This window comes from Azolla caroliniana, unplaced genomic scaffold (genome assembly GCF_043228905.1).
Source record: "Azolla caroliniana isolate FFs.n. ecotype wild unplaced genomic scaffold, voAzoCaro1.0.p SCAF_7, whole genome shotgun sequence".
In the NCBI taxonomy this organism is placed as follows: Eukaryota; Viridiplantae; Streptophyta; class Polypodiopsida; order Salviniales; family Salviniaceae; genus Azolla; species Azolla caroliniana.
The window spans coordinates 8,551,903-8,623,461 of NW_028230442.1; the positions used below are offsets into that span (position 1 = coordinate 8,551,903).

Here is a 71,559-nt window from a genome sequence, read left to right on the forward strand (position 1 = left end):
GAAAACAATATCGGAGTCCTACTATTTAATTTCCCTGAACATAGTCTCTATTTTCTTTTTATAAGTAATTTCAATTTACGTTTTATCAAGTCATGTTGGCCGAGTGGTTAACGCTTGTGCCTTCTATGTACATTGCATCTCCTCCTGAGAGGATTGGTGTGAAAACAGTATCAGAGTAGTACTATTGAATATCCCTAAACATTTAGACTTTGTCGTGAGTAGACTGTGTTTCCATACATCCAAAGAACTGAAAGGATACATGTAATTGCTTCGAAAGATTTGTGTCACTATTGTCATTGGTTGTATTTCTTGTTGCGAAAACAATATTGGAGTAGTACTATTTCATTTCCCTAAACATATATACTTTCTCGCGAGTAGATTGTGTTTCCATACATCCAAAGAATAGAAAGGATGCATGTGATTGCTTCGAAAGATTTGTGTCACCATTGTCATTGGTTATATTTCTTGGTCTGAAAACAATATCGGAGTAGTACTATTTAATTTCACTAAACATTTAAACTTTCTCACGAATAGGCTATGTTTCCATACATCCAAAGAATTGAAGGAATACAAGTAATTTCTTCGAAAGATTTTTTTGTCATTGTTGTTATTGGTTAGATTGCTTGGTGTCAAAACAATATTGAAGCTGTACTATTTAATTTCCCTGAACATTTAAAGTTTTTATTTTTCTTTTATAAGTAGTTTCAATTTCCATTTTATCAAGTCACGTTGGTGGCGTGGTTAAGGCTTGTACATGCTATGTACATGGCGTCTCCTCGTGAGAGTTTGAATCTCGTAGCTGACGAGTTATGGCAAGATTGTGTTCCCATACATCTAAAGAATTGAAGGTATACATGTGGTGGTTGCAAAAGATTTTGTGTCACTATTGACATTGGTTATATTTCTTGGTGTGAAAACAATATTAGAGTAGTACTATTTAATCACATTTAGACTTTCTAGTGAATAGACTCTGTTTCCATACATCCAAAGAATTGAAAGGATGCATGGGATTGCTTTGAAAGATTTGTGTCACTATTGTCATTGCTTATATTTCTTGGTGTGAAATCAATATTGAAGTAGTATTATTTAATTTCCCTAAACATTTAAACTTTCTCGCGAGTAGAGTGTGTTTCCATACATCCACAGAACCGGAAGGATGATTGTGATTGCTTCGAAAGATTTGTGTCACTATTATCATTTGTTATATTTCTTGGTGTAAAAACAATATCGGAGTAGTACTATTTAATTTCCCTACACATTTTATTTCCATACACATTTTATTTCCCTTAATTTTATAACTAGTTTAAATTAAGTTTCTCACGTCACTTGATCGAGTGGTTAAGGCGTGTGCTTGCAAAGTACATGAGGTCTCCCCGCGAGTCTTCAAATTTCTTAGGTGACGACTTCTTGCAAGATTGGGTTTTCATACATCCAAAGAATTGAAGGGTTACATGTGATTGCTTCGATAGATTTTTTGTCACTATTATCATTGGTTATATTTGTTGGTGTGAAAACAATATGGGCGTAGTACTATTTAATTCCGCTAAACATTTATAGTTGCTGGTGTGAAAACAATATCGTACTAATACTATTTATTTTTTGTCAAGACACTTTAGCCGAGTGGTTAAGGCGTCTGCCTGCTATGTACATGGGGTCTCCCCGCGAGAGTTTTAATCTCTCAGCTGACGACTTCAGGCGAGACAAAGTTTCCATACATGCCAAAAATTCAAACAATACACGTGATCGGTTAGAATGATTTGTATCAATATTCTCATTGGTCATATTTTTGGTGTGAAAATAGTATCAGAGTAGTACAATTTAATTTTCCTAAACATTTAAACTTTCTCGTGATTAGACTGTGTTTCCATATATCCAAAGAAATGAAGAGGTACATGTAATTGCTTTGGAAGCTTATTGTGAAAACAATTTCCGAGTTGTATTATTTAATTTCCCTACACATTTAAAGTTTCTATTTTCTTTTTACAAGTACTTTCAATTTACTTTTTATCAAGTCACATTGGCCGAGTTGTTAAGGTTTGATGCCTTCTAAATTCATGGCGTCTCCTCCGGAGAGTTCGAATCTCGTAGCTGAGAACTTATTGCAAGATTGTGTTTCCATACATCTAAAGAATTGAAGTGATACATGTGATTGCTGCAAAAGATTTTGTATCACTATTGTCATTGCTTATATTTCTTACTGTGAAAAGAATATCGGAGTATTGCTATATAATTACATTTAGACTTTCTAACGAGTAGACTGTGTTTCCATACTTCCAAAGAATTGAAAGCATACATATGTTTCCATACTATTAAATTTCCCTTAATTTTATAACTAGTAATTAAGTTTATCAAGTCAGTTTGGCCGAGTGGTTAAGGCGTGTGCCTGCTAAGTACATGGGGTCTCCCTATGAGAGTTCCAATCTCTCAGGTGACGACTTCTTGCAATACTGTGTTTCCATACTTCTTGCAATACTGTGTTTCCATACATTCAAAGAGTTGAAAGGTTATATGTGATTGCTTCAAAAGAACGAAAAGGATGCATGGGACTGTTTCGAAAGATTTGTGCTTATATTTCTTCGTGTGAAATCAATATTGAAGGAGTAGTACTATTTAGTTTTCCTAAACATTTAAACTTTCAATTTAAATTTTATAACTAGTTTCAAATTTAATTTTTGTCGCGAATAGACTTTGTTGCCATACATCCAAGGAACGGAAAAGATGCATGCGATTGCTTCGAAAGATTTGTGTCACTATTATCATTGGTTATATGTCTTGGTGTGAAAACAATATTTGAATATTACTATTTAATGTCCCTAAATTTCATAACTAGTAATTAAGTTTATCAAGTCCCTTTGGCCGAGTGGTTAAGGCGTGTGCCTGCTAAGTACATGGGGTCTCCCTGCGAGAGTTCGAATCTCTCAGGTGACGACTTAGAACTTTCTCGCGAGTAAACTGTGTTTCTATACATCCAAAGAACGGAAAGGATGCATGTGATTGCTTGGAAAGATTTGTATCACTATTATCATTGCTTATATTTCTTGTTGTGAAAACAATATGGGAGTAGTACTATTTAATTTTCCTAAACATTTAATCTTTGAATTTAAATTTTATATATAAATATAGTTTCAAATTTAATTTTTGTCAAGTCACTTTCGCCGAGTGGTTAAGGCGTGTGCTTGCTAAGTACATCGGGTCTCCCCACGAGAGTTCGAATCTCTCAAGTGCCGACTTCATTGTAAAAAATATTTCCATTCATGCAAAAAACAGAAACAATACAGGTAATTGCGTAAAATGATTTGTATAAATATTGTCATTGGTTATATTCTGTGGTGTTAAAACAGTATCACAGTAGTACTATTTAATTTCCCTACAAATTTAACATAACTAGTATTAATTAAGTTTATCACGTTACTTTGGCCGAGTGGTTAAGGCGTGTGCCTGCTAAGTACTTGGGGTCTCCCTACGAGAGTTAGAATCTCTTAGGTGATGATTTCTTGCTAGACTGTGTTTCCATACACCCCAAGAATGGAAAGGATGCATGGGATTGCTTCGAAAGATTTGTGTCACTATTGTCATTGCTTATATTACTTGGTATGAAATCAATATCGAAGTAGTAGTATTTAATTTCCCTAAACATTTAAAATTTCTCGCGAGTAGACTGTGTTTCCCAACTTCAAAAGAACGTAGAGGATGCATGTGATTGCTTCGAAAGATTTGTGTCACTATTGTGATTGTTATATTTCTTGGTGTGAAAACAATATCAGAGTACACTATTTAATTACATTTCGACTTTCTAACGAGTAGACTTTGTTTCCATACATCCAAAGAATTGAAAGCATACATGTGAGTCCTTATAAAGATTCGTGTCGCTATTGTCATTGGTTGTATTTTTTCGTGCGAAAACAGTATCGGAGTAGTACAATTTAATTTCCTTAAACATATAAACTTTCTCGCGAGTAGACTATGTTTACATGCATCCAAACAAATCAAGGAATACATGTCATTAGTTCGAAAGATTTTTCTTTACTATTGTCATTGCTTATATTTCTTGGTGTGAAATCAATATTGAAGTAGTAGTATTTAATTTCCCTAAACAATTAAATTTTCTCGCGAGTAGACTGTGTTTCCCAACTTCCAAGGAATGGAGACTGTGCTTCGAAAGATTTGTGTCACTATTGTCATTGCTTATATTTCTTGGTGTGAAATCAATATTGAAGTAGTACTATTTATTTTCCCTAAACATTTACACTTCCTCGCGAGTACACTGTGTTTACATACATCTAAAGAAAGGAAAGGATGCATGTGATTGCTTCAAAAGAGTTGTGTCACTATTGTCATTGGTTATATATCTTGGTCTGAAATGAATATCGAAATAGTAGTATTTAATTTACCTAAACATTTAAACTTTCTCGTGAGTAGACTGTGTTTCCAAACATCCAAAAAACGGAAAGGATGCATGTGATTGCTTCGAAAGATTTGTGTCACTATTGTGATTGGTTATATTTCTTGTTGTGAGAACAATATCTAAGTAGTACTATTTAATGTCCCTGAATTTCATAACTAGTAATTAAGTTTATCAAATCAATTTTGCCGAGTGGTTAATGTGTGTGCTTGCTAAGTACATGGGGTCTCCCCATGAGAGTTCGAGTCTCTTATTTGACAACTTCTTGCAATATTGTGTTTCTATATATCCAAAGAGTTGAAGGGTAACATGTGATTGGTTGAAAGCATTTATGTCACTATTGTCATTGCTTATATTTCTTGTTGTGAAATCAATATTGAAGTAGTACTATTTATTTTCCCTAAACATTTCAAGTTTTCCGCAAGTAGACTGTGTTTCTATACATCCAAAGAACGGAAGGGTTACATGTGATTGCTTCGAAAGATTTGTGGCACTATTGTTATTGCGTATATTTCTTGGTTTGAAATTAATATTGAAGTATTACTATTTATTTTCCCTAAACATTTAACCTTTCTCGCGAGTAGACTGTGTTTCCATACATCCAAATTACGGAAAGGATGCATGAGATTGCATCGAAAGATTTATGTCACTATTGTCATTGGTTTTATTTCCTAGTGTGAAATCAATATCGAAGTAGTAGTATTCAATTTCCCTAAACATTTAAACTCTCTTGCGAGTAGACTGTGTTTCCATACATCCAAAACAATATGTACATAGTAGGCACAAGCCTTAACCACTCGGCCAACGTGACTTGATAAAACGTAAATTGAAACTACTTATAAAATTAAGGGAAATTAAATTGTACTACTCCGATATTGTTTTCACAGCAAGAAATATAACAAATGACAATAGTAACACAAATCTTTAGAAGAATTCACATTCATCCTTTAGAAGAATTCATAGGTTAAATGTTTAGGGAAAATAAATAGTACTACTTAAATATTGATTTCACACCAAGAAATATAAGCAATGAAAATTGTGACGCAAATCTTTTCAAGCAATCACATGTAACCCTTCAACTCTTTGGATGTATGGAAACATAGTATTCCAAGAAGTCATCACCTCAAAGATTAGAACTCTCCCTAGGAGACCCCATGTAGTTAGCAGGCACACGCCTTACCCACTCGGCCAAAGTGACTTGATAAGCTTAACTACTAGTTATTAAATTAAGGGAAATTAAATAGTAATACTATGATATTGTTTTCACAACAAGAAATATAACCAATGACAATAGTGACACAAATCTTTCGAAGCAATCAAATGCATCCTTTCCATTTTTTGGATGTATGGAAACACAGTCTACTCGCAAGAAAGTTTAAATGTTTAGGGAAATTGAATACTACTACTTCGATATTGATTTCACACTAAGAAATAAAACCAATGACAATAGTGACATAAATCTTTCGAAGCAATCTCATGCATCCTTTCCGTAATTTGGATGTATGGAAACACAGTCTACTCGCGAGAAAGGTTAAATGTTTAGGGAAAATAAATAGTAATACTTCAATATTAATTTCAAACCAAGAAATATACGCAATAACAATAGTGCCACAAATCTTTCGAAGCAATCACATGTAACCCTTCCGTTCTTTGGATGTATAGAAACACAGTCTACTTGCGGAAAACTTGAAATGTTTAGGGAAAATAAATAGTACTACTTCAATATTGATTTCACAACAAGAAATATAAGCAATGACAATAGTGACATAAATGCTTTCAACCAATCACATGTTACCCTTCAACTCTTTGGATATGTACATAACGTTTAACAGCAAGAGTTCGAATCTCATTGCTGAGAACTTATTGCAAGATTGTGTATTCATACATCCAAAGAATTGAAGGGTTACATATGATTTCATAGATTTTGTGTCACTATTGTCATTGGTTATATTTCTAGCTGTGAAAACAATATCGGAGTATTGCTATATAATTACATTTAGACTTTCTAACGAGTAGACCGTGTTTCCATACTTCCAAAGAATTGAAAGCATACATCTGTTTCCATACTATTAATTTTCCTTAATTTTATAACTAGTAATTAAGTTTATCAAGTCAATTTGGCTGAGTGGCTAAGGCGTGTGCCTTCTAAGTACATGGGGTCTCCCTATGAGAGTTCCAATCTCTCAGGTGATGACTTCTTGCAATACTGTGTTTCCATACATTCAAAGAGTTGAAAGGTTATATGTGATTGCTTCAAAAGATTTGTGGCATTATTGTCATTGCTTATATTTCTTGGTGTGAAATCAATATTTAAATAGTATTATTTATTTTTCCTAAACATTTAAACTTTCTCGCGAGTAGACTGTGTTTCCATAAATCCAAAGAACGGAAGGATTACATGTGATTGCTTCGAAAGATTTGTGTCACGATTGGTATTGCTTATATTTTTTGGTGTGAAGTCAATATGGAAAGAGTACTATTCATTTTCCCTCAACATTAAAACTTTCTCGCGAGTAGACTTTGTTTCCATGCAACCAAAGAACGGAAAGGATCCATGGGATTGCTTCGAAACATTTCTGTCACTATTGTCATTGGTTTTATTTCTTAGTGTGAAATCAATATCGAAGGAGTAGTATTCAATTTCCCTAAACATTTAAACTTTCTTGCGAGTAGACTGTGTTTCCATACATCCAAAAAACGGAAAGGATGCATTTGATTGCTTCGAAAGATTTGTGTCACTATTGTCATTGGTTATATTTCTTGTTGTGAAAACAATATCGTAGTATTACTATTTAATTTCCCTTAATTTAATAACTAGTAGTTAAGCTTATCAAGTCACTTTGGCCGAGTGGTTAAGGCGTGTGCCTGCTAAGTATATGGGGTTTCCCCGTGACAGTTCGAATCTCTTAGGTGACGACTTCTTGCAATACTATGTTTCCATACATCTAAAGAGTTTAAGGGTTAGATGTGATTGTTTCCAAAGATTTTTGGTCACTATTGTCATTGGTTGTATTTGTTGGTGTGAAATCAATATCGTAGTGGTACTATTTAATTTCCCTAAACATTTAAACTTTCAATTTAATTTTTATAACTAGTGTCAAATTTAATTTTTGTCAAGGCACTTTGGCCCAGTGGTTAAGGCGTGTGCTTGCTAAGTCCACGGGGTCTTCACGCGAGAGTTCTAATCTCTCAGGTGACGACTGCATGGGAGAAAATACTTCAATTAATACAAAGAACTAAAACGATACACGTGATCGCGTAAAATGATTTGTGTCAATATTGTCGTTGGCTGTATCTCTTGGTTTGTAAACAGTATTGGAGTAATACTATTTAATTTCACTACACATTTAACATAACTAGTTTTAATTAAGTTTCTCACATCACTTTGGCTAAGTGGTTAAGCCGTGTGCCTCCTCCCTTCGAGAGTTAGAATCTCTTAGGTGACGACTTCTTGCAAGACTGTGCTTCCATACATCCAAATTACGGAAAGGATGCATGGGATTGCATCGAAAGATTTGTGCCACTATTGTTATAGCTTAGATTTCTTGGTGTGAAATCAATATCGAAAAAGTACTATTTAATTTCCCGAAACATTTAAACTTTCTAGCGAGTAGACTGTGTTTCCATACCTCCAAAGAACGAAAAGGATGTATGTGATTGGTTCAAAAGATTTGTGTCACTATTGTCATTGGTTATATTTCTTGTTGTGAAAACAATTTTAGATTCTTTTCCCTTAATTTCATAACTAGTAATTAAGATTATCAAGTCACTTTGGGTGAGTGGTTAAGGCGTGTGCCTGCTAAGTACATTGTGTCTCCCCGCGAGAGATCGAATCTCTTACATGATGACTTCTTGTAACATTGTTTTTCCCTAAATCGAATGAATTGAAGGGTTACCTGTGATTGCTTCGAAATATTTTCTGTCACTATTATCATTGGTTGTATTTGTTGGTGTGAAAAGAATATCGTAGTGGTACTATTTAATTTTCCTCAACATTTAAACTTTCAATTTAATTTTTATAACTAGTTTTTAATTAAATTTTTTTCAAGTCACTTTTGCCGAGTGGTTAAGGCGTGTGCCTGCTAAGTACATGGGGTCTCCTCGCGAGAGCTTGAATCTCTGAGGTCATAATTTCTTGCTAGATTGTGTTTCAATACAGCCAAAGAACACAAAGGATGCATGGGATTGCTTCGAAAGATTTGTGTCACTATTGTCATTGCTTATATTTCTTTGTATGAAATCAATATCGAAGTAGTAATATTTAATCTCTCTAAACTTTTAAACTTTCTCGCGAGTACACTATGTTTCCCTATATCCAAAGATCAGAAAGGATGCATGTGATTGCTTCGAAAGATTTGTGTCACTATTGTCATTGGTTATATTTCTTGGTGTGAAAACAATATTAGAGTAGTACTATTTAATTATATTTAGACATTCTAACAAGTAGACTGTGTTTCCATAAATCCCAAGAATGGAAAGGATGCATGGGATTGCTTCGAAAGATTTGTGTCACTATTGTCATTGCTTTGATTTCTTGTTGTGAAATCAATATTGAAGTAGTACTATTTATTTTCTCTAAACAATTAAACTTTCTAGCCAGTAGACTGTGTTTCCATACATCCAAAGAACGGAAAGGATACATGTGATTGCTTCAAAAGATTTGTGTCACTAGTCTCATTGGTTATATTTCTTGTTGTGAAAACAATATCGGAGTTGTACTTTTTCATTTCCCTTAATTTCATAACTAGTAATTAAGTTTATCAAGTCACTTCGGCCGAGTGGTTAAGGCGTGTGTCTGCTAAGTACATTGTGTCTCCCCGCGAGAGATCTAATCTCTTAGGTGACGACTTCTTGCAATATTGTTTTTCCATACTTCGAAAGAATTGAAGGGTTACATGTGATTGCTTCGAAATATTTTTGTCACTATTATCATTAGCTGTATTTGTTGGTGTGAAAAGAATATCGTAGTGGTACTATGTAATTTTCCTAGACATTTAAACTTTCAATTTAATTTTTATAACTAGTTTTAAATTTAATTTTTTTTAAGTAACTTTGGCTGAGTGGTTAAGGTGAGTGCCTGCTAGGTACACGGGGTCTCCCCGCGAGAGTTCGAATCTCTGAGGTGATGATTTCTTCCTCGATTGTGTTTCCATATAGCCAAAGAACGGAAAGGATGCATGGGATTGCTTTGAAAGATTTGTGTCACTATTGTCATTACTTATATTTCTTGGTATGAAATCAATATGGAAGTAGTAGTATTTAATTTCCCTAAACACTTAAACTTTCTCGCGAGTAGACTATGTTTCCCTACATCCAAAGAACAAAACGGATGGATGTGATTGCTTCGAAAGATTTGTGTCACTATTGTCATTGGTTATAATTTTTGGTGTGAAAACAATATTAGAGTAGTACTATTTAATTACATTTAGACTTTCTAACGAGTAGACTTTGTTTCCATACATCGAATGAATTGAAAGCATACATCTGAATCCGTAGAAAGATTTGTGTCACTATTGTCATTAATTGTATTTTTTCGTGCGAAAACAGTATTGCAGTAGTACAATTTGATTTCCCTAAACATATAAACTTTCTCGTGAGTAGACTGTGTTTCCATACATCCAAAGAACTAAAGGAATACATGTCATTAACTCGAAATATTTTTCTTTACTATTGTCATTGCTTATATTTCTTGGTGTGAAATCAATATTCAAGTAGTAGTATTTAATTTCCCTAAACATTTAAACTTTCTCGCGAGTAGATTTTGTTTTCATACATCCAAAGAACGGAAAGGATGAATGTGACTGCTTGGAAAGATTTGTATCACTATTGTCATTGCTTATATTTCTTGTCGTGAAAACAATATCGCAGTAGTACTATTTAACTTCCCTTAATTGCAGACCAAGTAATTATGTTTATGAAGTCACTTTGGTAGAGTGGTTAAGGCGTGTGCTTGCTAAGTACATGGGGTGTTTTTTAATACATCCATAGAGTTGAGGGCTTACATGTGATGGCTTCGAAAGATTTTCTGTCACTATTGTCATTGGTGGTATTTGTTGGTGTGGAAATATTATCGTAGTGGTACTATTTAATTTCCCTGAACATTTAAACTTTCGATTTAATTTTTATAACTAGTTTCAAATTTAATTTTTGTCAAGGCACTTTGGGCCAGTGGTTAAGGCGTGTGCTTGCTAAGTCCACGGGGTCTTCACGGGAGAGTTCTAATCTCTCAAGTGACGACTTCATGGGAGAAAATATTTCAATTAATGCAAAAAACTAAAACTTTGGCCAAGTGGTTAATGCGTGTGCCTTCTAAGTACATGGGGTCTCCCCGTGAGAGTTGCAATCTCTTAGGTGACGACTTCGTGGGAGAAAATATTTCCATTCATTGAAAAAATTGAAATAATAAATGTGATCACGTAAAACGATTCGTATCAATAATATCATTGGCTGTATTTCTTCTTTGGAAAAAAATATCGGAGCAGTACTATTGGGAAAAAAAAAAAACTAGGGTTGGGGTTCCTCTTGGTCCAGAACATCCTCCGTGATGTCGGCCGTAAGCGTATGCTCCGGTGGTTGGGGTTCCTCTTGGTCAGCAATTTCGTTGTCTGGTATTGTGGGGGGCTCCGCTCGCCGTTCCGTGCTGTTCACCGTAGTGGTAATTTCCAATGACATGGGCTTAGGTTCCTCTTGTTCGGCAGTATCTGGAATTGGTATCACGATGGATTCCACGTTTATTCGTGTGCTACCAGCTTGCGTGATCTGGTGAAATAGGTCCTCCTGACTTTCACCAAAATCATCCAGTAACTGCGCGAGTTCCTCGGAATGTTGGTCCGCTAGCGTGCAATAGTCCTGCGCTAGGTCCTCGCGTACTGCCGCAATGCTTTCCTCATTGAGTTTGTAGAACCCTCGGCCATCTTTCCTTCGGTTCTCCCAGTCCACTTGGTACGTATGCAATTCCTCTGCATATGTAGCCCACACCATCCATCCTTTGTCTAGCGTTGATTTTAATTGCATCATAAACCTCTCTCGATTCATTTGCTGACGGATGCACACGTTGTCTGTTATGGCTTGGCAATTGTTGCGTGCTTCTTCTACGAATTTCTTGTTCACTAACCGCCGCCGCTTCCTCATAAGTGCTCCTCATTCCTGCCCAGAGCTGAGATTCCTTCGAATGTAGTTCTTCCAGTTTTCCCATTTCATTGTTTAGGCGGATTTCTAGCTTATGTCTCCTCTCCTGTTTTCCAACCAGTTGCTCGTCGAACCATGCTTTCTTCTTCTCCAATAAGGCACGGAGTCCCGGGATTGCCGCTTCCGATTTTTTCGCTTCCTGCCGTAATTTGGCATTTTCTTTTTTTGTCTGGGTGTGTTGTGCTGTCTCCGTTGCGAGTTTCTCTTCAAGGGTCTTCACTGCCTTTCGGCCGTTGGCCCGGATGTCCTTTTCATTGTCCAAGGACTGGCGAAGTTCGGCGCGGAGAAGGTCAATCTCTAATTCCGCCAGTTGCACGACCCGTTTCGCTTTCGAGGCAATGGCAGTCTGAGCTTCAATTCCTTGCCTCAGGGCTTCGACGGCGTTGGTTGTTGGTGGAGTTGCCTGTTGCGCCGTAGTTGCGTTATTTTCCAACTCCGTGATGCGTTCATTGGCCTTTTGTAGCTCGGCTTGGGTCAGTTTAACCTTTTTCCAGACATTTTTATTTTTAATCGCCATATCCTTGGCGCCCATACTGACCTTTGCCAGTTCCCTATGAATTTCGACAGGGGCCGCATTTAATGGGGGTAGTTCCATCCCCATTCCGCGTATATCGGCGTTCCTTTGCCTGCCTACTCTGGCTAACTGATCCTCATCGTCGCTTTCCACCGTTTGTGTTAACACGCGGTCGATCATTTGGTGCTCCGCGTGCTCCTCGGCCATTCGTTGTGAGACTTTTATCTATTGCGTTTGCAAGAATTCCATGAGTTCAAAAGTGGTTCCGAATTGTAATAGTGCGCCAAACTCATGGGCCGTGTCCGGAATGTCCGGACACGCCAGGACCTCGCTTTCCGCCGTTAATACAGCTTTCCCCCACTGTGACTTGGCCATAATGATCGGCCGTGGTTCCCGGATTACTTCGAAGGTGATGTTGGGCTCTGTAGCTACGGAGCTGTCGCCCACGGTCGTCGTCTCCGTGGCCGTGAGTGTGTCTTTAACTAACCCGCGCCTATCTTTCCTGTCCAGTCTCCGCTGTTTCGGCCTCGAGCTTTCGTGCCGTGGTTCGGCTTCTGGCTCCGGTGCCGCTTCCTTGGTGCGCTCAGCCTGCTCTTCCTGTGTTGTTCGCGTGTTCGGCTGGGCGGGTTGGGGTTCATCCTCCCACTCTGTGGTGGCTAACTCCGCTAACATTCGCTTCGCGGATCGAGGGGCCTCTGACTGGAAGATATCAAATTTGTATGCTTATATTAAACAATTAATGGAAAATGAGAAAGATTGACAAATTTCATTAATAAATAGAAAAGAAAAATTACAATCAATCCCAAGATTGGGATTACAAAAGTTTTAGCTTATGGAGATTACTAGAATAATAGATTAGAAGAAACTAAGATACGAATTCGATAGGAAAATTATATGGCTTCCGTAGGGAAAATTAGGGTTTATGCCTTCCAAAAGGAAATTTAGGGTTCTTGGTTTCGATAAGATAAGGGAGCTTAGAAGGAAAAGAAAAATAATTAAGATAATACGGAGAGAGCCTAAGTGTAGGAAAAAGAAAATGGAATTTTATATGGAGTTCTCCCTTGATCATCTGCATGTCTAGTTTTTGTTGCATGGCCTCTACTTTTAGTTGCTTAGCTTTTTCTTTTAGTTGCATCTATTTTTAGTTGCATGCCTTTTTCTTTTAGTTGCATGTGACCGTCCACATGACCTTTACTTTAGTTTTCTTCACTTCACTTTAATTAGCCACATGATCCTTTTATCTGTTCGGTTTGCGTCCAGCCTTGTCTGGTCGCCGGTTCCGTTCAGTCGCCGATTGCCGCCACCTCACCGGCTCCGCCACCGGTTCCGGTTTGCTTATCGACCGGTTTTTGGTTTTGCTTACCGGCCCGGTTCTGAATTGCTTACTAGCCTGGTTCCGAATTGCTTCCTGGCCGGTTCTGGTTTGCTTCCCGACCAGTTTCCAATTTTGCTTATCGGCCCGGTTCCGGTTTGCTTCCCGCCTGGTTGATACGTGAACGTTGAGAAAGAATTAACCGAAATGAGAAAGATGTCGTGAAAATACGACGAGGATTCGTGAACGTTGAGGCAAGACCCCGTGGTCTTTGACTAGAGGATATCAAATTTGTGTATTTATGTACTAAGAATTAACCGAAATGAGAAAGATCAACAAATTTCATTAACAAGTAGAAAGAAAGATTACAATTAATCCCATGATTGGGATTACAAAAAGTTTGCTAATGGAGATGGCTAGAGTAATAGATTAGAAGAAATGAGATATGGATTTAATTAGAATATTAGGGGTTTTAGCTTCAATTCGAAAATTAGGGTTTTTGAGTTGTATGGCTTTGATTAGGAAATTAGGGTTTTTGAGTTCTATGGCTTTTATTAGGAAATTAGGGTTTACTTGAGAGATAGCTTCCTTCCCCTCTCAAAGAGAATTATGAGTTTATGAGTGATTAGCCCTTAATTCACGGATTCTTCCTTTTTTTTTCTCTCCTTCCCTTGCATGCGTCCCACATGGCATTTGCTTTGGTTTTCTTCACTTTACCTTAGTTTGTTGCATGATCTCCATCTTTTTGTTGCACACCTTCCACATCACCTTTACTTTTTGCATGCACTCCAACTTTAGTTTGTTGCATGATCCAATCTTCCGTCCGTTCGCGTCCAACCTCATCCGGTAGCCGGTTCCGCCCGATCGCCGAATCCCTCACCGGCCGGTTCCATTTTGCTTGCTGGCCGGTTCTGATTTTGCTTGCCGGCCGGTTCCGGTTTGCTTGCCAGTTCCGGTTCCGGTTTTGCTTACCAGGTAGTTTCCGGTTTCTGGTTTTGCTTACCAGCCAGTTTCCGGTTTCCGATTTCCGATTTTGCATAGTGGCCACTTTCCGGATTTGCATACCGACCAGTTTCCAGATTCCGGTTTTGCTTACCGACCGGTTTCTGGTTTGCATACCTGCATACCAGCCAGTTATTGGTTTTGCATACCGGCCGGTTTCTGGATTTGCTTACCAGCCGGTTTCCGGATTTGCTTACCAATTGATTTCCTGTTTTTGGGAACTTGGCCACCATCATCCATCAAGACAATGTGGCCAAAGTGCTCTTAGCACAAATGAAAAATGAGGGAGCTCAAGGTGCTTATATAGTTAGGGTCTTAAGTTTCCTATCTATGTGGGATAGTTCTAATTTCCCTATCTTCTCAAACTTCATTTTCACATAACTTGATATGTATTTCTCCATTTTATATATAGTAAAATACGTTTTAAAGCTCTTGAGTACATCCATATTTCTATAACAAGCTATTGTAATGCATAGGATATTATTTGCATTTATGTTTTATTATAAGAAAGTAATGTATATTCCAGATTTCTCTGGAACATTCTAGAAGTTTCAGGATTACTTCTGACAACACTATAAAAGAAGGCACTAGACATTATGTTGAACCAAATTGGTTCAACGCAAGTGTTAAGCCTCTTAGTTGCTTTGTACTTATCTTTTCACATAATATATTAGCTTCTATCATCTTCTTTCTCTCTCTCTCATCCTCGCTATCTCTCTCTCTCCTCTTCTCACTTCCTCTCTCGGGAATCTCACGCAATCTCGTCTTCTTAGTACTAATAGTACTTCTCTTCTTAGTACTAATTCCATCTCTGCTTCAGTACTATTCCTGACAGTTTGAACCAATTTTTCTTCCTTTCCTCTAGCCTACTTGTCGTTCTCCCTCATCCTCCTACCCTTTTCCCTATACTATGGCTACTGTTAGTGCCCAAGAATATCAATCCGTTTTCTCCGAGTTACAGTGCCTAAAAGAAAAGTTTGTTGCCCTGGAACATGAAAACCAACGGTTGATAGGGGATCTGCAACAAATCGCTCTCGAAAAACAACAAACGCAACAACAACATGGGGAGTTAGCGTTACGGGTACAACAACTCGAAGCAACATTGCCACAACAAGGATCAAGTTCCCAAGGATTTCATAAAGAGCCCAAGATTGGACTTCCTGTGAAATTTGATGGAACACGATCGCAATTCCGGGGATTCCTAAATCAGGTACACTTAGTCATCCAGATGCATCCTTCCCGATATCCCACTGATGCATCTCGAGTCGGCCTAATAGGCACGTTACTTAGCGGCTCAGCCTTGGCATGGTTCGCTCCACTTCTAGAAAAACAATCACCCTTGCTTAATACCTTTGAAGATTTTATTGGTGAGTTTAAAGCCTGTTTTGGAGATACCGACAGCATCAGGACGACGATCAACAAGATCCGAAGATTGCGTCAAGGCGATCGTCCAGCCTCGGCCTACGCGGCAGATTTCCGTCTACTCGCCTCAAATATCCCCTGGGATGATCAGGCCCTCATGGAGCAGTTTTGCTACGGCTTGCGCAACGATGTCAAAGACTTGCTTTTAACCTTCCCCGAGGAACCAAAGTCTCTTATGGAGGCAATCAGTCGAGCAGTCCGATGCGACAACCGCCTTTTCGAACGACGTTCGGAACGTCAGTTACAAATAGCACGCTCTCGGCCGGAACCCACATACACCTCAGTCACGGCTAAACCGTTTGCATGCGATGTACCTCAAGCCAATATTCCGACACCGATGGAGATTGACACCATGCGTTGACGCGGCCCGTTATCGGAAGAAGAAAAGCAACGACGACGTGCCAATCGATTATGTCTTTATTGCGGTGGACCAGGGCATATCGCCATCAATTGTCCCCATAGGCCAAGAAGACAAGTAAATCAAATTGTCGTCTGTACTAAACCCTAGTCAATTATTCCCTTCAAAGTGTTTGATAGTATTAATAGTACTAATAGAGTGTCAGATAGTATTCATAGTACTAATAGCCCAAGTATCTCAAATAAATTTGAAATCCTTAGTCAATTAGATGAAGAGTTAAACGATTGAGTCCAGCCAAAATAGGAGCCGTTTGGTTGGACAGCAGCCCTAGATCTGTACAGCCCATTAGTGGTTCCATTCTTTCTAAGCAAGTTAGCAATGTGTTCCTAGCCCAAGTCATTGTTATTACTAAAAGTACTCCTCCAGTACTTGTCCTAGCAATTTTAGATTCCGGAGCTAATTCTTGTTTCATGGATCGAAATTTTGCCCAAGCTTCTCAGATATCCTTAAGAAAACTTCCTTGTCCCGCATCTGTAGTAGTCATTGATGGTCGTCCCATTGCTTCCGGGAATATTGTAGAAGAATCAGAACCCATTCAAGTTGTCCTAGGTAGTTTTGTGTGTGTAATATCATTTAATATAATTAGTAGTCCAGAGCATCCCATTGTCCTAGGATTAGCTTGGTTTGAATTACATAATCCAGCCATAGATTGGAGAACAAGAGAAGTCCGATATCGACCACCCCAAGAATCTACTCACCGAGTTTCGACCATTTCACTCCATCAATTACGCGAAGAAGGACACAAGAAGGCAATGTTCCTATTTGCAATATCAGTACATCCTTCCAGCATTATTAAGAAGGACTCCTCAGTACAACTTTCGGCAAAATATCATCCTTATGCCGATGTATTTGACAAGGTAAAAGCCGGTACCCTTCCTCATCACCGTCCCTATGACTGTCCCATCGATTTACAACCAAGAACCGAGCCACCATGGGGACCGATTTACAACTTGTCACCCACCGAGTTAGAAGTCCTTCGAGCCTACATAGAGGAGAACTTGGCATGCTGGTTCATCCGTCATTCGAAATCTCCGGCCGGTGCACCCATCTTCTTTGTCAAGAAGAAAGATGGCTCACTTCGTCTCGTCGTTGATTACCACGGATTGAATAAGGTCACCATCCGGAATAGGTATGCACTTCTTCTTATATCAAGTCTTTTGGAGCAAGTTAATGGTGCCAAGTTTTTTACCAAAATCGATCTACGAGGAGTGTATAACCTCGTGCGGATCCCACCGGGAGATGAATGGAAGACCGCCTTTCACACACGATATGGGCATTTTGAGTATACTGTTATGCTGTTCGGCTTAACCAATGCACCCGCAGTCTTCCAACACATGGCAAATGATATATTCAGAGACCTCTTGGATATCTGTTTGATCATCTATCTGGATGATCTATTGATTTATTTGAAGACCCAGCAAGAGCACGATTCTCATGTACTATTAGTACTAAAACGACTCTGCGAGAATGGTCTTTATGCCAAGCTAGAAAAATGTAGCTTTGACTGCAAGCAAGTGGAATTTCTAGGCTACGTCATCTCCTCAAAGGGCATCTCCATGGATTCAGCTAAAGTCCAAACTGTACTAGAGTGGCAAATTCCACGGTCAGTACGAGATGTACAATGTTTTCTAGGTTTTGCTAACTTCTACCGTAAGTTTATACAGGATTACTCGAAGATTATTTTACCCCTCACACAACTTACGAAGAAGGGCCAAGAATTTCTTTGGTCCATTGAAGCAGATATGGCTTTTCGACATCTTAAGAAAGCCTTTTCATTAGCACCGATTCCAGCTCATGTGGATACCAGCAAACCATTCATCATGGAGGCCGACGCTTCAGATTTCACTCTCGGTAGCATCCTTTCTCAACAAGGAGATAAAGAAGAGTTGCATCAGGCGGCTTTCCATTCGTGCAAATTCGATGTCGCGGAAATCAACTACGAAATACATGACAAGGAGTTATTAGCCATCATGGATTCATTTGTGCAATGGCGGCATTTCTTAGAGGGCTCTCCACATCAGGTCATTGTCTTTAGTGATCATAAAAATCTTGCTTATTTCCAGAACGCTCGTGTATTAAATCGACGGCAAGCTCGGTGGGCACAATTCCTCATGCATTTCGACTTCAAAATCACATATCGACCGGGGAAGCAGCAAGGAAAAGCAGATGCACTATCACAACGTTCGTATCTTACACCTCGTCCTGGTGATCCAACATTTGATAATCAAAAGCAAGTAATCTTGGGACCAACACGATTGCACACCACACAGATTTTTCACATCCCGATGGATTCACGGATTACCGATGACATACATGCAAACTTGAAGACAGATAGCTTTGCTCAAGACATCTTGGCGCACATTGATACTTCTCGGGCATCCTGTTCTCAGTCTCAACAACCAGGTATTGACTACCGACAATTCGAATATCATGATGGATTGTTATTCTTTAAAAAGCGCGTATATGTCCCCGATTGCTCCTGTCGCCTTCAAATCGTCCAGCATTGGCACGACACCCATACAGCGGGACATTTCGGTAAAACTAAGACGTTGGAGCTAGTGCAGCGATCTTTTTGGTGGCCCGACATGCGCCGTTTTGTTGACGACTACGTTCGGACCTGTGATGCTTGTTGCCAAGCAAAGATGCCACGACACCATCCATATGGCTTGTTGGAATCCTTACCGATTCCAAGTAAGCCGTGACAGTCTATTTGTCTTGATTTTATCACAGATTTGCTGGTCTCGCAGGGGTTCGATGCTATCTTAACCGTCGTCGATCGATATACGAAGATGGCACATTTCGTTCCGTGTACTAAGGCCATCACTGGCGAGGAAACTGCCACCCTAATCATGCATGAGGTATTTCGGCATCATGGCCTCCCAGACAGTATCATCAGTGACCGAGGACCGCAATTTGTCTCCAAATTTTGGCAGCATCTCTTCAAGATGCTCAAGGTCTCTTGCAACCTCTCCTCCGGCTACCATCCTCAGACCGATGGGCAGGCGGAACGAACAAACCAAACGCTGGAGCAATATCTCCGGTGTTTCCTAAGTTATCAGCAAGAAGATTGGGCCGAGATTCTCCACTTTGCGGAGTTTGCGTATAATAATGTTGTTCACTCCTCGATTCGAGTCTCCCCATTCTACGCTTATACCGGTTCTCATCCTCGTTGGTCGGTGATCGACACCCCGGAACTACCTTCCAATCCTCGTGCCGGGAATCATTTGGAGAGACTACGCAAGATCCAGACAGATCTCTCGACTCATCTTCGTCATGTTCAACAGACACAGAAGACTTACGCGGATCGTCATCGGCTTCCCTCCTCTTTTTCCATCAGAGATCGAGTATGGCTCTTACGTCGTCACATCAAGACTACTCGATCGTGCGACAAGTTGGATTATTGACGACTCGGTCCTTTCCGTATTACGGGTAAGGTTAATGATGTCACATTCCGCCTTGATCTCCCTCCACAGCTTCAGATACATCCAGTTTTCCATTGTTCTCTTCTTGAACCTTATAAAGCAAACACCATTCCCGATCGTGTTACACCACCGCCACCCCCGCTCGAGTTGGACGCCGGCCCAGAGTATGAAGTTGCTGCCATCCTCGATTCCAAACTTATTCGCAACAAACTTTATTATTTGGTCGATTGGCTTGGTTATAGTCCGAGCTTCTGGAACCTTATAAAGCAAACACCATTCCCGATCATGTTACACCGCTGCCGCCCCCGCTCGAGTTGGACGCCGGCCCGGAGTATGAAGTTGCTACCATCCTCGATTCCAAACTTATTCGCAACAAACTTTATTATTTGGTTGATTGGCTTGGTTATAGTCCGAGCGAACGCACTTGGGAACCCATCGAGCATGTTGTCAATGCTCAAGATCTGCTTGCTGATTTCCATCGAAAGTATCCAGACAAACCCGGTCCGCAATCAACATCGACTCGTTCCACTCGTCTTTAAGGGAGAGATAGTGTCATGATATGGCAAGACTCGAACCCATGACCTTATGGTATATGGGTCGAGCTCTTAACCATCACACCATCTATTGTAATTCATAGGATATTATTTTCATTTATGTTTTATTATAAGAAAGTAATGTATATTCCAGATTTCTCTAGAACATTCTAGAAGTTTCAGGATTAGTCCTGACAACACTATAAAAGAAGGCACTAGACATTATGTTGAACCAAATTAGTTCAACGCCAGTCTTAAGCCTCTTAGCCACTTTGTACTTATCTTTTCACATAATATATTAGCTGTTGTCATCATCTTTCTCTCTCTCTCATCCTCGCTATCTCTCTCTCTCCTCTTCTCACTTCCTCTCTCGGGAATCTCACGCAGTCCCGTCTTCTTAGTACTAATAGTACTTCTCTTCTTAGTACTAATTCCATATCTGCTTTAGTACTATTCTTGACAGCTACTAATCTAATCAAAATAATTGTTTCATTATTTATATTTATTTATTTACATAGTTTTTATATCGTGTGTGAAAAACCACACGACATTCACCTCCACAAAACCTGCACATCCACCGGTATGTGCCAATTTTGGTGACTCTCCACTTTTGATTACTTTACTTTTTTATTGATGTACTCGAATCGCCATTGTCATCCGATCCACCATATTCTTCGTTCAATCTTTGCATTTCCATGACCGATTGTCATGGCTCTCTTTGCTCCTCTAGAGCATAATGCTTCACTCTTTATGCATGTGCCACCTTCATCTCGGCCATCTCCTTGGTCATCTAATTTTCTCTTATCATTCTTTCTTGTTCCATGCATGTCTTTCAAAAGCCTTATCGAAATACTATGGTTGAGTACTCTTAGCGATTCATTATTTAGTGTCATGCTCTCCTCTAGGTGCTTAAGTGACCACACTGCATGTTTCGCACTTTGTCCACTTTCTTGGTATACTCTTGTGTTGGAATTGACCATGACTTCTACGCTAGTATTATCCTTGTTAAATTTTGTGATCACATCTTTCATATCCGCTTGGCCCACTTGACCCATATCTTTGCTTTTTGAGGTTTGCTTGGTCTCTTTGTCGCACACATTAGCTTTTGTCTTCGTGCTTTGCTCGACCTCTTTGTCGCACGCATGGACTTTCATCATGTTTCTTTGCTTTACTTCCTTGTTGCACACATTGGCTTTCACCCTTGCTTCCTCGCCGCCATCGTCCTTCTCTTGGATCTTACATCGGTTAATGCCCAAGTCTCTCAAACGAGTGTGGAGGAATTTTGTAGTTTGGCATTGCCTTTGTCGTGCTACCCTTAGCCACATCCACCTTATGGTTGTTCGCATTGGCTTTGACCTTTGTTTCTTTGCCGCCACCTTCTGTCTCTTGGGTCTTACATCAGTTAATGCCCAAGGCTCAAGAACTTTTGTGGGGAAAGTCTCTTCATGATGGTTGTCTACCGTCTTCGGCTTGATGTCATTCTTCATGGCTATCTCTTTAGACTCATGGGCCTCGTACCCATTAATCCTCTTGTTCGAGCAAGCCTCGATTATTCTCCTCTCTTCTTTGCATGTGTTAATTTTGGCCTTCACTTCCTCGCCGCCACCTTCCATCTCTTGGGTCTCATGTTTGCTTTCCGACGCATCTGCCCAAGTCTCTGGAACAAGTGTGGAGAAAGTCTCGACACGGCCATCCGCCATTGACTCGTCCATAGCCACCTCTGACTCGATGTCGTTTTTCGTGGCTATCTCCTTAATCATGTTGACTTTACACTTTTTATCTCCCTTGATCATGCAAGCTTTGCTCATGCTTGCACCTTCATCATTTGATGTTTCAGACATGATACATGTTTCGAAACATTTGTCTTCACTTGAAGTTACATTCGCCACCCTCAATTCATTGGTTTCTTTCTTCATCATTCTTTCTTTGCAAGATGAGAAAGTATCTTGTTCCACACCTTCTTCCGTGGTTACATCGTGGTACCGAACCTGGGCCTTTGTATCAACCGTAACATTAATCCGCATTTGTTGGGGGGCCTCTTCTTCTTCGCTCATCATTTGCTTCAGTTTTTGCTCCTTTTGAAGCTTCTCTTCAACCTCAACTTGCGCCTTTAAGTTCTCGAATGCCTCTTCCATCAAGACGTCTATGTCGAGTATTGTTGAACCTTCCCTCTTCGAGTTTTCTTCTTTAGGTGGAAGTTTGTAGTTGCATTCCGTCCTCCTTTCACCATCCGTCGTGGGTTGTTTTGTTGTAGATGAGAATCTTGTCTTCATCTTATCATGTAGTTCACATACTCTTTCCACTTTCATCCAATCCTCGGTGAGGCCATTTTCACCATCATCATCCTCAAGTCGGATTCCAATGGCCTTCCTTTCCTTCCAATCAATTGAATTCACAAACATTAGGACTTTTTCCACCCCCACCAATCTTTGATCCCACTCCGAGAGTTGTGCAAAGCAACACTTGAACTCAACAAAAGCATGCATGGCACTTTGGTGGGTCTCTAATGATGATACCCATTGGTCAAACTCGTATAGTTTGCATCTCTTCGGCTCTTTGTATCTATATGCCTCCATGAGATATGCTCCTACTGCCTCGTTTCACGTCGGGTTCACCAAAGATGTCGCGAAAATACGACGAGGATACGTGAACTTTGAGGCAAGACCCCGGGGCCTCCGACCGGAAGATGTCAAATTCGTATGCTTATATTAAACCATTGATGGAAAATGAGAAAGATTGACAAATTTCATTAACAAATAGAAAAGAAAAATTACAATCAATCTCAAGATTGGGATTACAAAAGTTTTAGCTTATGGAGATTGCTAGAATAATAGATTAGAAGAAACTAAGATACGGATTCGATAGGAAAATTATATGGCTTCCGTAGGGAAAATTAGGGTTTATGACTTCCGTAAGGAAATTTAGGGTTCTTCGCTTCGATAAGATAAGGGAGCTCAGAAGGAAATAAAATAAAATAAAGATAATACGAAGAGAGCCTGAGTGTAGGAAAAAAAATGGAATTTTATATGGAGTTCTCCCTTGATCATCTGCATGTCTAGTTTTTGTTGCATGGCCTCTACTTTTAGTTGCTTAGCTTTTTCTTTTAGTTGCATGCCTTTTTCTTTTAGTTGCATGCGACCGTCCACATGACCTTTACTTTAGTTTTCTCCACTTCACTTTAATTAGCCACATGATCCTTTTATCCATTCGGTTTGCGTCCAGCCTCGTCCGGTCGCTGGTTCCGTTTAGTCGCCGACTGCCGCCGCCTCGCCGATTGCCATCGCCTCGTCAGCTCCGCCGCCGTTGCCGGTTTACTTACTGGCCGGTTTTTGGTTTTGCTTACCGGCCCGGTTCCGAACTGCTTCATGGCTGGTTCCGGTTTGCTTCCCGGCCGATTTCCGGTTTTGCTTACTGGCCGGTTCCGGTTTTGCTTACCAGCCGGGTTCCGGTTTGCTTACCAGCCGGTTTCCGGTTTTTGGGAATTTAGCCAGCATCATCCATCAAGACAAAGTGGCCAAAGTTCTCTTAGCACAAATAAAAAATGAGGGATCTCAATGTGCTTATATAGCCAGGGCCTTAAGTTTCCTATCTATGTGGAATACTTCAAATTTCTATTTTCCCTATCTTCTCAAGCTTAATCTCCACCTAACTTGATATGTAGTTGTCTATTTTGTATTTAGTAAAATGCGTTTTGAAGCTCTTGAGTATATCCATATTTCTATGACAAGCTACTAATCTAATCTAAAATAATTGTTTCATTATTTATATTTATTTTTTACATAGTTTTCATATCGTGTGTGCAAAACAACACAAAAGGGCAAGTATGAGCTCTCTGATAGGATGAAGAAGAGGGTGAGACAGGGAAGCGATGACAGTGATGAGAGTTAGAAGGTTGATTTTTGTGTTGTGTAGAAAACCTTCTATTTCCTTCTTTCTGTGGCCTAGGGTTCGTTGGTTGGTGAGCCATCGTGGTGCCGCGTGTTCTTGGCCTAGAAGTTTGTGCATGCCTTAAGTCCTTTTAATATCGTCGTTATCTTCTCTTTCTTTCTTTTTCGTAACGGTTACATACAATACTATTTTTACACTATAATACAAGTGGGGCCATCTACTTACTCCGCGGATTCTCCGGCTTTGTTTGATCCGGTAGGGAACAAGTTAGGTGGCGTAGGTCCCAGATAAGGTTTAAGGCGAAACCCATTCACTTTTTGTCGTAACACTTCCCCGGCCAACATGCACATTTGAAACGTGCCCTGTTCTGCTCCTACTATCCAGTACGGGCCTGTCCAGCGGAATCTTAATTTTCCTGGCATATGCCCCATGCGTGTTTGGAAAACTAATACCGCTTTTCCAACCGTTAAATCTTTTTCACGTGCATGCCGGTGTTAGTCCACGAATGCTTTGTGCCGCCGTTGTTCCTGCTCTAATATGGCCATACTACGTAACCTTGTTTCTCCTAGCTATAGCAGTTGTTGTAGCCGTACTTGTTCGGATTTGCCCTCTGGTAGCCGGGCTCATACTTGAATCCGCAGACTGGGTACTTGGAATTCGACTGGCATCACAGCCTCTAGACCAAATGCTAGCCTGAACGATGTTGATTGTATGCTGATCTTATAGGTGGTACGGTATTCCCATAACGTGCTATGCAACTTGGTGTCCCAATCTGTCCTGTTCTCATTGACTATCTTTTTGAGGATAGTTTGGAGGGTTTTGTTCATGGATGAGCTTGATAGGGCAGCTGAAACGACACCAAATCTGTTCGTAAAGGAATTTCGCCGTGACTGCCGCGGTATTCTCACGCAATGGTTTCGCTTCTACCCACTTGGTACAGTAATCTGTGGTTACCAGGATATACTTATTACCTGTTCGAGTAGCCGCGGCCCCCACTTTTGGAAACGATCCAATGGTAACACTGGTTGGTGTGGCATTCTCACGACTTCCGTGGGCTGGCCCAGTCGTTGACATGAATCACACTGTTTGCAATATTCATACGCGTCCTTTTGTGTCGTCGGCCACCAAAGTCCTGCTGGGCAAATTTTCCGGGCCGTAACATCGCTCGCGTAATGTCCTCCTGCCGTACCAGAATGGGCTTCGCGTAGAACCGCGGCCTTCTCATCCTGCCGTATTCCGCGCCTCAAGATGTTGTCACTGCCCTTGTGGTATAGTATGTCTGCCACTAAACAGAAGTTTCGACTTTGTACGGCCAACCGTTTTTTCTCGTCTGTTCATAATTGAGGTGGCGGTAACCCTATGGTCAGGAAGTAGGTCATTTCCATGAGACACCGATCCGGGACAGTCTTTTCCGTTCGTTCTGCTAGCATTGCTACCCGCAGAATGTCCGCATCTGGAAAGTCATTGTCATCCTTCTACACCGTTTCTCCATTATCGAGTCTGCTCAAAAACTCTGCCACTACGTGTTGTGTACCTAGGCGGTCCTGAATTCGAAAGTCGAATTCTTGAAGCAGCAGCATCCATCTCGCCACTTTCCCCGTCAGCGCTTGTTTCCCTACCAAATATAGGAGTGCCGAATGATCCACGTGAAACGTGAATTTTCGCCCTAGCAGATAATGTCGGAACTTATTGATGCTATAGATCATACCCAATGCGTCACGTTCCATTGTGGGATAGTTACGATCAGCCGTTGGTAATTTCCGACTAGCGTAGTACACCGGCCGGTACCAATTCGGCTCCGTGAGCTGCATTAGCGCACTACCTATTTTTATGTCTGAGGCATCTACGAACACGTGGAATGGCTTCGCCCAAACTGGTGGTTGTATGACGGTTGCCTGCGTTAGCATTACCTTTAACGCATCATATGCCTTCTCTTCCGTAGATGTCCATTGGAAGGGAGTTTGATGAACGGTGGCATGTAACGGCGTGGCGAAGTCCGCCAAATAGCGTATCATTTGATTATACCATCATATTTGCCCTAAAAACTGTCAAGAATGAGAGAAAAAAAGAGAGAGAAAAAGAGATAGAGAGATAATTGAAAGAGAATTATTATATTGAAGTGTAAAATGAATTACAAAGAGTAGGCTACAAAATGGCGTTGAACCAATTTAGGTTTGGGATGGGTGGTAGATCCCTATTTATAAGTAATAGAGAACACTCTAGAATATTCTAGGTTATCCTAGAATGTAGAGTAATCTAGAAGATCTCTAGAGTATTCTAGAAGGTTCTAGTGGTATAGAACACTCTAGAATATTCTAGGTCATTCTAGAATGTAGAGCAATATAGAATATTCCTATGATATTAGATTTCATATTCTAGAAACTATACATATAAGAATATTAATACAATGGTTAAAGATTTGACATGTGTACAACAAGGTCGTGGGTTCAAATCCTTTCGAGTCATAATGTGAGTGTCATGATCCTTTCGATGCATGATGTGAGTGTTATCATGACACTATCCCCTCCTTTGACGACACGTCTCACGGGTCGTAGGGTTTGTATTAGGACTTGGTCTACAAGGATATTGGCAATTAAATGCATTGACGAGTTCTGCAGCATTGGAAAGATTTGCGGCAGATTCCCAAGTTCGATCATTGGGGGTATAGCGTAGCCAATTGACTAAGTAATACAGCTTGTTGCGCACGATTTTAGAATCAAGGGCGGCAACAATTTCAAATTCAGGCCCGTCCAAGAACTTGACAGATGGTGGGGGTGTCGTAAGATGGCCCGGAATTGAACTTGTAGTATAAGGTTCCGAAAGGGATACATGAAACACCGGATGAAGATGCATGTGCGGAGGGAGGTCAAGACGAAATGCAACATCACTTATCTTACCAGTGATCATGTAAGGGCCAAAACGTTGGTAATCCAATTTACTGCAAGGTCGAGTGGTCTTGATGTTGTGTTGGAGAAGCCATACATGATCCCCAATGCAGAACTTTTTTGACGAGTCTAGACGATGACGATCGGCAAGCCTCTTGTGTGTAAATTGAGCATCGTGCAAATTGTGGAGAATGTTAGCTTGAATTTCTTGGAGGTGACTAAGACGATCCTCGGCAACAGGGTTGGTAGGAACTTCTGGATGCGCATTCATCGTCCACCGAGGATGGCAACCCGTATTTGCAAAAAATGGGGAATATCATGTAGAAGAATGGGCTGAGTTGTTGTAAGCGAATTCCGCCAAGTGCAAAAAATCAACCCAATCATCTTGTTGATAGTTGATGAAACAACAAAGATATTGTTCCAATGTCTGGTTGGTACGCTCTGTTTGGCCATTTGTTTCAGGATGACAGCCCGAAGAAAGCTTAACTGAAATGTGGAGAAGTTTGAACAGGTGCTTCCAAATTTTTGAGATGAATTGTGGACCACGATCACTAATAATGTCATCAGGCCGACCATGATGCTTAAATACATCCCGCATAACAAGATCAGCCGCCTCTTGACTAGTAATCGACTTTGTACATGGAAACAAATGTGCCATTTTGGTAAATCGATCAACCACTGTGAGAATTGCATCAAAACCTTTTGAAACTGGGAGATCAGTAATGAAGTCCACGGATATAGACTTCCAAGGAGTTTCCGGAATGGGAAGTGGTTGTAGTAAGCCATAAGGTCGGTGATGAGGATTCTTTGATCGACAACATATATCACAGCTCCGAACATACTCCTCAACAAAATGACGAAGGCGAGGCCACCAATAGTGTCAAGAAATTAATTCTAGAGTCTTGTGAACTCCAAAATGACCAGCCATTGGTGAGTCATGGCAATGTTGCAAAACTTGTTGCCATGGGGGACCATCAGGAACATACAATAAATTTTATAGAAATAGAAAACCACCATGCCAATTGAATTGACAATAGTCATTACGAGGATTTTTTGACCGTGAGCAAGAAGCACGATCCAGGACGATATGATCCAAAACATCCTTGGCGAAATCATCCGTGGCCATATGATCTCGAATGGAATCAAGAAGAGTGGTATGGGACGCCGATCGAGGCTCGAGTTCATCTCGATCCCTTCGCTCGGGGGTGGTCGGGTGGATCGGCACCCTTCTTTCTCTTTCTCCTTTCTATCTATCATTTGTTTATCCTTATCTTAAGCTTACTTTAGTACCTAGATCTCTAATATAGTAGTATTTAATTTCCCTAAACATTTAAACTTATACATCCAAAGAATGTGTTTCTATACATCCAAAGAACGGAAAGGATGCATGTGATTGCTTGGAAAGATTTGTGTCACTATTGTCATTGCTTATATTTCTTGGTGTGAAATCAATATCAACGTAGTAGTATTGAATTTCCCTAAACATTTAAACTTTCTCGTGACTAGACTGTGTTTCCCAACTTTAAAAGAACGGAGAGGATGCATGTGATTGCTTCGAAAGGTTTGTGTCACTATTGTCATTGTTATATTTCTTGGTGTGAAAACAATATCAAAGTACACTATTTAATTTTCCTAAACATTTAAACGTTCTCGCGAGTAGACTATGTTTCATACATCCAAAGAACGAAAAGAATGCATGTGATTTCTTCGAAAGATTCATAACATTCTTGGAATTTGTTATATTTCTTGGTGTGAAAACAATATCAAAGAAGGACTATTTATTTCCCTACACATTTAAAATAACTAGCTTTAATTAATTTTATCATGTAATTTTGCTGAGTGGTTAAGGCGTGTGTCTGTTAAGTACATGGTGTGTGCCCGCGAGAATTCGAATTTCTAAGGTGATGATTTCTTGCTAGACTGTGCTTCCATACAGATAAAGAATGGAAAGGATGCATGGGATTGCTTCGAAAGATTTGTATCACTATTGTCATTGCTTATATTTCGTGATGTGAAATCAATATCGAAGTAGTAAAATTTAATTTCCCTAAACATTAAACTTTCTCGCCTGTAGACTGTGTTTCCCTACATCCAAAGAACGGAAAGCATACATGTAATTGCTTCAAAAGATTTGTGTCACTATTGTCATTGTTTATATTTCTTGGTGTGAAAACAATATTAGAGTATTACTATTTAATTACATTTAGAATTTGTAAGGAGTAGACTTTGTTTCCATACATCCAAAGAATTGAAAGCATACATGTGAATCCTTAGAAAGATTTGTGTCACTATTGTCATTGGTTGTATATTTTCGTGCGACAACAATATCGGAGTACACTATTTAATACCTCTAAATTTCATCACCAGTAATTAAGTTTATCAAGTCACGTTGGCCAGGTGGTTAAGGCGTGTGCCTGCTACGTACATGGGGTCTCCCCGCGAGAGTTCAAATCTCTCAGGTGACGACTTCTTGCAATATTGTGTTTCTATATATCAAAAGACTTGAAGGGTTACATGTGATTCCTTGGAAAGCTTTCTGTCACAATTGTCATTGCTTATATTTCTTGCTGTGAAATCAATATCGAAGTAGTAAAATTTAATTTCCTTAAACATTTAAACTTTCTCGCGAGTAGATTGTGTTTCTATACATCCAAAGAACGAAAAGGATGCATGTGATTGCTTGGAAAGATTTGTATCACTATTATCATTGCTTATATTTCTTGTTCTTAAAACAATATGGGAGTTGTAATATTTAATTTTCATAAACAATTAAAGTTTCAATTTAAATTTTATAACTAGTTTCAAATTTTATTTTTGTCAAGTCACTTTGGCCGAGTGGTTAAGGCGTGTGCCCGCTAAGTACATGCAGTCTCCCCACGAGAGTTCGAATCTCTCAAGTGACAACTTCAATGTAGAAAATATTTCCATTCAAGCAAAAAACAGAAACAATACAAGTGATTGCGTAAAATGATTTGTATAAACATTGTCGTTGGTTGTATTTCGTGGTGTTAAAACAGTATCACAGTAGTACTATTTAATTGCCCTACACATTTAACATAACTAGTTTTAATTAATTTTATCATGTCCCTTTTGCCGAGTGGTTAAGGCGTGTGCCTGCTCAGTACATGGGGTCTCCCCGCGAGAGTTCGAATCTCTCAGGTGACGACTTCTTGCAATATTGTGTTTCCATATATCCAAAGACTGGAAGGGTTACATGTGATTACTTGGAAAGCTTTCTGTCACTATTAGCATCGCTTAAATTTCTTGTTGTGAAATCAATATTGAAGTAGTAGTATTTAATTTCCCTAAAGATTTAAACTTTCTCGCGAGTAGATTGTGTTTCTATACATGCAAAGAACGGAAAGGATGCATGTGATTCCTTGGAAAGATTTGTATCACTATTATCATTGCTTATAATTCTTGTTGTGAAAACAATATGGGAGTAGTACTATTTAATTTTCCTAAACATTTAAACTTTGAATTTAAATTTTATAACTAGTTTTAATTCAAATTTAATTTTTGTCAAGTCACTTTGGCCGAGTGGTTAAGGCGTGTGCCTGCTAAGTACATGGGGTCTCCCCGCGACTGTTCGAATCTCTCAGGTGACGACTTCATTGTAGAAAATATTTCCATTCAAGCAGAAAACAATATTTCCATTCAAGTAGATTTGTATCACTATTGTCATTAGTTATATTTCTTATTGTGAAGACAATATCTTAATAGTACTATTTAATGTCCATAAATTTCATAACTAGTAATTAAGTTTACCAAGTCACTTTGGCCGAGTGGTTAAGGCGTGTGCCTGCTCAGTACATGGGGTCTCCCCGCGAGAGTTCGAATCTCTTACGTCACGACTTCTTGCAATATTGTGTTTCTATATTTCCAAATACTTGAAGGGTTACATGTGATTCCTTAGAAAGCTTTCTGTGACTATTGTCATCGCTTATATTTCTTGCTTTGAAATCAATATTGAAGTAGTAGCATTTAATTTCCCTAAAGATTTACACTTTCTCGCGAGTAGATTGTGTTTCTATACATCCAAAGAACGGAAAGGATGCATGTGATTCCTTGGAAAGATTTGTATCACTATTATCATTGCTTATATTTCTTGTTCTTAAAACAATATGGGAGTAGTACTATTTAATTTTCCTAAACATTTAAACTTTGAATTTAAATTTTATAACTAGTTTTAATTCAAATTTAATTTTTGTCAAGTCACTTTGGCCGAGTGGTTAAGGCTTATGCCTACTAAGTACATGGGGTCTCCCCGCGAGAGTTCGAATCTCTCAAGTGACGACTTCATTGTAGAAAATATTTCCATTCAAGCAGAAAACAGAAACGATACAGTTGATTGCGTAAAATTATTTGTATACACATTGTCATTGGTTGTAGTTCGTGGTATTAAAACAGTATCACAGTAGTACTATTTAATTTCCCTACACATGTAACATAACTAGTTTTAATCAATTTTATCATGTCCCTTTGGCCGAGTGGTTAAGGCGTGTGCCTGCTAAGTACATGGGGTTTCCCCGTGAGAGTTCTAATCTCTCAGGTGACGACTTCCTTAAATATTGTGTTTCCATATATCCAAAGACTTGAAGGTTACATGTGATTCCTTGGAAAGCTTTCTGTGACTATTGTCATCGCTTATATTTCTTGCTTTGAAATCAATATTGAAGTCGTAGTATTTAATTTCCCTAAAGATTTAAACTTTCTCTCGAGTAGAATGTGTTTCTATACATCCAAAGAACGGAAAGGATGCATGTGATTGCTTGGAAAGATTTGTATCGCTATTATCATTGCTTATATTTCTTGTTCTGAAAACAATATGGGAGTAGTACTATTTAATTTTCGTAAACATTTAAACTTTCAATTTAAATTTTATAACTACTTTCAAATTTAGTTTTTGTCAAGTCAGTTTGGCGGAGTGGTTAAGGCGTGTACCTGCTAAGTACATGGGGTCTCCCCGCAAGAGTTCGAATCTCTTAGGTGACGACTTCATTGGAGAAAATATTTCCATTCATGCAGAAAACAGAAACGATACAGGTGATTGCGTAAAATGATTTGTATAAACATTGTCATTGGTTGTATTTCGTGGTGTTAAAACAGTATCACAGTAGTACTATTTAATTTCCCTACACATTTAACATAACTAGTATTAATTAAGTTTATCACGTTACTTTGGCCGAATGGTTAAGGCGTGTGCCTGCTAAGGACTTGGGGTCTCCTCGTGAGAGTTTGATTCTCTTAGGTGACGACTTCTTGCAAAATTGTGTTTCCATACATCCAAACTACGGAAAGGATGTATGGGAATCCTTTGAAAGATTTGTGTCACTATTTTGATTGGTTATATTTCTTGGTTTAAAATCAATATTGATGTAATCGCATTTATATTCCCTAAAAATTTAAACTTCTCGCGAGTAGACTATGTTTACATACATCCAAGGAACGGAAAGGATGCATGTGATTTCATCAAAAGATTCGTAGTAGTATTAGAATTTGTTATATTTCTTGGTCTGAAAACAATATCGGAGTAGGACTCTTTAATTTCCCTCCACATTTAACATAACTAGTTTTAATTAATTTTATTATGTCCCTTTGGCCGAGTGGTTAAGGCGTGTGTTTGCTAAGTACATGGGGAGAACTAATCGGTTATTTCACACTCAAGAATATATCACATGCTAATGAATATATGACGTCTACATACATATCATCTATGCAATCAAGAATATTCCTACATGGTTACATAGTTGTGCACACATAAAATTGAATTAAGTTATGAGAGGAAGAGAATGGATAGTGTAAACACAATAAACTACACTATTTTCTCATGGTGTAATGATTAGATTCCTTGCCATACACTTAGGGGTCCCTAACAATAAGATGACATGATGATGCACAATTAATTAAGAAGATAACGAAAGACCCATCTTCAATGAATGTGAAGCCTTGAGTAATTTACCAAAGCATGCATTTTAGCCAACAAGTATTAGTAGATTAAGGTATGTTACAATGAATATGGATTTATCCAACACACCATTATCCCCAAGAACGGAAAGGATGCATTGGATTGCTTTGAAAGATTTGTGTCACTATTGTCATTGCTTATATTTCTTGGTGTGAAATCAATATCGAAGTAGTAGTATTTAATTTCCCTAAACATTTAAACTTTCTCGCGAGTAGATCTTGTTTCACAACTTCAAAAGAACGCAGAGGATGCATGTGATTGCTTCGAAAGATTTGTGTCACTATTATCATTATTATATTTCTTTGTGTGAAAACAATATCAGAGTACACTATTTAATTTTCCTAAACATTTAAACTTTCTCGCGGCTAGACTGTGTTTCAATACATCCAAAGGATGGAAAGGATGCATGTGATTGCTTGCAAAGATTTGTATCACTATTATCATTGCTTATAATTCTTGTTGTGAAAACAATATGCGAGTAGTACTATTTAATTTTCCTAAACATGTAAACTTTCAATTTAAATTTTATAACTAGTTTTAATTCAAATTTAATTTTTGTTAAGTCACTTTGGCCGAGTGGTTAAGGCGTGTGCTTGCTAAGTACATGGGGTCTTCCCGCGAGAGTTCGAACCTCTGAGGTGATGAGTTCATTCGAGAAAATATTTCCATTCATGCAAAAAACAGAAACGATACATGTGATTGCGTAGACTGTGTTTATAGACATCGAAACAATTCAAGGAATACATGTCATTAGTTCGAAAGATTTTGCTTTACTATTGTCTTTGGTTATATTTCTTGGTGTGAAAACAATATTGAAGTAGTAGTATTTAATTTCCCTAAACAGTTAAACTTTCTCGCGAGTAAATTTGTATCACTATTGTCATTAGTTATATTTCTTATTGTGAAAACAATATCTTAGTAGTAGTATTTAATGTCCCTAAATTTCATAACTAGTAATTAAGTTTATCAAGTCACTTTGGCCGAGTGGTTAAGGCGTGTGCCTGCTAAGTACATGGGGTCTCCCTGCGAGAGTTCGAATCTCTCAGGTGACGAGCTCTTGCAATATTGTGTTTCTATATATCCAAAGACTTGAAGGGTCACATGTGATTCCTTGGAAAGCTTTCTGTCACTATTGTCATCGCTTATATTTCTTGCTGTGAAATCAATATTGAAGGAGTAGTATTTAATTTCCCTAAACATTTAAACTTTCTCGCGGGTAGACTATGTTTCTATATATCCAAAGAACGGAAAGGATGTATGTGATTGCTTGGAAAGATTTGTATCATTATTATCATTCCTTATATTTCTTGTTCTGAAAACAATATGGGAGTAGTACTATTTAATTTTCGTAAACATTTAAACTTTCAATTTATATTTTATAACTACTTTCAAATTTAATTTTTTTAAAGTCACTTTGGCCGAGTGGTTAAGGTGTGTGCCTGCTAAGTACATGGGGTCTCCCCGCGAGAGTTCGAATTTCTCAGGTGACGACTTCATTGGAGAAAATTTTCCATTCATGCAGAAAACAGAAACGATATAGGTGATTGCGTAAAATGATTTGTATAAACATTGTCATTGGTTGTATTTCGTGGTGTTAAAACAGTATCACAGTAGTATTATTTAATTTCCCTACACATTTAATATAACTAGTATTAATTATGTTTATCACGTTACTTTGGACGAGTGGTTAAGGCGTGTGCCTCCTAATTACCTGGGGTCACCTCGCGAGAGTTCGATTCTCTTAGGTGACGACTTCTTGCAAGACTGTGTTTCCTTACATCCAAACCACGGAAAGGATGTATGGGAATCCTTTCAAAGATTTGTGTCACTATTGTGATTGGTTATATTTCTTCGTGTGAAATCAATATCGAAGTAGTAGTATTTAATTTCCCTAAACATTTAAACTTTCTCGCCAGTAAACTGTGTTTCCCAATTTCAAAAAACTGAGAGGATGCATGTGAATGCTTCGAAAGATTTGTGTCACTATTGTCATTGTTATATTTCTTTGTGTGTAAACAATATCAGAGTACACTATTTAATTACATTTCGACTTTCTAACGAGTAGACTTTGTTTCCATACATCCAAAGAATTGAAAGCATACATGTGAATCCTTAGAAAGATTCGTGTCACTATAGTCATTGGTTGTATTTTTTCGTGCGAAAAAAGTATTGGAGTAGTACAATTTAATTTTCCTAAACATATAAACTTTCTTGCGAGTAGACTGTGTTTATAGACATTGAAACAATTCAAGGAATACATGTCATTAGTTCGAAAGATTTTGCTTTGCTATTGTCATTGGTTATATTTCTTGGTGTGAAAACAATATTGAAGTAGTAGTATTTAATTTCCCTAAACAGTTAAACTTTCTCGCGAGTAGATTTGTATCACTATTGTCATTAGTTATATTTCTTATTGTGAAAACAATATCTTAGTAGCAGTATTTAATGTCCTTAATTTTCATAACTAGTAATTAAGTTTATCAAGTCACTTTGGCCAAGTGGTTAAGGCGTGTGCTTGCTAAGTACATGGGGTCTCCCCGCGAGAGTTCGAATCTCTCAGGTGAGGAGCTCTTGCAATATTGTGTTTCTATATATCCAAAGACTTGAAGGGTTACATGTGATTCCTTGGAACGCTTTCTGTCACTATTGTCATCACTTATATTTCTTGATGTGAAATCAATATTGAAGTAGTAGTACCTTTTTCCCCTAAACATTTAAACTTTCTCGCGAGTAGAGTGTGTTTCCATACATCGAAAGAATATAAGGGTTACATGTGATTGCTTCGAAAGATTTGTGGCACTATTGTTATTGCCTATATTTCTTGGTGTGAAATTACTATTTATTTTCCCTAAACATTTAACCTTTCTCGCGAGTAGACTATGTTTCCATACATCTAAAGAACGGAAAGCATGGATGGGATTGCTTCGAAAGATTTGTGTCACTAATGTTATTGCTTATATTTCTTGGTGTCAAATCAATATTGAAATAGTACTATTTATTTTCCCTAAACATTTAAACTTTCTTGCGAGTAGAATATGTTTCCATACATCCAAAGAACTAAAAGGATGCATGTGTTTGCTTCAAAGAATTTGTGTCACTAATTTCATTGGTTTTATTTCTTGTTGTGAAAACAATATCTCAATAGGACTATTTAATTTCGCTTAATTTCATAACTAGTAATTAAGTTTATCAAGTCACTTTGGTCGAGTGGTTAAGGCGTGTGCCTGCTAACTACATGGGGTCTCCCAGGGAGAGTTCTAATCTCTGAGGTGATGAATTGTTGGAATACTGTGTTTCCATACATCCAAAGAGTTGAAGGGTTGCATGTGATTGCTTCAAAAGATTTGCGTCACAATTTTCATTGCTTATATTTCTTGGTGTGAAATCAATATGAATGTGAATTTAATTTCCCTAAACATTTAAACTATGAATTCTTCTAAAGGATGAATGTGAATTCTTCTGAAGATTTGTGTCACTATTGTCATTTGTTATATTTCTTGTTGTGAAAACAATATCGGAGTAGTACAATTTAATTTCCCTTAATTTTATAAGTAGTTTCAATTTACGTTTTATCAAGTCACGTTGGCCTAGTGGTTAAGGCTTGTGCCTACTAAGTACATAACGTCTCCTGTTGAGAGTTCGAATCTCATAGCTGAGAACTTATTGCAAGATGGTTTATTCATACATCCAAAGAATTGAAGGGTTACATATGATTTCATAGATTTTGTGTCACTATTATCATTGGTTATATTTGTTGGTGTGAAAAACTATCGTCGTAGTACTATTTAATTTCGCTAAACATTTATATTTGTTGGTGTGAAAACAATATCATAATAGTATTAAAAATTTAATTTTAGTCAAGTCACCTTGGCCAAGTGGTTATGGCGTGTGCCTGCTAAGTACCTGGGGTGTCACTGTGAGAGTTCGAATCTCTAAGGTGACGACTGCATGGGAGATAAAGTTTCCATACATGCAAAAAATTGAAATGACACACGTAATCGCTGAGAATGATTTGTATCAATATTGTCAATGGTTGTATTTCTTGGTGTGAATATTTTCCTAAACATTTAAACTTTGTTGCGAGTACACTGTGTTTCCATTCATCCAAAGAAATAAAGGAATACATGTAATTGCTTCGGAAGCTTTTTTGTCACTATTGTTATTGGTTTGATTTCTTGGTGTGAAAACAATATCAACGTCGTATTATTTAATTTCCTTGAACATTTAAAGTTTCTATTTTCTTTTTATAAGTAAATTCAATTTATGTTTTATCAAGTCACGTTGGTCGAGTGGTTAAGGCTTGTGCCTGCTAAGTACATGGCGTCTCCTCCTGAGAGTTTGAATCACGTAGTTGAGAACTTATTGCAAGATTGTCTTTCCATAGATCTAGAGAATTGAAGTGATACAATCGATTGCTGCAAAAGATTTTGTGTCACTATTATCATTGGTTATATTTCATGGTCTAAAAACAGTATCGGAGTGCTAGGTCCGCTAGTGTGCGATAGTCCTGCGCTAGGTCCTCGCATACTGCCACAATGCTTTCCTCATTGAGTTTGTAGAACCCTCGGCCATCTTTCCTTCGGTTCTCCCAGTCCGCCCGGTACGTATGCAATTCCGCCGCTTCTGTAGCCCACGCCATCCATCCTTTGTCTAGCGCCAATTTTAATTGCGTCGTAAACCTCTCCCAATTCGTTTGCAGAAGGATGCGCACGTTGTTTGTTATGGCTTGGCAACGGTTGTGTGCTTCTTCTACAAATTTCTTGACGTTTGCAATTTCTTGTTTACTAACCACCGCGGCTTCCTCATAAGTGCTCCTCATTCCTGCCTAGAGCTGAGATTCCTTCGAATGTAGTTCTTCTAGTTTTCCCATTTCATTGTTTAGGCAGATTTCTAGCTGATGTCTCCTCTCCTATTCTCCAACAAGCTGCTTTCTTCTTCTCCATTAAGGCCCGGAGTCCCGCGATTGCCGCTTCCGATTTTTTCGCTTCCTCCTGTAATTGGGCATTTTCTTCTTTCGTCTGGGAGTGTTGTCCTGTCTCCGCTGCGAGTTTCTCTTCGAGGGTTTCCACTGCCTTTCGGCCGTTGGCCCGGATGTCCTTTTCTCTGTCCGAGGGCTGGCGAAGTTCAGCACAGAGACGGTCAATCTCTAATTCCGCTAGTTGCACGACCCATTTCGCTTTCGAGGCAATGGCGGTCTGAGCTTCAATTTCTTCCCTCAGGACTTCGTCGTCGTTGGTTGTTGGTGGAGCTACCAATTGCACCATAGTCGCATTATTTTCCAACTCTGTGATGCGTTCATTGGCCTTTTGTAGCTCGGCTTGGGTTAGTTTAACCTTTTTCCAGACATTTTGATTTTTAATCGCCATATCCTTGGCGCCCATACTGACCTTTGCCAGTTTCCTATGAACTTTGACAAGGACCGTGTTTAATGGGCGTAGTTCCATCCCCATTTTGCGTATACCAGCGTTCCTTTGCCTGCGGACTCTAGCTAACTGATCCTCATCATCGATTTCCGCCGTTTGTGTTAACGTGCGCTCGATCATTTGGCACTCCGCATGCTCCTCGGCCGTTCGTTGTGAGACTTTTTATCTGTTGCGTTTGTAAGAATTCCATGAGTTCAAAAGTGGTTCCAAATTGTAATAGTGCGCCGAACTCATGGGCCGTCTCCGGAATGTCCGGACACGCCAGGACCTCACTTTCCGCCGTCAATATGGCTTTCCCCCATTGTGACTGGGTCGTAATGATCGGCCACGGTTCCCGGATTACTTCGAAGGTTGTGTTGGGCTCCGTAGCTACGGAGCTGTTGCCCACGGTCGTCGTCTCGGTGGCCGCGAGTGTGTCTTTAACTAACCTGTGCCTACCTTTCCTTTCCAGTCTCCGCCGTTTCAGCCTTGGGCTTTCCTGTCGTGGTTCAGCTTCCGGCTCCGGTGCCGCTTCCTCGGTGCGCTTAGTCTGCTCTTCATGTGTGGTTCGCGTGTTCGGCTGGGCGGGTTGGGGTTCATCCTCCCACTCTGTGGTGGCTAACTCCGCTAACCTTTGCTTCGCGAATCGAGGCGACGACATGGGTTTGTTGGGCTACAGTGCCTGTAGACCTCGAGGTGAGAATAGTATCATCAGATACTGTTGTATGATAGGCCCGAGCCTAATCTCATTGACTATCTTTTTGAGGATAGTTTGGAGGGTTTTGTTCGTGGATTCCGCCAAGCCATTCGCCTGCAGGTAATACGACGCACTTTTTTTTGTGCACCACAGCATAATGTTGGGTCAGTTCGCTAATGACTGTATTCAGAAAGTGACTCCCTTGGTCACTAATGAGCTCGATAGGGTAGTCGAAACAACACCAAATGTGTTAGTAAAAGAATTTCGCGGTGACTGCCGCGGTATTCTCGCGCACTGGGTTCGCTTCTACCCACTTGGTATAGTAATCTGTGGCCACCAGGATATACTTATTGCCTGTTCGAGCGACCGCTAGGGTAATGGGTCCCACAAAATCTAGCCCCCACTTTTCGAAAGGATCCAATGGTAACATTGGTTGGTGTGGCATTCTCACGACTTCCGTGGGATGGCCCAGTCATTAACATAAATCGCACTGTTTGCAATATTCATACGCGTCCTTTTGCGTCGTCGGCCATCAAAGTCCTGCTTGCCAAATTTTCTGGGCCGTAACATCACCCGCATAATGTCCTCCCGCCGTACCACAATGGGCTTCACGTAGAACCTCGGCCTTCTCGTCTTGTCGTATTCTGCGCTTCCAGATGCCGTCACTGCCCTTGTGGTATAGTATGTCTGCAACTAAACAGAAATTTCGACTTCGTACGACCAACCGTTTTTTCTCGTCCATCCGTAATTGAGGTGGCGGTAACCGCATGGTCAGGAAGTAGTTCATTTCCATGAGACACCGAACCGGGAAAGTCTTTTCCGTTCGTTCTGCAAGCGTTGCTACCCGCAGAATGTCCGCATCCGGAAAGTCATCATCATTGTTCTGCGCCGTCTGCTCAAAAAATATGCCATTACGTGTTCTGTACCTGGGCGGTGCTGAATTACAAAGTCAAATTCTTGAAGCAACAACATCCATCTCGCCAATTTCCCCGTCAGCGCTTGTTTCCCTACCAAATATAGCAGTGCTAAATGATCCATGTGAAACGCGAATTTCCGCCCTAGCAGATAATGCAGGAACTTATTGATGTTGTAGATCATACCCAATGCCGCACGTTCCGTTGTGGAATAGTTACGCTCAGTCGTTGATAATTTCCGACTAGCGTAGTACACCGGCCGGTACCAATTCGGCTTCGTGAGCTGCATTAGCGCACTACCTATTGCTATGTCCGAGGCATCTACGAACACGTGCAATGGCTTCGCCCAAACTGGTGGTTGTACAACAGGTGCCTGCGTTAGCATTACCTATAGCACATCATATGCCTTCTCTTCCGTAGCTGTCCATTGGAAGGGAGTTCGATGAACGACGACATGTAACGGCATGGTGAAGTCCGCCAAATAGCGTATCATCCGGTTGTGCCATCGTATTTGCCCTAAAAACTGGCTGAGTGATTTCGTATTTGTCGGCGTTTTCGCGTGAGTAATCGCGGAGATTTTATTCGGATCGACCGCTATCCCTTCCTTGCTGACTATATGGCTGAGGAGATCCCGCTGGTAACGCCTAAGGCGCATTTGGTGGGATTCAGGCTTAGACATGCGGTTTGGCAACGCTCCAGGCAAAGCTGCAAATGCGTAAAATGGTCGGTTGTTGTCCCATATACCGCAAAATCATCTAAAAAAACTTGCATGAAGGCTGGAATGTATTCCCCAAAAATCTTCGTGATTGTCCATTAAAATGTCGTCGGTGCCGTCTTTAGCCCGAACATCATGTTGATTGCGACATAGACTCCCCCGTCCGTGACAAACGCCATCTTCTCTTGGTCGTCGGGGTGCATGCGTACTTGGTTGTACCCACTGAAGCCATCTAAAAAGTTGTACATGTCATGCCCCGTGACGGTGTCCAGTACGCTATCGGTGAACGGTAAAGGGAGTGCGTATGTAATGGTTACGACGTTCAATTTCTGGTAGTCCACGAATACAGATATTTTGCCATTTTTCTTTGGTACGACTACTATCGGGCTCAACCATGTAGCTTGTTTAACTGATCGTATGAATTTGGCCTTGAGGAGTTTGTCAATTTCTTCTTTTACGCGGACCGCGTAGTTTGGGTTCATACGGCATCGACGCTGATGGACCGGTTTCACGTCGGTTGCTAAATTGAACTTATGTTGATAGAAATTTGGATCTAACCCCTTCATGTCCTCGTGGGCCCACGCGAACACATCTTTATACTTCTTGAGTAGTGCTATCATCGCGTCTCTCTGATCCGGCAGTAATTCTTTTGCGATGGAGAGGAATCAGGGTTCTGACGCCATACCCACGTTTACTTCTTCCAGGGCTAAGGCGGTGACTCGCCGTGAAATTTCCATTTCCCTCTCGAACGCTGCCCGTGCTCGGCTTACTTCTAATATTGACTTCGAGTTTGGTTCGTAAACCTCGTCGTGCAGTGTAGCGGGCGTGGCATATTCCACCGCGGTTTCGATGACGTCGATTTCGAACAGTGGAATAATCCGAGGGTGCTCGTCTAGGTATATCTCTAATTCTGTATCATCCACCCCAACCAACATATTTATATCCTCCATGTACAATGGTCTCATGCCCTTGGGTTGTGCCGCCATTTGCTCTGTTGGTACGCGGACCTTGGTGCGTCCACGTCGAAAGTTGATACACTTGTGTTGTGAGCTCTGCTTGATATTCGCTGAACGAAGCCACAGTCTGCCCAGCAGCATAGGATACGCTCCTGGAGCGTCAAGGGCGAGGACTACCACCGAGATGTCGAAGCGATGTCCTCCCACGATAATGCCTACCTTGTGTATCAAGCCCAATGGTCGTACTTAGCGGGTATCCGCCATGCAAAGCCAAAACGGGCAAGCTTCCCATTCTGAAATTCCCAATTCTTCACATGTCTTCACGCTAATTACATTAACGCCCGAGCCGCCATCGATTACGCATCCTAGGATTTCCTGACCGTGTAGTATCAACTTAATAGCCGGATCGTGGTCATCCACCACTGATGGTCCGGCGCTAATGTAAATTTGCGGCGACGCTTCCCCAGGTCTGTCCGTCATCCGCTCTTCCACGGCCTGGTGGAATCGTGGGACTAGTTGCAGTAGCTTCTCCATGGTTAACGTTATCTCGCATCGTGTCAATGCTTGCCATATGGGATCCGGAGATGGTCCCTGTTCCTCCAATAGTTGCACCATGTTTGCAGACTCCTTCCGCATGCGTTCCGTATTTGCCGAGTTTGCTTTTTCAACCCATGCTTGGGTTGTCTGTCGTATCTCATCTTGCGCGGCCCAATCAACATTTTCTGTTTGCTGACGTGTCGTGACTTGCTGTACTTCCGTCGTAATCGTATTGACGGCGGGCCCCTTGCCCTTGCGTACTGGGCATTATGTAACATAATGTCCGGGTTGTTGACAAACAAAACAATGGATGCTAGATTCCCCCTTCTCGGCCCCTGGTGGTGTGTGCCGATCCCCAGGTGTGACTTGCTCCTCCCGGTACTGATTCGTTCGTCAGAGTGTACCCGGTGGTTGCTGTTGGTCCCGACGCGGTTCCTAGTGTCGGTCATCGTCTGAACTTTCGTCGTACCGCCGTTGGTCCTGATATTGACGATGCTTTCCGCGAGGCCCATTGAAGCTACCACGTTTGTTCGTCGGACGGTAATTCTCATAGCGTCGACCCCCTTTAGTATTTCTGTGGTTGCCACGGTAGTCTTCATCCTCCGACTAGTCTTCCTCGAAATCGTTGTGATTCCGGCGATTCTGGTAGTGCCGGTCATCGCGTGGGTTCCGATCCATATACCGTGGTCGTTCTTCTTTCCGCCTTTGTCCATTAGGGCGTGGGGGATGCTGTGTTTCAACGCTGCATATTGTGGGCGTGTGATCTATTCAACATATTGTACTCGATCTGCTCAACTGTGTGAGCGTTCAAGTGACAGATTGGACAGTGGATTCGCATGTTGCATTCAACTGCGGAATGCCCCGAATTCAAGCAAATCGTGCACTGGATCGCTTGGTGAAAATGTCCTTCCTCGTCCTCAAGTAACACTTGTCGTAATGAGGACATGGAAAACCTTTCCTCTTCTTCGTCTAGCTCGAGTTGTAGCGCTCTTTCTATGACCATATCGGTTGTTTCCCCTTTGACGCTATTTTTGTTGAGCGTTGTCCCTATGGGTCGTCGTAATGCTGCCAGAAATGTCTCCCTATCCTCGTCCTCCGTCGGGCCCCGTTCTAATTTCTGTCGTAGATTTTGGAAGCGTAAATTGAAATCCACTACTGTCTCGGTCGGCAACTGTTTAATTCTGTAAAACTGCCCGAGGATTTTGCGTTGCAACACCCTCCGATGAAAAAACAACAGAAAGGCTGACTGCAACTAGTCGAAGGTCGTGATTGCTGGCAGATCCATCTGCGAATGCCAAAACGCCGCTCGGCCATCCAAGGTTAATCTGAACTCCGTCATTTTGGACTAGTGCACTACTACTTCGGAAAGGGTCTGCGCCATATGGTTTGCATTCTAGACATTAAGGAACAATCGGATGTGGGTTACGGCGTCGGTTTCGCCGTTGAAACGGGGATAAGCAAAGGCCATGCTGGATGCTACGGCGGGCAGGTAAGGACCATAGTGCTTTTGTGGTGAGCGCGCTTCCTGCGTATCGCCGAGGTATTTGGGGAGCGAGAAATTGTCTTTGTGGTTCCAAGAGGTATCACTGAGATCACTGAGGCGCGGCTTTTGCCATGCGCGTTCCTCTGCCTAGCGTGTGATGGACCTTGTGATTGGTCGGTCTTGTCGTGTTAGTTCTATAAGGCGTTTGCGGCTAAACATCCATTTGTCGATGTTCGTCTGTGAGAAGACATAGATCACTAGGCATGCCAAAAGTGTTACTGATTAGGAACACGGTCCACGGTCAGTCCTTCAACCTAGACCTCAAACTGACTGTGTTGCAATGAATGGTATCGTCGTAGTGGGATACCTCCCGTATCCTAGTAGCGTATAAGGGAGACAGCTACAACCAAACTCCTTAGACAGTGGACTAGCAACCACACTGTTCTTCACGCCTACAGTCTTACGACTGCACTACGCCACCCAAGAATCACAGACACATAGTTGATTAACCACAAATACCAATAGGAATCAAAGAAGATAGAACTCTATTAAAATACGCCTTCTACATTGAAAATTACACACTCCCTCTATCAGAGGTTTTCTGCCCTTTATATACGCAGGGCAGGGTCTTTTAGCCGTTCACGCTTCCCGCGTGAACCATTTACATGCGTTACAATATTACTCTATTCTTTATTACTCTGCTCTTGTCCGTCGGTTATTATTCCGGCGGACAACACTCTTAGGTGATGACTTTATGGGAGAAAATATTTCCATTCATGCAAAAAACTGAAACAATACATATGATCGCGTAAAATGATTTGTATCAATATTGTCACTGGTTGTATTTCTTGGTGTGAAAACAATATCGAAGTAGTACTATTTAATTTCCTTAAACATTTAAACTTTCTCGCAAGTAGGCTATGTTTCCATAAATCCAAAGAATTGAAGGAATACATCTAATTCCTTCGAAAGATTTTTTGTCACTGTTGTCATTAGTTATATTTTTTGGTGTGAAAACAATATCGGAGTCCTACTATTTAATTTCCCTGAACATAGTCTCTATTTTCTTTTTATAAGTAATTTCAATTTACGTTTTATCAAGTCATGTTGGCCAAGTGGTTAAGGCTTGTGCCTTCTATGTACATTGCATCTCCTCCTAAGAGGATTGGTGTGAAAACAATATCAGAGTAGTACTATTGAATATCCCTAAACATTTAGACTTTGTCGTGAGTAGACTGTGTTTCCATACATCCAAAGAACGGAAAGGATACATGTAATTGCTTCGAAAGATTTGTGTCACTATTGTCATTGGTTGTATTTCTTGTTGCGAAAACAATATTGGAGTAGTACTATTTCATTTCCCTAAACATATATACTTTCTCGCTCGACACCAACCTTCACGGGCCGAACCGTTTCTTCTACTCGTATGCTCGTCTCCCCTTTTCGGCTTGATTCTCATTCCTCTGTTTGTAAAGGTCGACTCGTCTCCACATCATCCTTCTTTTTCGCGTTCCTTGTTTCATGCCTTTTTGATGGGCCTTGCTCTTCTATTCTCTTTCTGTTAACTCTTCGGGCCGGACAATGGCCTAACACAGGGTGTCTATGGGAGACACTTCACCAAAGGGTGTTACGGCAACCGGATTAGACTTCAACGCTTAATCCGACTTAATCAAGTTACTTATTAGGATCGTCTTCATAACACGCGTAAGATATAACAATTAAGACAGAACGGCAATTAACACAGAGATATAACAACGCTTAAGCTTTCATTAATTAACTGCTAACTATTATATTGTATCCGGGCCTTTAAATAGGTTTCCTGTGTCGTGCCTTTCGGCTCCGGATCGTTGCGTGAGTCGGGTGGGAACCGCTGGGGTTTTGGACTAGGAGAAAGAAAAATACAAATAAGGCTAGTAAAGAATAGGTATAAAGAGTTATAAGATAAGAATCTCGTGAATCCCACGAGTTTAGTATATTTAGTCAATATTTAGGTAGTAAGAGAGAATTATTTTAGCAAATTCGTGAATCCCACGAATATTTTAGATTGATTGACCATTATAGAAAAATAATCAACAAAAACTACAATGTGCTCCCCGTCCTTATATAGTGATGGGAGAGACTAAGCATAGCTACATGCTTTTTCTAATATGTTCATGCACACTAAATGTGCATGTGATGCTTTTCTAATCCTTGCTTTTATTTGCTAAATATAGTGCTCATGCACGCTAGATGTGCATGAGTCACTTTTTAGTTGCTTGCGTTTTTCTATAAAATATTCACGCACTCTAAAAATACATGATTTACCTTTTTAATAAAGGTAGGCGCAAATAAAGCACTTATAGTTATTAAATCTATTTATAGAACACTAAAGATAAGGTAGCATAATGATAAAGTTGAGGTTTGACTACGTGGAGGTACAAGGTTCAAATCTTGCCCTATGCACGTGATAAATATCTTGATTATTCTTATTTTATTTATTTATATGTAATTAAATCGGTTATATTATTTTTACTTTTTCACGTAGTGTACGAAATACACTACGACACTCGCCCCCTCCGAACCCGCACATCCTCCGGTATGTGCCGAAGTTGCCGATGCTCGTTGTCTCCCCTTCATCCTCCGTTTGTCCCGCTATGTCAACTTTGTCTCTCCATTTTGAGTAGACCCATTCTTTCCACCCGAACCATTGTCGCCATCCGATCCACCATATTCTTTGTTCTCTCTCGTCATATTCTTGGCCCTTGTCATTCGTGGTAGTGTCTTTTACTGGCCTCTTTCTTGTCTTCATCAACCTTGACTCTTTTCCGGATCGCTCTCGTCCGATCAACTTTCGGTTTGATCGGCTTCCGATCGGATTCGTATTCGGCCGAATCGGAATCGGTTGTTCGGTTTCGATTGAGTCGGTCTCCTTCCGGCCCGGTTTCGATCTATCGGTTTCGGTTTCGGTTGGCTTTCTTTTCCTCGTTTTCACCAACCTCGACCGGTCCAACCTCCGATTGAGTCGGATTAGCTTCTTTCCGGATCGGTCTCGTCCGATCAGCTTTCGGCTAGGTCGGCTTCCATCCATATTCGCGTTCGGCCAAGTCAGACTCGGTCGATCGGTTTTGACCAAGTCGACCCCTTTTCGGGTAGGCTTTCTTTCGGGTCGTCTTTCGGCCGAATCCTCATTCGCCCGATTCAGCTTTCGTTTGTGTCGTCTTTCGGCCGAATTCTCTTCCTTTCGGTTCGGCTTTCTTTTGGGTCGACTTTCGGTCGAATCCTCTTTTACCCGGTTCGGCTTTCTTTCGGATCGGAATCCCGTCCGGATCACCTTCCATCCTAACTGGCTTCCGACTTTACCTTTCTTGCCGCCACCTCCCGTCTCTCCGGTCTCACGTTGGTTCTCGGACACAACCGCCGAAGTCTCTAGAATTAGTGGGTAGGAATCCTCGGTATTATCATCCTCTGTCATTTCAACCATAGCCTCCTTCGCGGCTATCTCTCCGTCGTATGAATCGGCTTCGACCTTTGTTTTCTCTCCACCACCTTCCGTCTCTTCGGTCTCACGTTGCCTTTCGAACGCAACCGCCGGAGTCTCTAGAATCAGTGGTGGGGAAGTCTCGATATGCCCATCCGTCGTTGATTCGTCCATAGCCACCTTCGATTCGATGTCATCTTTTGTGGCGACCTCCTCAATCAAGTCCTCTTTGCTCTCTTTCACTGCATCAATTATGCTTACCCCTTTTTCACCCGATGTTTCAATCACTTGTATTCTGAAATCTTCTTCTACACTTGGGTTATCGGCCTTATCCTTCGTTGTTGTTCTTTCGCAAGACAAGAGGGTAGCTTGTTTTACACCCTCTTCCATCGCACCATCATGTTGTATTTCGGCCTTCACATTGGCTCCATCGTTTGTCTTCAATCGACCATCCTTCATCGGCCATGTCGTTGACAAGATTCTCATCTTCCTCTCATCATGTCTCCGGCATACCCTTTGGACTTCGGCCCAATTTTCGGTAAGACCATTCGTACCGTCATCGTCTTCGAGTTCGATCCCGATGTCCATCCTTTCTTTTCGATCGATCGATTTTACGAACATTAGGACTTTATCCTCTCCCACCAACCGTTGTTCCCGCTCCGAGAGTTGAGCAAGACGATGCTCGAACTCTAGGAATGCTTGTGTTGCACTTCGGTGGGTCTTCTCCGATGCCACCCATTCGTCGAATTTTCGCCGATCTTGTCCCTTTGATCTCTTGTAATCATATGCCTCTCGTAAAGCTTCTTCGAATGACCCCCATGTCGAGTTTTGTTGCCGTATCTTGTGGATTCTCTCTTGTAGCTCATCCGTGGCCACCCGATTGAAGGATGTCACTTGCAATCCTTCCGGTATCCCACATCGTATCATCTCCGCCTTGTAGTCACTTAGATAGCGTGACACATCGTTTCCGTTGAATTGTCCGTTTCGTTGTACGAGCCGCTTTACTGCCCCCGTGATCTCCGACATCACTTGTTGTTCTTGTAGCATCCGCTCGAACATCATCATCATCGTTATGCTCATTGCCTCTTGTTGATTCTCCATCTCCTTGCCACCCGCCTTCACGTCGGGTTCACCAACTGTGTCGTGCCTTTCGGCTCCGGATCGTTGCGTGAGTCGGGTGGGAACCGCTGGGGTTTTGGACTAGGAGAAAGAAAAATACAAATAAGGCTAGTAAAGAATAGGTATAAAGAGTTATAAGATAAGAATCTCGTGAATCCCACGAGTTTAGTATATTTAGTCAATATTTAGGTAGTAAGAGAGAATTATTTTAGCAAATTCGTGAATCCCACGAATATTTTAGATTGATTGACCATTATAGAAAAATAATCAACAAAAACTACAATGTGCTCCCCGTCCTTATATAGTGATGGGAGAGACTAAGCATAGCTACATGCTTTTTCTAATATGTTCATGCACACTAAATGTGCATGTGATGCTTTTCTAATCCTTGCTTTTATTTGCTAAATATAGTGCTCATGCACGCTAGATGTGCATGAGTCACTTTTTAGTTGCTTGCGTTTTTCTATAAAATATTCACGCACTCTAAAAATACATGATTTACCTTTTTAATAAAGGTAGGCGCAAATAAAGCACTTATAGTTATTAAATCTATTTATAGAACACTAAAGATAAGGTAGCATAATGGTAAAGTTGAGGTTTGACTACGTGGAGGTACAAGGTTCAAATCTTGCCCTATGCACGTGATAAATATCTTGATTATTCTTATTTTATTTATTTATATGTAATTAAATCGGTTATATTATTTTTACTTTTTCACGTAGTGTACGAAATACACTACGACACCGGTCTGTATTACAAAACGGTGCCCTCCGCACCTGTTCGGGATCGGTCCGGATCCGGAACAGCATAACGTTTCCGGTCCATCCGTCCACACTCATAGCTTAATTACAACCACATTCCTACTACTTAATTAGCTCTCCATTTCCCACTCTAGACTCCTTTCCCAGCCGGTAACACATGGCACGCCCGTGGGACAGTACCTTGTACGTCGAATCCACAACCGACCCTTGCTATTCTTCATCCAAAATGTCCAGAATGCTCTGTTCGAGAGGCTCCAATGGTTCATCTGGAAGTGGTTGTTGTTGTTGTTGTTGTTGCTGCTTTGTTGCTGTCTGCTGCGGCGGTTCCGTTGGTGGTTGCTGCGGCTGCTCCTCCAGTTGTGGCTCTGACACCGGCGTCTCCGTCGTTGCTCCCTGCGTCGTGGTGGTCTCCGGTTGACTGGTTCCCGGCTGGCCCTCAGCCGGCGACAGTTCCTCATCACTAAGGTTAACCGTTGTCGCTTCTCGTGCTTTTTCTTCCCGCACCCGGGACCGCTCGTAGCTTTCAAACTGGATTTGAGCGTCCAGTCTATCATCGTCCAGCTGAGCTACGAGCTGCCTGACCTGCGCCAGCTGTTCATCTGCCAGGACTTGGAAGTCGTCGGCCAGGTCGTCCCGTATGGCGGTGAAGTCCTCGGAAGTCAACGTATAACAGTCATCTCCTTCCTTCCGTCAGTTTGGCACATCCGCCCGTAGCAACTGGAGTTCCGCCGCGTTTTGTGCCCACTTTGTCCACCATTTTACGGAGCTTTCATCAATCAAGTGTTTCGTCTGATTCAGCCATGCCCGGAGGATGGACTGAATCCGGCTCGTTCCCAATTGCGATTTGGTTTCCACCGCTTGTCGTTCCTCCTTCAGTTGTTTGATGATTTTGACGTTGTCCTCCACCTGCACCTTGTAATGCGTCAATTGCCTTTGATATGTGCTTTGTAATTTCTGCAATACTGTTGACGCTCTCTCTTTGTCTTCCTACTGCTGCTTCTGGAGCTCCATCCGGACCTTCTCCACCTCTTCCAAGCGTCTTGTATTTTCCGCCCGTTTGTCGGCGATGGCCGTCGCAGCCCGATCAATTGCCTGCTGGAGCTCGACCATCCATTCTTTATGCTCCGTTTCCAGCCGTTTGTAGTCCCGGTGCAGGTGCTCAAAATCATCCGTCTTTTGCTTGAGCCATGCTTTGATCTGACGACGGGCCCGGTCCTCGTGGTTCTTCTGCTGGCGGAGCGCTTCCCTTAGCCGTTCAATCTCTGTTTCCGCCGTTTTCCGCAGCTTGTCCTTTTCCTGCAGCACTTTGTCTTTCTCCTCCTTTAGCCGATCGTACGCTTGATGGCCTTTCCGGAGGCTCTCCTCTGCCCGGCGGAGGTTCTTAGCAATCTTCTTTAATTCGGCTTCGGCCGTCGTCTTCAATTCTCGTTCAGGGCTCCTTAGCACTTCTTGTGTGGCAAGTTCCTCTCTCAATTCCGCAAGCTCCTGAGCTTGCATCGCATCTCGCCCCGGAATGGTTTCCGTTGCCGAGGTCTTATTGCTATGTACAGGTCGTTCCGTTTCATTATTCTGTACACTTACTGGAGTCACCGGTGATTGGATCCGTATTTTGGCCATCTCTATCGTGACCTAATCCAAGTCTTTTTCAAGGCACCGGATTCTGGACCGGGCCGTCTCTAGTTGTTCGGTTGTGACGAGCAACCGTTCGCTTTGCGCTCTTTCTTCCGCCTCTATATACCCCACTGCTCCGGCTATCTGTTCGCCTATCCACCAGAGCCACAGGCTACCGGTGCCTTGTTGTGCTTGCAAGGAGGTTTGACAGATGGGCTCACTTGTAGAGGGGTGGTCCCGCCTGGTTGCGCCGAGTTGCAGTTCCGTTTCTGCCCGTGGACCATCCTGCTGTCCTGGTTCCCCTTGCGCTTCTTCTTGGCTGACTGAGGGAAGCTGCAGTGACCTTTCCGGCTCTGGCGGGATGGGACTTGCCGGTGTTGCCGGTGGTGCCGGGGCTTCTGTTTCCGGTGCCATCTGCACCGGTTCCGGTTCCTTCCTTGGCGTGGGAGTCTCAGTATGGGGAACCGGTGTTCCCTCCATCTGAAGGTCCGAACGTTTCCCGACTGTCTCAACGGTCCTTGCCGACGACCGTCGCTGGAGGTGCTCCGTAGGCTCCTCCTCTATTTCCTCCTCCTGAGCTCCGGCATTGAGTTTTGCCGCCAAGGGGTCCACTTCTCGATTCATTGGTCGGCGGAGTGTGACCTTTACGGGCCGTGCCGGTGGTTCCTCCTGCGCCTCCGTTGGGTGCTTCCGGCTGCCACTTCCTGCTGCCACTTCTTGCTGCCGCCTGTTCTGCATCCGCCGCCTTTCCCTTACTGGCCTTAGAGGCCAACAACTGTTGCCGTTTGGAAGCCGTCCTTGGGGTGCCGTCCACCACTCTTCTTCGCTTCTTGGGTTAGACGGTCTGAACGGGTGGCACCAGCAAGGTGAGCCAATGCGTTACGGCGTGCCATATCCTTCGTCCGTCTCGGCCTTCTTTGCCGTCTTTGCCTCTGACGATCTCGATCGCCGCACACAACCCGTCTGCGATCAATACCGGCCAATCCACCTTGATCCCTTCATAGGTGGCGATGATCATCCCTACCCGGTTCTGCGGCATGACAGGGGGTCTAGGGTACACGTGGCCGTATTCATGGAGCACACGAGCAATTTCGCGGAACAGCATATCTCCGCCGCCCTGTGTCCGGTAGCCCTTGCTGGCTAGAGAGTACTCACCAAAATACCTGATGAGTTGCTCCGGGGTTGGATTGTCGATCGTGAGTATGCCTCCCTCCGGAAGGCCTGTTAACGCTCGAATCGCCTCTGCCGTTATGACCTCTGTATCGATTTCCTTGATCACTTTGTTGGCTTCTTTGTGTGGCGGTACTTCCATCATCATCAAGAAGCCCTCGAGCCCGTGTTGCTTCAGCCATGTCTTGGCGGCTTCCGACAGCGTTTGCGGGTCCATCTCTGTGTCGGGGTCGGATTGCGGTGGCGAGGATGGATGGTGATGAGAGTGGGGTTGAGAAAGAGAGAGTTCAAAAGGCGGGGGTTCTCTGTGCGCAGGTTCTCGTCTGATGATCTTGCAGCGTTTCGGTGCTTCTGTGGTCCTGGGTTCGCGAAAGTAGAGGGTCTCTACGCGCAATGGTTTTTGTCTGTGCATTCTAGCGCCTTTTTCAAGTTTGTGCATGTCGCGTACTTAAAATAGCATTATGTCCTGTGGTGGCGCTTTAAATGCCCACTACGTACCTTTTCACTCCACGCTCTTTCATCCATTCATTCCTCGCTTTTGCATGATTGTTTTTTCATTCCTCGCTTTTTTTTTTTTTCAGCTATTATTATTATTATTGTGACGTCACTTGTCCGTTGGTCCTTCCGGACCCTTACCGGCCTCATTCTCCCCAGTTACCGGCTCGCCTTCCCTACCGTCTTGGTGGTTGTCGTCGGTCCTTTGCTCAAACGGGTTCTTAGGCATCGGTCGTCTATATGCCTTTAACCAGAATCCGTTGACCCATTTGCCCAGCACTTCGCCGGCAAGTGTCCCCAACTGGTAGGACCCATTATACTCCCGTGTTAGCCAATATGGTCCGGTCCATCTAAACCTTAGTTTACCCGGCATCTTGCCCATCTGGGTTTGGAATACTAATACCGGTTTGCCGATTACGAACATTTTTTCGTTACCTTTCCTGTGCCGGTCGACGAATGCTTTCCGTCGCCGTTGCTCCAATTCTAAATGTAGGATGTTGGCCAACCGTTGTTCCTCCAACTCACACAGCGCTGTCAACCTTATTGTCTCCGACTCCTTCTCGTTCAGCCGTTCTCGTAGCTGGATCCGTAAGCTAGGTACTTGAAATTCTACCGGCATGACCGCCTCGAGTCCGAATGCTAACCGGAACGGTGTTGTTCAGATGCTCGTTTTGTATGCCGTCCGGTATGCCCAAAGCGCGCTATGTAGCTTTGTGTCCCAATCCGTCCGGTTCTCGTTGACGATCTTCCGAACGATATTCTGGAGCGTCTTGTTTGTTGATTCCGCTAATCCGTTCGCCTGTGGATAGTAAGGTGTGCTTCGTTTGTGGACCACGGCATAGAAGGTCGTTAGGCTTTCTACTACTTGTCCGAGAAAGTGCCCCCCTTGGTCACTTATCAATTCAATGGGGCATCCGTAACAGCATCAGATGTACTCATATAGAAACTTTGCAGTTGACGCAGCGGTATTATCCCGTAAAGCTTTGGCCTCCACCCATTTCGTGCAGTAATCCGTAGCAACGATAACGTACCGATTACCCATTCTCATTGCCGGTGGCTTGAACGGTCCTACAAATTCCAGCCCCCACTTTTGGAATGGCTCGAGTGGTAGTACTGGCTGGTGTGGCATACGAGCCTACTCCGTTGGATGGCCCATTCTCTGGCATAGGTCACATTCTTTTGCGTACCGTACCGCATCTCTTAATGTCGTTGGCCACCATAGGCCACTTTGCCATATTTTTCTGGCCGTCGCATCTCCGGCATAGTGACCTCCGGCAACTCCGCAGTGGGCTTCCCTCAGTATCAGTTCCTTTTCATCACTGCGCACCGCCCGTCTCCATATGCCGTCAGCACCCTTGTGGTACAGTGTGTCTTGCAATAAGCAGAAATGTCGGCTTTGTACCGCCAGGCGTTTCCGTTCGTCCTGGTTCAGCTCTTCCGGAGGCAGTCCTGTGCTCAGAAACTGGTGCATATTTGTGAGCCACTTGTCTTCCTAGGCCACTGTTTCATCTACTGCCGTCTCCGTAGTGACTCGAAACAGTTCCGCATCCGGAAACTCATCCAGTACTCCGTCACCCGTCTCTCCGGACTCCAATCGGCTTAAGTAATCCGCTACGGCATGCTGTATACCGGGTCGGTGGAATATTTCAAACTCGAACTCCTGTAACAATAAGGTCCACCGGGCCAATTTGCCGGTGAGTGACGCCTTGGACACTAGGTAAAGGAGTGCCAAATGATCTACATGGAAGGAAAACTTCCTTCCCAACAAATAGTGCCGAAACTTTGTCACACTGTACATCATTCCTAGAGCTTCCCATTCCGTAGTAGAGTAGTTCCGTTCTGCTTGGGATAGCTTCCTGCTGGCATAGTACACTGGCCGGTACCACTTTGGTTCCGTAAGCTGCATCAGTACGCTTCCGATTGCGATGTCGGAGGCGTCCACGAACACGTGAAATTCTTTACTCCAATCCGGAGGTTGTAATACCGGTGCCTGCGACAATAGTACCTTGAGGGCCTTATACGCCCTATCCTCAGTATCGGTCCACTGGAATGGTGTCCGATGTACGGCGGCATGCAACGGTGTAGCCAGGTCGGCCAAGTATCGGAGCATCCGACTGTGCCACCGGATCTGGCCTAAGAACCGGCTTAATGCCTTTGCCGTTGCCGGCACCGGTGCTTCTAATATGGCTTTCACTTTGTCCAGGTCGACTGCAATACCTTCCTGGCTCACGATATGTCCTAATAAAGTTCCACTGGACACGCCAAATACACACTTTGCCAGATTTAAGCTTAGCCGGTACGCTCTACACTTTTCTAGACAAAGACAAAGGTGCTGAAAATGGTCCTCCTCCCGGCTATAGACGGCGAAATCGTCAAGGAAAACCTGCATAAAAGCCGGTATATATTCACCAAAGATTTCCATGATGATTCTTTGAAACGTTGCCGGTGCCGTTTTGAGTCCGAACATCATCACCACGGCCACAAACACCCCCCATTCAGTGACGAATGTCGTTTTCTCCTAGTCGTCGGGGTGCATCCGGATCTGATTATACCCACTGAATCCGTCTAGGAAGCTATAGACCTCATGGCCGGCGATGGCATCCAACACTCCATCTGTGAACGGAAGTGGAAACACATCTGTTACCGTAGCCGCATTGAGTTTCCGGTAGTCCACGCAAACTCAAATTTTTCCGTTCTTCTTCGGTACGACTACAATCGGGCTCAGCCATGTCGCTTTCTTTACCGGATGGATAAAGCCAACTCTTAGCAGTTTGTTGATTTCTTCCTTGACCTTGGCCGCATAATTGGGATTCATCCGGTACCGTCTTTGTGCCACTGGTTTTGCGTCCTTGCTCAAGTGTACTTGATGCTGGTATAACTGAGGATCGAGTCCTCGCATATCTTCGTATGACCAGGCGAACACATCCCGGAATTCCGTGAGAAGTGTTATCATCGCCGTTTTGTCTTCGGACTTCATCTCCTTGGCGATGTGCACCGGTTTTGCTTCGTCCGTGGTGCCTAAATTCACCTCTTCCAGTTGCAATGCTTTTACGCGCTGTGAAACGGCCATTTCCCGTTCCAACGCTTCTTGCGCTTGCCGTAACTCCCGGATTGCGTCTTTATCCGGTTCTGCTTCCGCCTCTTCCGGTTGCGGTAAGTACGGTGCTACGACTTCGGCAATGTCAATTTCGAAGAGGGGTATGATCTTCGGGTTTTCTTGCAGGTATTGAGCTTCTTCTTCGTCCGCTAACCCTTCTAGCATGTTGACGCATTCCGCATACAACAGTGTACATTCCTTGCCAGTGCTCGTCCTTGGCTGTGTTGGTACCCGTACCTTGGCTTTTCCTCGCCGGAAGGTAATTATATTTTTTCGCCAATTCTGTTTGATATGTGCCGTTTTCAACCATGGCCGCCCCAGCAATAGCGGGTATGCGCCTTGTGCCTGTAATTGTAGCACTACGGCCGAGATGTGAAATGTATGACCGCCGACGGTGACTTCTAATTTCCGTATTAATCTTGTCGGCCGTACTGAGCTTGTATCGGCCATCCGCAACCAAAACGGACACGGCTCCCACTCGTGGATTCCTAGGTCATCACACGTCCAGAGGCTTATTACATTTACACCAGAGCCTCCGTCTATGACTGTGCCGGGAAGTTCTTTCCCTTTTACAATGGTAGTGATTACCGGACTGCTGGTGTCTACCACCGTTGGTCCCTCCTCCGGATTCGAGAAGAGTACCGGTGCCGGTGATGCTTCTCCTGCTGTCATGGCCGTCTTCAGTCCTTCCGTGAATCTTGGCACGAGTTGTAGGAGTCTTCCTAGTGGTAACGTAATCTGGCATTCTTGCAACGCCTGCCATGTCTCGTTCTCGGAGTGACTGCCGCCGGCAAGCCCTGCGGTGTTCTCCTTTTGCTGTTGTAAGTCTGTGACATTCTGCTCGTTTGCTTTCTTTACCCATTCCGTTGCTTGTTTCCGGATGGTCTCCTATGTCTCCCATTCTTTGGCCATGCCCTTCGACCTTGTGGTCACCTACTGCAGGTCTGCCACCTCAGGGACTACCATATTTACCGTCGGTCGTTTTTCGTAGCTCTTCACTGGGCATTGGTTACTATAATGGCCTTCCTGTCGGCAGTAGTAGCAGTAGGCCTTCCGGGTATTGCTAGATTCGGCATTGTTTGTTGTGCTCGGAGCAGGTCGTACGGTACGCGCGGGGTTTTGTACCGGTTGGCTACTTGGAGCTCCTTGTTCCGGATTCTAGGGGTAGCCGCCTTTTCTAAAATGTCGTTTTTTGTTATAGCTTTTCTTATTACGGTACTCTTGATGGGGTTGCCCGTTATATCTGCCGTATTCCTCCCGTTGCTGACGATACTCGGGGGAGTGCTCCCGGTCGTACTGTTCATATCGTCTATTGTAATCCTGGCACCGATCATGCCGGTCATAGTTCTCTCGCCGATCACCGTACCGGACATCATTTTCCCGTCGCTCGCCATACCGGACATCCTATGCCGGTCGGTCACGGTCTATTCGCCGCCAGCGTTCGTCTTCTTCATCCTGGCTGTTGCGTGGCTCAATTTGTCGGACGGGCAGTGCTTGCCAATTCAACAGATTATACTCGCACCTATCCGTCGTATGGCTCTTGGATTGACATATTACACATTGCGTCCTCATAGTGCATTCTAGAGCCGAGTGTCCGGAATTCAAGCAGGTTGTGCACTGTATTGCTTGCCGAAACCGGAGGTCTTCATCAGACGGTAACGCCCGTTGAAGTGCGCCCAGTGTGAGCCAGGAGCTTGTCTTTCCCATCTCTTTCACCCGGTCAATGACCTGGTCGATGGTACTTGTGCGGAAATCGATTACCGTGCAAACCGTGCGTAGGGGTTCCCGAAGCGCGTTTAGGAATATCGTCCGTAATTCCTCCTCCGGGGGTGCACGGGTAAGCTGACTATGCATCCGTTGAAACCGGATGACAAATTGGGGAATGCTCTCCCCTACCTCTTGCTAGATGGTATAAAATAAGCCTACCATTACGGTCTGGTCAACCTCCTTTTGAAAAAAATGCATGAATTTAGCTTTTAAATCTGCAAAGGTGTTGATGGTAGACGGGTCCTGCGTCCGACGCCATCTTGCTGTTGGTCCCTCCAATGTCACGCCAAATTCCGCTATCTTAGAGCGTTCTTCTTCTTCTGGGGTCAATCACTGGGACACATGGTTGGCTTCCCATGTCTGTTCAAAGGCGTGCACATGAGCTTCCGCGTCTGGATCATCTCTATACTTGGAGTACTGGAACGGCATGTCGTCGTCCGGTATCGGTGCGCAGGCTGGTAGTGTTGGTGCTCATTCCAGAATTGTCTCCGGTGTCGGTGGTCTTTCCCGATTTGATTCCGGTGTCGGTTGTTTCTCTTCCTTTGGTGACGGAGGCCTCTCCTCTTCGACTTCCGGTGTCGGAGGTCGTTCTTCCTCTACTGGTTCCGGGGGTTCCAGCGTTAGCACTTCCGGTTCCGGTTCCGGTGTCGGTAAGGTATCCGATCCTTCGTCCTCCGGTCCGCCCGGGGTTTCGTTGCTGCTACGGTAGTTCGTGTGCACGCTATATTCCCCTTCGGAGTCTGATTCATATGCTGAAAAGGCCTCTGCTTCGCCTTCTCCGTTTGCCAACGTGTGGAGAAGGGATTCGGTTTCCCGGAGGCTGCTTAGGCTGCTGCCGTCGTCCGGGTGCGATGTTTGCTGTAACCAGAGGGAGTCCTCCGCTACTCTCCGGATTACTTTGGAAAACGAGCGATCCGCTCTATTTTCCTGCGCCGCTTGCTGGAAAGCCTCGCGTCTCCTTTGCCTTTCGGTAAGGCGTCGAGTTTGATCTGTAACCAGGTCGTAAGTTGATCTAGACATCCATCCGTGCCGTCGTTCGCTGCAAAAACAGGAATCGTGGTCGCCAAAAACTGTGTTAACTCTTCGGGCCGGACAATGGCCTAACACAGGGTGTCTACGGGAGACACTTCACCAAAGGGTGTTACGGCAACTGGATTAGACTTGAACGCTTAATCCGACTTAATCAAGTTACTTATTAGGATCGTCTTCATAACACGCGTAAGATATAACAATTAAGACAGAACGGCAATTAACACAGAGATATAACAACGCTTAAGCTTTCATTAATTAACCGCTAACTATTACATTGTATTCGGGCCTTTAAATAGGTTTCCGGTCTGTATTACAAAACGGTGCCCTCCGCACCTGTTCGGGATCGGTCCGGATCCGGAACGGCATACCGTTTCCGGTCCGTCCGTCCACACTCATAGCTTAATTACAACCACATTCCTACTACTTAATTAGCTCTCCGTTTCCCACTCTGGACTCCTTTCCCAGCCGGTAACACTTTCTCTTTTCTTCGACGAACACCTCGTGGTTGTCGCACATCACCTCTGCGAGTATGGTGTTGTCGTCCACTGGATCCGACCACCCGGTTATGCTTTGCACGCTTCGGTCCGCAAGCTCTACCTCGTTCGACGTGACTTTTCCCTTCTTCTCATATTCGAGAACGGAAGTCCAAAACTTTGCTCCCGCTCTAGCAGCTTCAGTCTTGTCTTTCCCGACTCTTATTCCGGACGACGCAGCATAGTGCATCGCATCCACATGAGTCGCATCGGCATCCTCCATAGATTTCTTCATTCCTCCTCTTCCGAAATTCACCCGTAGGGGTCTTCTAGTCTCGCTTGAGCAGATCTTGTTGTCCTCTATGTATACGATATTTTGTCGAATCGCCTCTCAAAGGCTCGCACAATCCCTTCTCATGTGGTCCATGCTATCGCACCACACGCATCTAAAGGGTTCTTTTCCTTTAGGGCCCCGACGATTCATGTTGGCTAGCGTGACCTTCTCGAACTTCTTCGCTACCTCTTCAATGATGTCGTCATCAATCTTCTTTTCTTCCACGTTACTTTGTCTTGGCGGCTCAGCTACTTTCGGCGGTCTTGCTTTCTCCGTGGTAGTCGATGTCGTCAAGTCGGTGTCATCAACCCATTGGCGACACTTGTCGAGCCTACTGCATGCCTGCTTCACCGCGATCCAGTCTGCTACGAGCCCATTTGCTTGGGTATCATCTTCGAGAAGAGTCCCCAACTCCCGTCTATCCTTTATGTCCACGGCCTTCAAGAAGTACAAAGTCTTGTCCTCTTCAAGCAACACTTGGTCCGTATTGGGGAGACGACTAAACATCTGGTCAAATTCGTCGTACACCCTCGAGACGCTCATCTTCTTATTCTTCTTCTCCATCCACTTCATCAGGGCATGTCCAGTCATCCTCGTTGAGTCTTCAGTCACGAGCTCCGCTAGTATCATTTTCTCGAACTCGGACCATGTTGTCTTACCTTCTTGAAGCTCGATGACGCGTCTTTGGATGTTGTTGGCGACAACTCTCTTGAAGCTTGCGATTTGACGTGCCTCGGACACGTCCCTCTGATTCATCTCCCTTCTATATGCATCAAGGAAGTTCGTAACGTTACTTCCATCGAATTGGCCCTCGAGCTCCACGACACGATCGACAGCCTTCTCCACGCTCGCGTCGTTGTCCCAAGATCTCATCATTTGCTCGACGATTAGCATCATCCTTTCGAGCTCTCCTGCTTGGTTGCTTGAGGACGCCATCTCCAAGTATTAATCTCGACTTGATCCTTCCTACTGCATCGTTCACGTCGGGTTCACCACTTTATTATGTCGTGAAGATTCGTCACTATGCGCGGATCGTGAGGCGGAACCGCCGGGGTTCTGAACCGGAAGGATTCAAAGTCGATACAAGCTTTGGCGCAAGCTTTAGCGAGAAAGTACTTATGATAGATTGGGAAAGAGAGAAGTTGAGATTAAACGATTGAGAGAGATTGATTGAACTTTTAACTTTAGATTAAGAAACAAGTTACACGATCAATTTGATAACGAATTTCTTCTTCTTAATTTCATAAAAAAAACCGTGTTTTTTCTCCTCCCCCTTCCTTCTTTTCTAGATGCTCTCATGCATATGATGCATGTGAGGGTACAAGACATGCATAAATTGCATGTTTGCCATTTGGCGCTTATGTATTACATGTGGTGCATGATAACCATGTCACCCATTTTAGCTCACGTATGAGAATTTACATGTAAAAGTACAATGATAACAATATAATTTCAACTAAATAGCATGGCTTAATGGTAAGCCAATTGACTTATAACTCGGAGGTGAAAGGTTTGAATCCTTACTTCCCCTCCTTGTATATGTATATTTGTATATATATTTATATATTTATTTATATAGTCACCGGTGCCTCGTCGGTTACCGGTGCCTCGCAGGATGCCGGATGCCGTCGGTTATCGGTGCCTCGCCGGATGCCGTCGCCAGATGCCGGTGTCGTCGCCGGATGCCGTCGGTTCACCGTCTCCATCGTCGGTCCGGTTTTGGTTGGCCAAAACCCTTTACGAGTAGCTAGCACACCTCGACTCTTAGTTCAAGTTACCTTGAACTCTCTATGCTCCACACATAGACACAAAGATAATATCTTTTGTTCCACCTTATATATGATGAGAGTCGTATTTGTCGTGCCTATGTGGGATATCTCACAATTTTCTCTTTTCTTTTCACAAACTTTATACCCTCATATCTTGACATTTAGTTGTCCATTTCTCGTGTAATAAAGTGCATTCGAAACCTCCATCATTTTGTACTTAGATATTAAAAATATTATCTTCACAATTATTGTATTATGTGATTCATACTCGATTTCGTACGTTTTATGGGATTTTCACACTATTGCCGAAAATCTTCACGACAGCGTAGTGCGAGTTTTGCCGGCCATCCTTACCGGTCTTGCCGGATCCGGATTTGTCCGAATCGGCACGCTTTCTCCAACACTCGCTTTCCCTGTGGCCTTTTTTGCCACAGTACCAGCATTCCGTAGCGGATTTGTCTTGCCGACCTCCGGCACCGCCTTGACTCCCCCTGCTTGTGGAAGTCCCGGAACTGCTGTCGGCACACTCATAGTGCCTTCATTCCTGCTCTTGCCGGCCGCCTCCATTGCGTGCCGACCCACCTCTTCCACCACGCCCACGGAGCCGATCCGTTCCTGTGTACAACATTTGGCTGTCCGGGGATGCACTGGTAGATGCACCGGCGTGGTTCTCCTCTACAAGGAGCATCGACTGTAAGTCGAAGAATGAGGGAGTATTCTCCCTTGTACACACCGCAATCCGGAACGCTCTGAACTTGGACGCCAGGCCTCCGAGACATACCTGCACCATCTCGTCTTCCTCTATGGTAACATTGATAGAGGCGAGCGAGTCGCAGATTTCCTTTATCCGGCCCGTGTAGTCTGCCACAGACATGTTCTTCTGTCGAACATTGCTCAACTCCTGTCTGAGTTGCAGCTTCCGGGCAATGGTGCTTGCGGCGAAAACCTTTTTCAGGTTCCCCCAAGCATCCATCGGTGTCTTGACGTCATGGATGTGGCTAAGCAGCTGATCGCCGACACTGGATGCGAAGCAGTACATCACCCTGCTTGCCGACTGTTCCCATACTGGGAAGTCCTTGTGTGTCGAGTCTGGCGCCGCATCATTCGCTCCTTCGACATAACTCCAGTACCCATGTCCAAGCAGGTACTGGTGCATCTTGTAAGACCAGGATGCATAGTTGCTCCTGTCGAGCTTCTCCACTGGGAGCGACGTAGCCATGCCTCTATCCATGTCTTCTACTGTGTCTGTTTTCGACCTGTTAGGGTTTTCTTCTCAAGAGTAAATGTCTGCAGCAGAGATTCTCAACCCTCGCGCTCTGATACCATGTAAACATAAGTGTTTGCGGAAGCGTAAAACAGAGAACAACATACACATAGAGAGAGAGAGAGAGACAGAGAGACAGAGAGAGCAGAACATAATTTCAAAATTATATCAAGACTCAGTATACACACTGTGCTAAGTAGCACTATTTATACAAGTCCTCTTGGGACTGACAGAAGTACCATGTACTTCAATGCTCACACGAGCATCTGACACTTACTACGAGACTATAGCTACCTAGTAGTCTATCCTATACTAGGCTTCCGATTGGACTTCCGGTTACGGATTGCACCCGGCCTCCACTGCTTGCCGGTTCGGTTGCTCACCGTCATACCGATCCGTTTCGCCCGATCCGTCTCGCTTACCGGCTCCGGCTTATTCAGCCGATCCGGCTCTGGTTGAGCTTGCCGCTCAACAATTCAAATGTATGGGGACCAACACATAACATAAGTCTTGGCGGGAGTCAGTATTTCATCTCCTTCATCGACGACTATAGCCGACACACATGGATCTACCTCATTGAGTGGAAGAGCAAAGTCTTCGAGTGTTTCTGGAACCTGCAAAGCCTGGTTGAACGGGAAACGGAGAGGAAGATCAAGTGCCTGCAATCGTATGGTGGAAAAGAATATTTCTCCGACCAATTCAACAGTTATCTGCAGCAAAAAGTAATTCAGAGAGAGTTCAGCTGCAGATACACACCGTAGCAAAACAGTGTGACCGAGAGGAAGAACCGGTCGATTGTCGACACGGCAAGGGCAATGCTGGAAGAGAAGAGCATTCCCGATTTCTATTGGGCGAAGGTGGTCCGTACGGCCGTCTACATCCAAAACTGGATTGGTGACAAGGTGTTAGCGCATGAGCTATATTTCGGGCACAAGCCGAATTTGCGACACCTTCGGATATTCAGTAGCATTGCATATGTGCATGTGCCGGATGAGAAGTGGAAGAAGTTGGATGCAAAGTAGGAGAAATGCATCCTGGTCAGTTACTCGCATGAGCAAAAGGGGTATAGGTGTTATAACCCCCGGATGAAGCAGGTCCGAGTTAGCCGGGATGTTGAGTTTGATGAGACGGCATCATGGTATGCCTTACCAGCTCCAACTTCCAACCCCGACCCGACACCGGAGGATGAGGCTAGTGAGCCTGAACCGGTTCAGATAGAAGATGAAGAGAGTCCGATCTCATTTCGGTTAAGTGGATCGAATGAGTGGCTGAGTCGGGATGACCAGTCAGATGAGGAATCGGCGAGTAGTGGAGACTCTATCGTGGTCTCCCCGCGCAAGGAACCGAGGAGACGGTTCACTCGCAAAGAGAATGGGAAGAAGAAGATGTCGGAATACGAAACCAGCAACGTTGAGTTCGATCATAGCGAATCTGACTCCGGAAAGGACCTGGTCAAGAAGGGCCCCAAACCAGGTAATACCAAGTTACGCTGATCTTCCCGCCAGAAGTACCCCATGATGCGGTACGGGTACAATGAGTACTTGGCGCATCACTATGCGTACATGACCAAGGTGGCGGAAGTGTGTGAGCCAGAGAGCTACGCAAAAGCGGCAAAGGACGCCAATTGGCGTGTCGCTATGGAGGAAGAAATGCGGGCACTTGATGCCAACGACACATGGGACCTACTTGACCCTCCCCGACATTGTAAACCGATCGGATGTAAGTGGGTGTACAAGGTAAAGTACAATGCCGACGGTTCGGTTAACCGGTACAAGGCCCGATTACTGGCGAAGGGATATGCGCAGACCCACGGAATTGACTATGATGAGACCTTCGCCCCAGTAGTGAAGATGACGATGGTTCGTGTGGTACTGGCAGTTGTTGCGGCAAGGGGGTGGCATCTTCACCAGATGGACATGAAGAATGTATTTCTTCAAGGAGATCTTGAAGAAGAGGTCTTTCTGACCGAACCCCCCGGTTTCTAGACGGAGATGAACAAGTCAGCGGTATGCCGGCTGAAGAAGTCACTCTATGGCCTGAAGCAAGCCCCCCGAGCTTGGAATGCAAAGATCACGCACCGGTTGCGTAAGATGGGGTTTGCAGCTTCCAAGTCTGACTCTTCGTTGTTCATCCGGCAAGTTCAGGACGGTCCGGTTTGCATTTTGTTGTATGTTGATGATCTAGTCATATTACCGGACCCAAACTCGATGAAATCTGCCACGTCAAGGCCCAACTGTTGGACGCATTTGAGATGAAGGACCTGGGGGACCTTCACTATTTCCTTGGGATCGAGGTGATCCGAACCCCCGACGGCATATTGCTCTTACAAAGACACTATGTGTTGAATATGTTGTACAAGTTCAGCATGACGGAATGCCGACTATCTCTACACCCCTGGACCGGAACCAGAAACTCCATCCCGACTCCGGACCGGCCTGCAATGAGCAACAGTTCTGACAAATCGTCGGAAGCCTTATATATTTGACAATCACCCAACCTAACATCAATTATCCGGTCGGCGTGATCAACCATTATATGCAGAAGCCGACCGTGGAGCACCTTATGGGTGCGCATCGAATTTTGCGATATGTGAGCGGCACGAAGGAACGGGGACTATTATACCGGCATGGTATAACCGAAGAGCTAGTCGGCTACACTGATGCCGACTAAGCCAGCGATGCATCAGATCACCGATCCACCTCTGGCTATAAGTTCTCCCTTGGTAGCACGACTGTTGCGTGGAGGAGCAAAAAGCAGCCAACAGTGGCCCTTTCGAGCACTGAGGCTGAGTACCGGGGCGCTACCGTTGCCACCTGTGAAGCCATTTGGCTTCAGAGATTGCTGCAAGACCTGCGGATCAAGGTGCAGACCCTAATCTTGATCTACTGCGACAACATAAGAAGCATGCAGCTCGCCAAGAACCCCGTATTCCATGCTCGCATAAAGCACATAGAAGTGCACTACCACTTCGTGCGTGTGTGTGTCCTAAGCGATGAAGTCGAACCTCGGTATGTTCAAACAGATTGGCAAGTTGTCGACATCTTCACCAAACCGCTCGGATCGGACAAGTTGCAACATTTCACCGAAATGCTTGGTGTTCAGCATCTCGACGTGCCACACTTGAGGGGGAGAACGAGCAAAGACACCGGAAAGGGCAAAGGCAAAGAGATTGTCGATTGTGCCAGTGAGGGAAGAACCGACAAAGGGAGAGACAAGAAGAAGAACAAAGGAAGTTGACATATCCGAACAAGTTGGAACAAGCAGCAGTGGTGGCAAAGTCAAGAAGGACAGAGCCGACCAGAAGAAGAAGGCCAAGACCCGGACATGGTCCGATGTCGTGAAGGGCCTGGAACTGGAAGACAAATCGGGAGCGACCGTTTCAGACAAGAGCTGGAACGAATTTGGAAGAACTGGATCAATTCAAGGCCAAGAGGATGAGAAGGTAGCAAAAGTCGATACCAACACGAAGGAATCGGTGAATCGGCAAGCGCCGAAGTCACAACAACGAGGGAGCTGAATTGGGCCTGTTGAGCAGACAAGCCGACCGAGGAGGTCGAGATGCGCAGAAACAGAAGGGTTGCGGCAAACGAGACTAGACCGGACGAGGAGCGCGAGCAAGGCGGAGTGACACCGGAAGTAGCCAGGTGGAAGGACCGGCTGTCATGGAGACTGACACTACGATCCAACCTCAAGTTTAGCTTGAGTGGGAGTGTTGAGCGGCAAGCTCAACTGGATCCGGATCGGCGAGACGGTGAGCAAGTGAGCTGGTGAGTTGGGGAGCCGGTTAGCTGGAACAAATAGTAACCGGAAGCCTAGTAGTAGCCTAGACTACTAGGTAGTTAATAGTCTCGTAGTTAGTGTTAGATGCTCAAGTGAGCATTGAAGTACGCGGTACTTCTGTCAGTCCCCTTAGGACTTGTATAAATAGTTCTGTTGAGCACGTTTTATGTATAGAGAACTATTATTGTTTTGTAATAGATTTAAGTTGTTCTGCTCTTTCTCTATCTCTCCTGCGTATGTAAAGCTTTCCATTAAACCTGCGTGTTTTCTCTGTTCATTTTCTATTGCTTCTACACATAATCTTTTTCACTAAAGATTGCCTCCCCAACCAAGAAGGTTGTCGACAACGTGAGTAAGCAAGAATCTTGAACAACTTTGATTGAGTCGGCAGGTGATGGGACCTCAAAGTCTTCGGCTGCCAATACTATGAAGACATTAGCCGATAAGACTGTGCAGCCTCACCTCAAGAGCTACCTCCATGTATAATGGACGTTGATCTATACTAAAGAAGGAGGGGATTTTCTCCTCGTATTTGCAAAGTCAAAAGGTGATGTTTATACTGGCCGATGAGGTTAAGCTTCAAGTGGGAAAGACCTTCACCTACGGGCAAATAAAGAACATACAATATGAGGACAATGACTCACCTTACCTGTTGTTTGATGTTGAGAGCTCAGGGGGGTTGTGTAGGATCTGAATTGATGAAGGAAATTTTGTAACAGACTCCTGCCACCCCAAAGCCTTGAAGAAAGATGTTGAAACAAAGAACAACTTACTTGTCGCTTTGCGCCCGTACATTAAAGGAGAACTCATGGTCGCGCAAGCAAGCACCCCACCGAAGACTGCCCAAAAATGAAAATCAGAACACAAGAAGTACAAAAAATGGCAGCATCCTGAGGATGACGAGGCCGAGTTCTTGAGTTCGTCAAAGATGAGGAGGAAGATAGACAACTAGAAGTAATTCCTCTAGGTGGCCAGATTGCCTTGGGAATCCTCACCTCAAAACAAAATTGGATTCGTGAAAATATTGCGAAGACTAAGCTCGTTCGTAAGGGACAATTGTTTCATTTATCAATTTGTTCGATTTAGAGGCCATCGATGTTGTTTGCCTGGCCGGACTAGCCACAACACAGGTGTCTATCCGACACTTCTCCAAAGGGGTGGTAAGGATTGGATGCTAGGTTACACGCGTAAGAGGATTACACTAAGCACAGACGGTAAAACAATACAAAGACAAAGATAAACACGCAATAAGTATAATTGTATTACTTCCGTAAAGCATTTACAAATCATCAGATCCTTTTATAGGCATCCGGCAAGGTTACAATCGGTGCACTTAGGCAACCGGCATCCGAATCGGTCCGGATCCGGATCGGTACAACTGTACCGGATCCGTCCCTCCGAATAATAAATATACTATTATTTACTTCCTATTATTCGATCCGACTCCGTCTTCCCACTTGTCCTTGCTCTTCTGACCGGCCAACACATGGCACGCCCGTGGGAAAGTGCCTTGCACTTCGAATCCACTCCCGGCCTCATTCTTCCTCCAAAATATCGAGCAAACTCCGCTCGAAGGTGTCAAGTGGTGCCTCTTCCTCCAATTCCTGTTCCTTGCCTACCTGGTTTCCGACCTCCGTTTGGGTTGGTTGTTCCATAAAAATTTGCAGCTCCGGCTCTGCTTGATTCTGTGGTGCCGGTGCTTCCTCAACGCTCCATCCGGGTTCTTCCTATTCTTCCTCCGTTCCAGGCTTTGTTCTGTTACCAGTGTCGCTTTCTCCGGTCTCGACTGGTCAGTTCGGTGCGCCTTCTTCCTCTGCTCCGATGTTTTCCGGTCTCAGCTCTTCTTCTTCCCCAGCATCGGTCTGCACCTGCTCTTCTTGATTTTCTTGGAACGGAAGTTCTTCTTCGGGTATTCCTTGTCGGGGTTGTTCGGTGTCGGTTGGTTCAGCTTCAGTCGGTCGCTCTCCCTCACTTATAGTGATTGGCGTCGTTCTTCCCTCGGTTTCCTGTCGTAACCGGTCCTGCTCGTATTTCTCCAACTCCAACTGAGTTGCGAGCTGCCCGTCATCCAACCTCTCTACCAACCCTCGGATTTCTTTGAGATGTTCTTCCACTAAAGCGTAGAAATCCTCCGACAATTCTTCCCGAATGGCGACGATACTTTCTTCATCCATCTTGTAGAACTTGTCACCGGTCTTCCTCCGATTCTCGGCATCAGCTCGGAGTGTCTGCAGCTCAACTGCCTGTTGTGACCACTCCTTCCATAGCTTTTCCGTACTTTTGTTGATGCTTGCCTGAGCTCGGGTACTCCAACATGACATGATGAGCTTGATCCGGTCAACCCCCGCTTTAGCATGCGCATAAGCTTCTTTCTTTTCCTTCCTTGCCCGTTTTATAATGTCGGCCATTATCTGAGCCTGGGCTTCGTAATCCGCTTTCTGCTTTCCATAGGCACTTTGCAGTTTGTTGATCGTGAAGGTTGATCTTTCCTTTTCTTCATTCCTGATCTTGGTCAGATCCAGCTTTTCCCACCTTAGCGCCTCTAATTCCTTCCTTCTCTCCGTCGCTTGGGTTATTTCCGCCGACAATGCTTCCTTTTTGGCACTGACCTCGTCCATTGTCTTAGTTAGGTCTAATCGGGTCTCTTTGAGCTGTTCTTTCAGCTTCTCTATTTGCCGGTCGTAGTCTGCTGCCCGTTTCTTGTTGTCCGACTCGGCCTGCTTGTGATCTTGGTAGAGTTGGTCGAAGTCCTCCGTCTTCTGCTTCAGGCGTCGGCTTACCTGAGCTCTTAACTGATCGTCCCGGTCCTTCTGTTGTCGGAGTTCTTCCTGCAGTCGCTCTATCTCCTGCTCGGCCTATCGACGCAGTCGGTCCTTCTCCTTTTGCAGCTTTTCTTTTTCTTCTTGCAGTCGGTCATTAGTGGCTCGGCCTTTTCGGAGGCCTTCTTCCATTCTTCGTCTGTCGTCCTCCACCACTTTCCGCTGCTCCCTTTCTTTTTCCCTTAATGCCTCCTGAGCTTTTAACTCCTCTCGCAAGGTTTCTATTATTTTTTCGGTCTCAGGGCCGGTTTGCAAGGCTACCTGTTCCGGTTCCGGTTCTGGTTGCTTCCTTGTTGTCCCGACCGGCTCGGTGACAACTTGTGCTTGTTGAATTCCTTCCCTCGCCTGCAACAGCTCCCCTTGCAACTCCTGGATCTGTGTTCGGAGCGCGACCAACTCCTGGGTTGTTGTATGCGTCAGGTGTTGCCTACATGTTTCTTCTTCCTCTAACTGGTCCGCTACTCTCGATACCTGCTCCGAAAGCCATCTCAGCCATTGTGGCTTTGTGCTTCCTGTGTCGGAGTAGCATTGCTCACTTCTACTCCTTAACTCAGGCTATTTTTCCGGCCTTTTCTCTGGCTCTGGCGCTTGTTCATTCCTCTTCTCTGGAATGACCGGTTCTCTGAAGTCCGGCAAAACCAGTTCCGGTACTGCTTCCCTCGGTGCGGGTTCCGGTACTGCTTCCGCCCCGGCTACTGGAGGTGGTCCTTGCACCCTCTGCTGAGTTCTGTCAACTGGTGGAGCCGGTCCTCTCGCCCGTCTCTCCCGACCTTGTATTGCTGGGAGTCTTACCAGTGGTTCGGATGAGTCTTCTGCTTCAGCTTCCTCCTCCGGTGCGGCTACCAGACGGACCTTTTGTATAAAGTCCTTTGGTTCCGGTTCCGGCCGTCGCAGCGTTATATTGATTGGTTTGAGCGCTACCGGTTCTTCCTCGGCCGGTTTTCCTTTGCCTTTTCCTGTCGGTTTTGCCTTTGTTGCCGGTTCCTGTTGCTGTCAGGATGGTCCTTCCTCCCGCTGTTCTGCTTCTTCCTGGGTCCATCCGGGGGTGCGTTTCTCTAGGATCTGTTGGCGCTTTGTGACCTTTTTCGGCGTCGTCTCCTGCCGACCTCTTTTCTTTTGTTTGATGGGGAGCACCGGTGGGACTAACACCGTTAGCCATTGTGCTATCCTGGCCCATGGCTTTTTTCCTTCCACAAGGTTCTTGATGGCCTCCTTCAATCCTTCGGTTATGAAATGGAGCCAGTCCACTTGTAATCCTTCGTACGTTGCAATTAGGAACGTTGCCCGGTACCTGGCTATGGCCGGGGGACGAGAATTCACGAATCCGTATTCCATCATGGCGCGGGCCACTTCTCCGAACAACAGGTTCTCTCCGCCCTATGTTCGGTACGCCTTGCTGCTGATGGAATACTCACCGAAATATTCGAACAGGATTTGACTTGAAGGGTTTTCGATCATTTGAAGTCCTCCTGCTTTTATCCCCGTGAGTGCTTGCACCGCTCCTTCCGTGACTTCTGATAAATCAATCGATGCTGCCGCCTGCTCCGGTTCTGCGTGTGGTGGAGCGTCGGCGATCCGCAACAATCCTTCTAACCCATTCTCTATCATCCATTGGCGTGCCTCTTCCGACAGTGCCATTGGTTCGGATTCTTCTTCTGTTGTCTGTTGTTCGGGATCGGGATGTGTGTGCGTTGTGCGTCGGATCGCTCTTCTGTGCTTCTGCGCCTGTGTGTAGGAAAATTCATAAAAAGTAAGTCCTTCGCAGGCCTGTGTCTTATATAGTGGCTTTTGCCTCGAGCCGCCCTTTTTCGTTTCCCGCGCATGTCTATCCCCCGCCATAATTAGCATGTCCTTTCTTGGTTGCCGCGTGTGCATATCTCCTGTCATTATTAGCAATTCTTCTCTTGATTGCCGCGCGTGCGTAATACCTCATACGTCGGTGCCCACGTTCTACGCTTTAAATAGCAACTACGCGCACGTCCTCCTTTACTTCATGGCGCCTCTTCGTTGCATGGTGGCGCTCCCACCTCTTGTGATCTCCCCATCATCATTACTTTGATTTTATTTATTTATTTATTTTTTTCTTTGTTTGGACCATGTCATTTTCCGGTCCCGCCCGATTTGTTCGGGTCGGTTCGCGCTGATACCGGAATCTCCTTCTGTCGGTTTTCCGGGATAGTCTTTGTCGGTATTGGTGTCGGTTCTTCCTCGGTCCGGATTTCTGCAGCAGCGTCTGTCGGTGTCGGTTCCTCATCGTGCCGGATTTCCGGGTCTTGCTTGAACGGGTTGGCTTGCATATTTCCCTTATACGGCTTTAGCCGAAACCCATTTGCCCACTTACCGATGACTTCTCCAGACAATGTGCCGAGCTGATACGACCCATTGTACTCCTTGGTGATCCAGAACGGTCCGGTCCACCGAAACCGCAACTTTCCCAGCATGTTCCCCATCCGTGTCTGGAACAGTAGCACCGGTTTTCCGACTTCGAACTCCTTTTCATTGCCACGCCGGTGTCGGTCCACACAAGCTTTTCTCCTCCTTTGCTCCAATTCGAGTTGTAGTAAGTTGGCTATTCGGTTTTCTTCTAATTCCAACAACGTCGCCAGCCGGATTCGTTCGGACTCCTTCTCACTTAAGCGCTCCTTTACCTGGATCCGTAAGCTGGGGATCTGGAACTCTACCGGCATGACCGCTTCTAAGCCGAATGCTAGTCGGAACGGGGTTGTCCGGATGCTGGTTTTGTACATTGTTCGGTACGCCCATAGCGCGCTCTGCAATTTTGTATCCCAGTCGGTCCGGTTCTCGTTGACGATTTTTTGTAGGATGTTCTGTAGAGTTTTGTTCGTCGATTCCGCTAGTCCATTGGCTTGAGGGTAGTAGGGAGTACTCCTTTTATGTACCACCGCGTAAAATGACGTCAGGCTTTCTACTACCTGCCCGAGAAAGTGTCCTC

General features: G+C 43.7%; 14 non-coding genes across 14 annotated transcripts; all 14 read left to right on the forward strand.

Annotated features, from left to right (window-relative positions):
* Positions 1-2,352: 2,352 nt before the first annotated feature.
* TRNAS-GCU (transfer RNA serine (anticodon GCU)) lies at positions 2,353-2,434 on the forward strand. Its single transcript has one exon. It is a non-coding gene; the product is annotated as a tRNA-Ser (tRNA).
* A 412-nt stretch (positions 2,435-2,846) lies between these two features.
* TRNAS-GCU (transfer RNA serine (anticodon GCU)) lies at positions 2,847-2,928 on the forward strand. The gene has a single exon. It is a non-coding gene; the product is annotated as a tRNA-Ser (tRNA).
* A 4,308-nt stretch (positions 2,929-7,236) lies between these two features.
* On the forward strand, positions 7,237-7,318 carry TRNAS-GCU (transfer RNA serine (anticodon GCU)). The gene has a single exon. It is a non-coding gene; the product is annotated as a tRNA-Ser (tRNA).
* A 22,051-nt stretch (positions 7,319-29,369) lies between these two features.
* On the forward strand, positions 29,370-29,451 carry TRNAS-GCU (transfer RNA serine (anticodon GCU)). The gene has a single exon. It is a non-coding gene; the product is annotated as a tRNA-Ser (tRNA).
* Positions 29,452-29,807: 356 nt separating this feature from the next.
* TRNAS-GCU (transfer RNA serine (anticodon GCU)) lies at positions 29,808-29,889 on the forward strand. The gene has a single exon. It is a non-coding gene; the product is annotated as a tRNA-Ser (tRNA).
* A 180-nt stretch (positions 29,890-30,069) lies between these two features.
* On the forward strand, positions 30,070-30,151 carry TRNAS-GCU (transfer RNA serine (anticodon GCU)). Its single transcript has one exon. It is a non-coding gene; the product is annotated as a tRNA-Ser (tRNA).
* Positions 30,152-30,512: 361 nt separating this feature from the next.
* TRNAS-GCU (transfer RNA serine (anticodon GCU)) lies at positions 30,513-30,594 on the forward strand. The gene has a single exon. It is a non-coding gene; the product is annotated as a tRNA-Ser (tRNA).
* A 606-nt stretch (positions 30,595-31,200) lies between these two features.
* Positions 31,201-31,282, forward strand: TRNAS-ACU (transfer RNA serine (anticodon ACU)). The gene has a single exon. It is a non-coding gene; the product is annotated as a tRNA-Ser (tRNA).
* A 180-nt stretch (positions 31,283-31,462) lies between these two features.
* TRNAS-GCU (transfer RNA serine (anticodon GCU)) lies at positions 31,463-31,544 on the forward strand. Its single transcript has one exon. It is a non-coding gene; the product is annotated as a tRNA-Ser (tRNA).
* Positions 31,545-31,899: 355 nt separating this feature from the next.
* TRNAS-GCU (transfer RNA serine (anticodon GCU)) lies at positions 31,900-31,981 on the forward strand. Its single transcript has one exon. It is a non-coding gene; the product is annotated as a tRNA-Ser (tRNA).
* A 1,535-nt stretch (positions 31,982-33,516) lies between these two features.
* TRNAS-GCU (transfer RNA serine (anticodon GCU)) lies at positions 33,517-33,598 on the forward strand. The gene has a single exon. It is a non-coding gene; the product is annotated as a tRNA-Ser (tRNA).
* Positions 33,599-33,924: 326 nt separating this feature from the next.
* Positions 33,925-34,006, forward strand: TRNAS-GCU (transfer RNA serine (anticodon GCU)). The gene has a single exon. It is a non-coding gene; the product is annotated as a tRNA-Ser (tRNA).
* A 356-nt stretch (positions 34,007-34,362) lies between these two features.
* TRNAS-GCU (transfer RNA serine (anticodon GCU)) lies at positions 34,363-34,444 on the forward strand. The gene has a single exon. It is a non-coding gene; the product is annotated as a tRNA-Ser (tRNA).
* A 994-nt stretch (positions 34,445-35,438) lies between these two features.
* On the forward strand, positions 35,439-35,520 carry TRNAS-GCU (transfer RNA serine (anticodon GCU)). The gene has a single exon. It is a non-coding gene; the product is annotated as a tRNA-Ser (tRNA).
* The last annotated feature ends 36,039 nt before the right edge of the window (positions 35,521-71,559 follow it).